Source organism: Lissotriton vulgaris, unplaced genomic scaffold (assembly GCF_964263255.1).
Source record: "Lissotriton vulgaris unplaced genomic scaffold, aLisVul1.2 SCAFFOLD_4869, whole genome shotgun sequence".
In the NCBI taxonomy this organism is placed as follows: domain Eukaryota; kingdom Metazoa; phylum Chordata; class Amphibia; order Caudata; family Salamandridae; genus Lissotriton; species Lissotriton vulgaris.
In genome coordinates, this window is record NW_028250912.1 from 21,815 (window position 1) to 93,903 (window position 72,089).

Genomic DNA, 72,089 nt, shown 5'->3' on the forward strand with positions numbered 1-72,089 from the left:
GTCATGGACGTGCGCTTGAGAAGCAGTCTTTAAAAAGTGTAAACACAATCACTAGTTAACCCCTTGCACGCTTGTGATGGAACCATTCCGTCACGAGCCACAGTGGGGCTGTGCTGGTGACAGAATGGTTCCGTCACGGCCCGGCCACCACGCCTGCGCAGCGCTGATTCCACGCCTGCGCTGAGCGTTCCATTGAGCGGGCGGGGCCGTGACAGAACCATTCCGTCACAAGCACAGCGCCACCGCGGCTCGTGACGGAGTGGTTCCGTCACGAGCATGGCGGTGCTGCGCGGCCCCCCTCCCCCCTAGCGCCGCGGCAGAATTACCGCCGCGGCCAAGGGGTTAAATAACAAAAATAAACAATTGCAATGCAAACACATGCAGGTTTAAAAAAATTACAAAGGAAGCTTCGACAAAGACGAGAAGGAATCAAAGAAAAAAATAGTGCCTTAACACTAACACATAAGCACCAAATTGGAAGGCTACCAGTAGTTAGTCGCTGCTCCATTGAATGAAACAAATGACAAGAAGAGGCAAAGAAATACGGAGACCCAATAAACATCTGTTACTCAGTGCCAAGATACCCCTTGTGGAGAATGTGCGATTTACAAATACACATGTTATGTTAAGAGAAAAGATTTACCACTACCAAGCAAGCCTTTTCAAAGGACAATCAAACTCACAAATAAAAAGCTATGGGCGGCCTTGTAAGCCCACAAACTGTATGCAACATGTCTTGAAGATACAGTGCAAGTGCTGCTTAGGCTCAACCTAAAAAGGAATTGGTTATGATCCACAGGTAGTGCATAAACAGAATGGCTAAAGGCTGTGTTTGTCACAAAGAGTTGCATAGGACAAACAGGACATAATTTGTACTTAAGATCCCAGTATAGCAAACACAATACAGAGCCTTCCGCCAGGTCATGTGACCTATCCATTCAATGTAATTTGCCTGCGGTACAGCCCTACCACTTGATAGAAAAGCAAACAGTGCAAGTCCTGTGGCACTTTACTAGGTTCTGTTCACACTTCATACCACGATTTCGGGAATACCTGCTATGTGAATGCTGGGACTGTCAAAGTTATTGGCTATGTTACATGTGATGTTATGAATCAGGCACTTGGATACCTATATCTAGCAGAAGTTTAGTAATTTTAGGATTGAAACTAGAATGCCCCTCATCTTTTTCAGGAAGAGGGGTCAAACTGTGTGACAATAAGAATGTAAATTTTTGAAAAAAGCCAACAAGTGAATTGCTTTTCTAATAAAAGTCGAGGTTGATGCCATGCCATGTGCCTAGCACCTCTACGCCTAATAATTGTTTTAAGCATTTTTTATTGTTAATGGGTTACTAATTGGTCGATAAACCACACAAACAAATCTTACATGCTGAAGAGGAGAACAATGAACATTTTCCACTCCCGGCTTTGGCTTGAATTTACTCAGTCAGCCCTCAAAGAGCTCTATAATCGTGGTGTGTCAGCCACCACCGCAGGCCGCTCGCAGTGCCCTTTGATAACTGAACCAGGTCGGTGAGATTCCCCTGATGCTGTGGCCATTGAAACTTCAGGTCCCACTGCAGAGCCCGCATGTGCCATCTGGCATGGTCCACCAGCATGATGCAGGAGCCCATGAAACCCAACAGCTTCAGAGTCATTCTCACCGAAACCCAGGATAGAGGCTAAAACATCAGTATCGTAGCCTTCATATCCTGGACTCGCCATTCAGGAAGATAGGCCCGAAACGGCACCAGATAAGGTGTTACCGAAGGTAAGTAACTTGTCCTTCTAGCCTCTTACCTCTTCTATCCCCATTCCCTGAATTATCCTTTTCAATCCAACTAACACTCATATCCACCACTCAAATTAACTCAAATTTCACAATACTTATCCACAATTAATCCTTTTTGGATTCCAGAGTAGCATGCTACTCACCGAAAAGCACTCTGATGCCTCGCCAGGGGTAGTAAGCACTATATAAATACTATTACAATACAGTAAATAATATTCTTCTCTTTAATGAGGTCTAAAGAGCAGCCTTCTGGCCCAAAGAACAAAAAAGGACTAGCAAGCACAAACATAAGCCCCCTTCCTTTTTAATCTCTATATTAATGGACTAGGTGAAGCCCTACTTATGAAGGGTCAAGACTATCCCCATGCCATCCTGATGGCGCATACACAAATTTGGTTTGCAGCTGGTCCTAGACAGTTATAATGACTTTATGTGGGACCTTGGTCTAAGTATAAACATCTCAAAGACATTTATCATGAGATGCGACCAAGGGACCCAGAGGTTGAGAGATATGTTTGTGGATGACCGGAAAATATCCTCAACTAAGAGTTTTTCTTACCTTGGCATCCTATTCAGTCTAAACGATTAATGGGCCCAAACAATAACTATAAAAAAATTGGCGTTCTCTAGGACAACTACTGCCCTTGCATCCTTTGCAAAGAAGTTAGGCAGGAAGCCACCAGGTGAACTCCTGCAAATATATAAGGCCAAGTGCATTTCCACCGCGATGTATGGGGCTGGGGTGTGGGGTTTTGTTAATTCTTCTGCACTCCAAACAGCGGAAAACTCCTTTTTGAGGTACATTTTATCTGTTCCACGTAGTACCTACACTTACGCTTGTCACGAGGAGCTGGGTCTCCCTTTTATTACCGACCTCATTAAATTGGAACTAATACTTCAATGGAATAGGTTATGGTCCAAGGATCAGACAATTAAATAGGGAGATCATGCAAGATACTCTCAGATTGGAGGGGGCCCTAAAGATTGTTTGGGTTTGGTTTGTACGGGATTTTATGAATGATCTGGGTCATCCAGACTATTTAACCAACCTGAGCTCCATGCTGGTGACTACTAGAAAGGCCTTAAAGGAAGAGGGTCTTCAATTACTGGGCTCTATAAGAATGTCAGAGGAAATCCAAGCATCATGCAACATCAACCAACGCTCACTACCTTGGGAATGGAGCCGTATTTATAATTTGTACCCAGTGGGTTTCACAGGCTGCTTTTAACAATATTCAGACTGGGCAATGCTCACAGACTAGTGACATTCCCAAAAATGAATGATTGGTCATAAACAATGTTACTCTGCCCTTGTGATAAACTATCTAAGCAATCTACCATCCATTTAGTGCTTTTTTTGTAAATTGTATGCAGAGTTGAGGAAAGTGTGGATAATGGAAAATGCTACTTACCAGTATGCATCTGTTCTTGGCATGTAGAGCTGCAGAGTTGCACACTATGCATAGATTGCCACCTAGTGTTGGGCCCATATGTTTGCAGTTTGCTTTGTAGAAAAGTCTTTGGAAGTCACGGGATAGGTGACTCCTCCTTTGGATGATACTGCGCGGCTCCATCCCCAGATTGTTTTTCGCCATTAGGGAAGTGATGGAGCTGTATAAGAGATAGTGATGTCCATGTGATATGTAACTAATTAAGATAATACTGGAACAGATAAAGGTAGCCAGGGAGGCGGGTGCAACTCTGCAGCTCTACATGCCAAGAACAGATGCATACTGGTAAGTAGCATTTTCCGTTCGAGGCATAGGAGCTGCAGATTGCACAATATGCATATATTACATAGCAGTTCCCACACCTAGCGGCGACCACCCGTATTGGTTGCAGTGGTCTGAAACAGAGTTTTGAGTACAGCCTGGCCTACAGTGGCTTGTTGTTTAGTTTGCACATCTACACAGTAATGCTTTGTGAATGTGTGCGGTGTAACCCATGTGGCTGCTCTGCATATGTCATCTAGGGGAATGTTCCCTAAGAATGCCATTGAAGCCCCTACTTTCCTGGTAGAATGGGCTTTGGGTGGGATTGTTAATGTGCGCTTAGCTTTTTGATAACATATTTGTATTCATTTAACAATCCTCCTAGCTATCCCTGACTTTGAAATGGGATTGCCTTTATGTGGCGGTGAGAAAGAAACAAAAAGTTGTTTTGTCTTACGAAAGGTTTGTGTCCTTTCAATGTAGTACAGAATGCTCTTGGCATCTAAAGTGTGCCGAGCTCTTTCTGCGACTGTTTAAAGCTGCGAGAAAAACAGGGGCAGCTCAACAGATTGATTTAGATGAAAAGGGGAAATGACTTTTGGATTAGTACGAAGAACACCTTTGTTATGATGCATTTGCAGAAAGGGTTCCTGAATGGTAAATGCTTGTAGCTCACTAACCCTTCTGAGAGACGTGATGGCTACTAGGAAAGCTACTTTCCAGGTTAGAAATTGCAATTCGCATTTATGTAATGGTTCGAAGGGAGGTCCCATTAACCTTGTGAGAACTACATTTAGGTTCCACACTGGTGCAGGTGGTGTTCTGGGAGGAATTATTCTTTTGAGTCCTTCCATGAAAGCTTTAATAGCTGGCACTCTAAAAAGAGATAGATGTTGTCTATTTTGCAAGTATGCCGCAATAGCTGCCAGGTGTAACCTGATAGAAGTGTAGGCTAAGTTACTCTTTTGAAGGTGCAGTAAATATCCAATAATGTGTTGAATAGACACATCTAAAGGATCAATTTGGTTGTTTTGGCAGTATATGACAAACCTTTTCCACTTAGCAGCGTAACATGCTCTAGTGGTGGGGCGTCTAGCTTCTTTGATAACGTTCATACAGTCTGGGGAAGGTTGAGGTAACCAAACTATGACCTCAGGAGAAAGATCGCTAGGTTGAGCTGAGCTGGGTCCGGGTGCCTGATCTCTCCACGGTTCTGCATTAATAGATGTGGAGATAAGTTTAGTTTTTGGTGTGGTACTACAGATATTTGCAACAGCGTGGTGTACCACGGTTGTCTGGCCCAAGTTGGAGCGATCAGGATGAGCGTTAGGGAATGTTGCTGTAGTTTGTGCACCACTAATGGAATTAGTGGGAGAGGAGGAAAAGGGTACGCAAATAGTTTTGACCAGTTCATCCATTATGCAAAGGCAATGCGATATGGGTGTGGGTATCTGACGGCAAAGTTTGGGCATTTTGCGTTTGTGGGTGGCACAGAGGTCTATTTGAGGTTGTCCCCACATTTGAAAGAGCGGATGAAGAACTAGTGGATGGAGTTCCCATTCGTGGATTTGCCGAGTTCGTCGACTTAGCAGATCTGCCATGGTGTTGTGTACTCCTGGGACGTGTTGGGCTGATAGGAAAATCTTTAGTAGTATAGCCCATCTCCATATCTGCTGTGCTAACAGAGCTGCAGAGAGTGTGTCCCTCCCTGTTTATTTATGTATTACATAGCTGTCATATTGTCTGTGCAGAATAGGACAGCTTTGCCTGACACTTGAGTTTGAAAAGCTTTTAGGGCTAGAAGCTCAGCTAGTAGCTCTAGGTGGTTGATGTGGAGTAGCTGTTGTTGTGGTGAACACCTGCCTTGCGTGGTTTGATGGAGGTGAGCTCCCCAGCCAGAGAGCGATGTGTCCACTGTTAAGACTACTTGAGGAACTGGCTCTAGAAACGGTCGCCCTTTGGAAAGATTTTTGGTGTTCCACCATTGCAGAGAACGATGAGTCCGACCGTCTACCAACACTAAGTCTGTTAGTTGACCTTGAGCCTGGTTCCATTGACGTGCTAGGCACTCTTGAAGTGGACGCATTTGCAATCTTGCTTGATTAACTATGAATATGGAAGATGCCATCATTCCTATGAGCTGCATGAACACTCGAGCTGGTAGTGAGTGATGCGGCTTGAATTTTGTTAGAAGAGTTTGTACACTTGTTATCCTTGCTGGAGAGGGATACGCTAGTGTTAACTGTGTGTTTATTGTAGCGCCGAGATACTGTTGTATTTGTGAGGGTTGTAGATGCGACTTGGTGTGATTTATTGTTAATCCCAAGTCGTGAAGCAGTTGAATGGTAGCGTGAGTGTGTTGTACACACTGGCTGTATGAGCTGGCTTTTATGAGCCAGTCGTCCAGATATGGGAAGACATGAATGTGTGGTCTTCTTAAGTGTGCTGCTACCACTGCTAGGCATTTGGTAAACACCCTTGGCGCTGTTGTGACTCCGGATGGGAGCACTTTGAACTGGTAGTGCTGTCCGTCTAGCACAAATCTGAGATATTTTCTGTGCGCTGCGTGGATGGGAATATGGAAGTAGGCGTCCTTGAGATCTATAGTGGCAAGGAAGTCGTTTAGTCCCAGTAGTGGAAGGACCTGTTGAAGTGTGACCATATGGAAATGGTCCGACTGAATGTAAATGTATAGAGGTCTGAGGTCTAAGATGGGTCTTAGAGATCCGTCCTTTTTTGGTATTAGGAAATACAGTGAGTATACTCCTTTGTTTTCCTGGTGCTTTGGAACGATCTCTATTGCATTTTTCTGCAAGAGGGATATTACCTCTTGTTTGAGCAATGTTAAATGTTCCTGTGACATTGGACGCTAGCTGGGTGGTAGGTTTGGAGGGGTATATTGTAGTTCTAGACAGTAACCGGATTGAATAATTTGTAACACCCACCTGTCTGATGTAATGTTTTCCCAGGCTGGCAGGTACTGTTGGAGTCTTCCCCCGACCGGGGTGGAGTCGGGTGGGGAAGGGGAAGGGAGTCATTGGGCAGGGGTGGAGGCAGTGCAGGAATTGTTATTTTTGCCTCTGCCCTTGTTATTGTTACACCTGTACCGGCCCCTTTGGTAGCCATTGCCGTAAGTGGATTGTGTGGGGGCTTTGTATGAGGCAGAGGCTGTGTCTGAGGAATATCCTCTGGTGGCTCCTCTATGATGAGCGACAAAATGAATGTTTGGGAGCCTACGACTGCAGGGCTCCCATAGATTTGGCGGTGTCTATCTTTTTTCATTTTTTCAACAGATACATCCACGTTGGGTCCAAATAGGTGCTACTTATTGAAAGGTTGATTTTGAATGGCATTTTGTACCTCAGGTTTGAATCCTGATATACGTAGCCAGGCATGTCTGCGTAGCAGGACGCTTGTGTTAACTGCTCTAGACGCAGTATCCGCTGCGTCAAGGGCACATCTGATGGAGGTATTTGTAATATTTTTACCCTCTTGGATGAGTTCATGTGCCCTATCTCTGTACTCATCAGGGAGGTGTCATTATTGACACCAAATGGTCATAATGTGCTCTATCATATCTGGCTAGCAATGCTTGTGTGTTGGCGATACGCCAGATGTTTGCTGCTTGAGACACAGTTCTCTTCCCTGATGCGTCTAGTAACTTAGACTCCTTATCTGGTGGGGCAGCATCACCTGATGTTTGAGAGTTAGCTCTCTTGCGTGCGTTGGAAACTACAAGTGGGTCTAGTGGTACTGGCCCCTTAATGTAATCTGGGTCTGAAGGGGCGGCTTTATATTTCTTCTCTATACGAGGATTAATGATTCTAGTCCTAACTGGGTCTTTAAAGACTTCAGCAGCGTGTTTGATTACTCCTTTGAGCATTGGTAAGATGGATGGCCACCTTTGTGCGTTATCAAAGGTCTCCTTAAGGAAGTCTTCATCTACAGGGTCTGTATGCATGTCTACCCCGTGATATTGTGCAGCTCTGTGTATTAGCTCGTTAAACCCTATAGTGTCTTCAGGTGGGGAAGGCCTTGAGGGGTATAAGTCATCCTGAGGGACATTTGGTACATCTGGAGTGGTGTAATCAACCCATGGGTCAGGTGATCCTGTAGGTGTGTCTGGATCAGGCATATTACCCCCCATATCATCAGAACTATCATCTGTATGAGAAGGTGTAGGGGAATGCTGTGGTATGGGAGATTGTGCTGATGGCATAGGTGGAGGAGAAGGGGAAGGCGGTCTTAAAGGCGAGGCAGCCATGTCCTTCTTTGCAAGCGGAGCTGGAGCTGGCTTGTCCAGTGGTCGCTTCTTTGAGGCCTAAATCAACTGTCCAGTTATTGGGTCCTTAGCCAGAGTCTTTTGGGCAGGGTCCGGAAAATATAAGTCCTCTGCCGGAGGCCAATCCTTTGATGCTGTGGAAGGTTTCGGCACCGAAGAGGCTTGCTTTGGTTTTGTGACAATGTCCTTTGTCGGGGAAGCAGGAGTCTTTTTTGGCTCCGAATGTTTTATCGATTCCGAAGGTTTTTTCGGATCCGGTTGTTTCTTTGGATCTGATGCCTTTTTCGGTTCCGGCGTTTTTTTGGAATCCAAAGCTTTGCTTGGTTCCAACCTGGGTTTCGGTGCCGAAGGAGTTGTGTGTTTCAGTGCCGATGGTTTGGGCGTCGGTGTAGCCGGTGTCGATGTCTTTTTCGGTGCCGGTAAGTTGGCACCGTCACCATGGGAATGCTGACTCGAGCCTGAGTCGCCTGAAGGCTTAATTGGCTTCTTTGCCGGGCCCGAAGGTGGGGCAGTAGAAGTGGAGTGTCGGTTTGCACCCGAGCCAGAGGGCGAGGGTGTAGCCTGGGCCTTCTTGGGTGTGTCGAGGAGGGGTCGACTGTCTTACTTACGACCCACTGCGCTGGAGTGACGTCCTCGACATCCGAATCTTCTTCATGTTCGGAACCGCTGTCGACGTCCTGTTGTTCTGGGACGTTGACGCCTTCCTCAAGGATGTCGTCCGGAATGGAGGATGAAGATCGAGCCATTGTTCTTCTCGCTCTTCGGTCCCGGATAGTCTTTTTGGAGCGGAAAGAGGCACAAGCTGAACAGTCCCTTGCCTCATGCTCTGGAGAAAGGCAGAGGTTACACACCTCGTGAAGGTCGGTGTGGGGAAACTTCGACCCACATTGAGGACACTTTTTGAATGGCGTCCTTTCCATGAGCTGGAGTTGAGGCCTAGTTAGGCCCGAAGGCCGTCGACCACGGCAGGAATCAAAGTATTCGACGTTGAAGAATAGAGTCGAGTGGAGAAGCGTTCAAAACTTATTTTCTGAAAGTTGGTGAAGATTGTGCGCCGAAGGAATTCGGTTTCAACACAGAGCGCTGGAAACACATCTGAGCCCGGTGGCGGAAAAAAACAATCTGGGGATAGAGCCGATGACCATGCTCATTATCATCCAAAGGAGGAGTCACCTATCCTGTGACTTCCAAAGACTTTTCTACAAAATAAACTGCAAACATCCGGGCCCAACACTAGGTGGCAATCTCTGCAAAGTGTGCAATCTGCAGCTCATATGCTTCGAACACCACTTTTAAAACAGGGGTTGAGGCAATGTCGCCCAGCTTTAATTCGACTGCAGTTACTGGAGCATGAACATGTAGCATGGAGGTAAGCTAGGTTCCTGAAGGTGTTTCAATTCAGGAAAGGAGTGTTAACTGTTGAATTATAATTGCTGGTTACTCCCTCTGCATTTGTACGTGTTTTTTAACAGAGTCAAGTTAATCTTATTTCTGTTTTGTAACTATTGTTAACTGACCATTGTATTAACTTGAGCAGTTTTAAATGTAATTTTATCTGTATGTTTTATGTGCTTTTATGATTGTTAAATAAAACAGTCAAATAAAGCTTTCCTTGACTTGACTACCAAGCACAAACAGCATGTCTGTTTTGTTTTGGTACATTCCATGTGGCTTTATAAAATGTGACCAATCTTCTCAGCTATTCAAATAAAAAACTTGCCTCAGGATTAATGCTAGAACCATAGCTACAGAGTGTATCTTGTAGACAGTGCATGCGTAGCCTTCCATGACATACATATAAACAAACATTGGCAAAGTTAATAGAGCTGTCCTCTGCAAGCTGCAATGTTTATTAACTAATTTTAATATACATACGCAATGCATATTAAAACTGTAAAAGTAAAAACAAGCAAAAGCGCTGTCAAATGGTCACATGAACATTTGCAAAAAAAATTATGCAAGGGAAAACTAACATTGCAAAAATAAATACATTAAATGAAAGTGGAGATTAGACTGCCAGTGCTGGCAATAAAGTGGACCGCTTTCTAGGCAGATGTGCACACGAGCCCAGCATTAAAGTGGATTACTTTCTAGGCAGATATGCAAATGAGCCAATATGCCATCACGAACAATGAAGGCAGCCAATAGTCGAAGTGTGATGACCTATTGCCCTAGTCTGTAGGCTGTGGTCGGAGGAAGCGAAATGTCTGACCTATGAAGAGACCAATGGGCAAGGAGGGCTCACTGAAAGCCCCTATGAGTATATTATGATGTACATATTTTTTATTAGGATTTTTTTTAAAACAGGAGGATAGTGAGACACCTAAATCTGTCTCTATTGCAAACATTTAAAAAAGCTCATAACGCCACTTTACAATAAAATACTTGATCCTAATAAAAGAGACAAGGGCACCGCGAGCTCAAGGGCACATCAAGAAACTCTTCAAGGGCACAAGTACATCATACACCTATAAGTGGTTAAGTAAAATTCTGTGGTCTCAGCACTCCTCATTGCTGCCTTGTATAGTGAGGCCTAAAATGTGATCTGGGATTATATGAGGCTAGTTCCTTCAAATGTGTTGCAGGTTCAGTGGTCATAGATAGTCCAATGCCCATCAGTGGGTGTATATGCTCTCCAGCTGCCTACCCTCAGTGCAGATGCTCTTACCTCCCCATCTATGTATTTCTCTAGACAGATGGCACAGTCTGACGTGGAGCTGCTGCTAAGTGTGTCGAGAGCCCCGCAGCTTCCTTCTCGGTGTCCTTTGCCCTTTGACTTGAACTTCCTGGTCTCCATCTTCTCAAGTGCCTGCACTGCCATCCTGTTCATAGAGTCCTATGAAAGGGAAAATAAAGACAGAAGCATAATTCATACCTTTATGGGACAAAGTTTGCTCTCATATCTTACTGTGGTGACTTTCCCTTCCTGGTTTCTCCCTCTTTTCTCTATACCAGTGTCCTCAAAGCGCTCTGAAGGGTTTTACTGAAGCAGACATCCTTACCCAGATCAAATCACTCACTCAACACATTTGGCCAGACTGGCCTTACCGGGGAGTAAATGGCAACGCATCACAGTCCCTCCAGTCAAGACTGAGAACTTAAGAAAATTTGGACAGACCAGTTATTCAATGAATATCACTGGTACATTGGCTGTGGTCTTGGACTGATGTGAATGGAGAACCACAAGTTTAAGGACCCCCCCCCCCTCTTTGAAAGAGCCAAAAATGTAAGTGTGGGTGTGTCTCCTCCGTAGAGATAGACAAACCGCTAATAGCTCAAGGCAAATGCCAGGCTCTGGTATTGTAAAATGCTGAATCTTTATATAGTACACCAGAAAGAGGTTTACTCGGTCGAGTCCAGATATCACTTATGAATGGAAAGGAGCTTGCTCTAGCAATCCCAAAGTGCTCTATCTAGGGTAGTGGCGGTCGAGTAGCTTTAGGCTTATCAGAAAGGAGTGTTAGAAACCCGGTGCACACACAAAGTCAATAAATGATGCACACGCTCAAAACGAAGATCGACAATAATTTAGAAAAATAAAAGGAATTTTTATATATATTTAGAAACCTAGAACTTTGCAAACAGGTAAGTACTTTTTTGGAATAGACTTTTTACAGATTCAGCAATGTTAACCAACAATGTATTTACGAGACGGCCACATCCCTGATAGAACTATTTTGTTGATATATAAAAAACTTATAAACAACATGCCAGACCCTCTTCAAACACTTTGAGAGAAATGGTCCATAGATAAAATCGAGATGGATGATGAGGAGTGGCAGGAGGCAGTTTCTTCACTTAGAGTCGGTGCAATACCTGCTCGCCTCCGACTAGTCCAGCTTAAAATCCTCCACAGGGTTCATGTGACGGGACCCCAGTTGGTACGGATGGGGAGATTGGACGGGGGTGATTGAAGACGGGAATGTGGCCAAGTGGGTTCTTTTATGCACATAATTTGGGAATGCGCGCTTATTCAACCTTATTGGCGCAACATTCATGACATTATTAATGCAGTCTTGTCCAGACATCTCCACTTGGAAGCCCGTAGATGCTTATTAAATATTTGGGAGCAGACAGATCTAAATGACTACACGACACAATGGGTCACTTTGGGGCTTATGCTCGCTAAAAGAAATATTGCCCAGCAGTGGGGGGGGGGGGGGCGCCTCTACTCCCTCCTACAGTGGGAGACTGGGATAAAGATTTGGACTGGTTAATGTTTTGTGAAAAAACAGTATATGTGGCTCAAGGTTGTCCTAAGAAGTGGGCTCGCATGTGGGGATTGTGGAATTCCTTTCGGGGGGGGAATATTTGTCAACCACCCCTCCCTATCGGCAAGGACGACCCCCCTCACCCTAAATTTTCCAAGAGATATTCTGTAATGTTGCTATTGCCTATTGTTCGCATGACGCCTGACTTATTGCTTCCTCTGTAATGTGATTGATATGCTGATGTCTGTTAATAAAAAGTTTTATAAAAAAAGAACTAAAAACAAAATGCATTAATCAACTGTAAAAAAAAAAAAAAAAAAAAAAACTTGTATTTACGCATAATGGTTTCCTATGGGAGAAAGAACATTCACTGCATACATATACCCCCTTCAGTCATGAGGTGGTAAAGGGACAAGGACCAAAGTTCCTCCAGCAGATCAGTCTTATCTGCCCTGGTGAGTCCAGATGCAGAGGTGCTGGATGAGTTGGTAGCCTTGCGTGCTAAGCAGAAGAAAGGAGGGTGCCACTTGGAAACAGGTTGCAAAGGGGGACTTGGGGACAAGTCGGAGAGCTCCCAATGGGGGGGGGGGGGGCTTGGCTCATGATGGTCCTGGGAGCACAGGCAAGCAGTCTGTTTTCTTAGGCATGGGCAGGGTGACTCTGGTGCAGAGTGTTTGTAGCAGGCTGGCTCTCTTGCATCAAGGCACTCACTGTCGGTCAGGACCTGAAAGGGGGACACAAACAGGGCAGCTGGGCCACTTTGGGTGCTAGCCTTTGTGGTGATGATGTCCCTTGTCGGCTGGTTATCAGTGATGTTGTTGGAGCCTGAACTGAGCTTCAGACAAACTTCGTTCATGGTAAGGGGTGTGTTACCCTGGTAAATGGTGGAGGTCCTGGCATTGACAGTCTTGGCAGAAAGACTGATCTGACCTCCTTGAGTGTGCTGATCTTCTACTGGGCAGCTACAGCTCGGTGGATGGCAGCTTCTTTAAACCGGACATTGTGGTCGGTGCCTGCAGGGGAGTAGCTCCTCTACTCTAAGGGAGATGCTGGCTGCTTGGCAAAGTGCTGGCAACCCCCTGGGGCTTGTGGAGGATGCACAGCTACAGGACGTTTCAGGTCTTTGCAATGGTCAAGTCTCTGTGTGGCAGGCAGGGTTTTGGGGTGCTGGGGAGGGGTTAAGTGTAGTAGCCTATGGGCTACTTACCCTTGGGGTTACTATACTGTTGAAACAATGTCGGTTGAATAAGACAACGTGAGAGAATATATAAAGTGATATATTTACAAGTAGTGTTACTACGTGAAAAGTAAATTAATCATGCACAAGATACAATACCCACTAGGTATTCCATATGGTAATTTGTTCTTAGTGGAGACAATGCCCCATTGGCCTTAGAATGGAGGGAAAGGTGCTTATAGTCACACTTACATCAAGGACGCTGCCTCGCCTAGGTATCACCTCCCAGCGGCTCCATCGAACACTACTTGTACATATATTACTTTTATATATTCACTTACGTCGTCTTACTCAACCCTGTCCAGCAGCGGGGGCGGGAAGACCCTGATGATGAAGCATGACACCAAGGGTCTTTTTGGTGTGTGAGGGGTATTTAGACAAACAATGTGTGTTTCCAACCACTGTAGGAAACCCATGTGACCTGTGAGTACATTATTCTGAAATCTACATTAGGCAGCTCACTCTAGGGGTGTCGACCCGGGTGTGCTCCACGCCTATGTGCATGTTTCCACCTGTCCTGGTGCCAAATGGGCCTCAGAGCAGGGAGTGGCATCTCCTAGGAACGGGGGATCTGGGTCGCATGTCAAAGACGGCAGAGGTTTGGAAGCCTTCGACCTTGGTATGCTGGTTGCTAGCCATTCTGTTTGGAGGAGGTGTAAACACCTCCTTCCAGAGTAGGCTTTGTTCCTGACATCTGAGAGCAAGGTTCTCACCCCCTAGGGGGTCAGAAGTCTGTATGTGGTGGCAGGCTGGCCTGAACCAACCAGCCAGCACACTAGTGGCCAAGTAGGTTTCAGGGGGTACCTCTAAGGTACCCTCTGGTATCAAACATCTCATATGAATAAATCCTCACTGATTTCAGTGATGGGTTTTGTTAATGCAAGCACCCAAACATCCTCGGTTTCAGTGAAACCATCACGTAGCTGGAAAACTCTTTTTCACCAGTGTCCAGTACATATATGCAAGATGGCTTACCCGTCCACTTGCAATGTCTATGAATTGACTCAGACATTACAGGGGCACATCTGCTTAGGGCGGTAAGGTTTGCTGTACAAGTGGCGTACATATATTGCCTGAAGTGTCTGCAGGCATGGCACCCAGGAGGTCTGCCATGTTTCCACTTTTGTCTGCACAATGTCACGCACCCTGCAATGGCAGTTTGCATGAGTGTGGTGAGAATTCAATTAGGGTAGCGCTTTACATGCTGTAGCCCTTATGGACCTTCTTTAGTACACATGCCTTATGTACTGGGATACCAACTACTAGGACTTACAGGGGTGCTACAGGTATTGCCAATTGGGGAACAACTGCACAGTTTTAGAGAAAGAGATCTGGCACTAGGGACCTGGTTAGCAGGAACCCAGTGCACTTCTGTTAAAATTGCATCAATTACCAGGCAAAAAGTGGGGAGACCATGTCAAAAAAGGGGTACTTTCGAACAGTCATTGCTTAAGGTCCTCTTGGATTCTTGCGCCCAAAACAAAAAGCTTGCAGCTTATTCTTGCCACTCAGGCCCGACCCGCAGACATCAAACATGAAATACAAAACATTAACCTTTGATGTAATAATGGAGCAAAAAAAAAAAGTTACCCATGTGATGGGTGAATTGTACAATGTGAAACAAGAAAACCTGGGCTCAATCTCCACTTGAACAAAGTGTGTGATTGTAAGGCAAATATTTATTTCACTGAGACTTCTTGTCCTTTATCACAGTGGCAGAACCTTCAAATAAATGGGTTCAGGATGTGCACTGTACAAAAGCCTTTTGTGTTTGATTTACTAGACTATAATTTTGCTCCTTTTATAAAAGAATCTAGGCTACATAGTGTGCACATGATAACTCACTTGCCTCTTAGATTACCAATGGCAATGTCAAGGAGGTTAGAGAGGAATGCTAAATTTGCATTTAAAATCACTTTTAATAAATGTGTTTCAATGCAGTGACCTAATCGAATGTATTAAGGTTAGACAGTGCCACATGTTAAAGAAATACACTTTTTGTGATTTTTTTTACAAGTTAATTCATGTTACATGCCAAATATTTGCAAGGTTCGGCTCGTGCTTGGGCTCTTGGAGCCCAGCCAAACCCTTGGCTTGGATCAGCTGGTTAATTTGTTTGCTCGCCCACCTCTACTGCGTATCGGGTCAGACTTTTGATGATTCTGTAAGGGGAAATGAACCTTGCTTGTACCCTGCTGACCATGCAGATTGCACTGTCTTACAGAGTTCTCATGTTTCTCACATAAATACACAAGTAACACATCCAGTTCACAATTACACTTTACATTCTGCGATTTGAATGAATGAATGAATGAATGAAACGGTTCTTATCTTGCGCATACTTAGCCCAATGGGCGTCAAGGCGCCTAAGTCAAATATAGAAGCCAAGTCCCCCCTCTGCAGCATTCTCTTATTGGTAGGCCCTCTTAAAGAAGCCGGTTTTAAGAGCCTTTTTAAATGACTCTATTGAAGGAAGAGTTTTAATTTCAATTGGGATAGAATTCCAAAGCTGCGGGGCAACCACGGAGAAAGCTCTGGCTCCCCATCTAGCAAGTTTGAAACGAGGCACAACAAGTTGACAGAGTCCCGCAGAGCGAAGGCCTATTGTAGGGACATAGCGTGTGAGAAGAGAGCCAATAGCACTCGAGGAACCTTCTGTCAGTGCTCTGTAGGCCAGACACAGAATTTTAAAGGAAATTCTCTGCTGGACAGGAAGCCAATGAAGGTCTTTCCTGGCCGCAGTGGCAGAAGAGGTTTTCGGAAGAGCCAGGACGAAGCGTGCTGCAGCATTCTGCACAATCTGCAGTCGGTGTATAAGGCTTTTGTTGGCTTCCATATACAGGGAGTTGCAATAATCTAACCTCGAGCCCACCAGGGCGACTGCAACCTGTTTGCGCGCCTGGGGGGAAGATACCCGCGGATTTTGTTGAGTATCCTGATCACACCCCAGCAAGTGGCCACGGTCCTGTTGACTTGTAGGGACAGAGAAAGCGAGGTGTCAAATATTACTTGTAGACTTGTTAATCCCATTACAAATTCTGGACTACAATTCCCAGGATGCAAACAGTAAACTTGGTCTGGATGAGCTACTCATGCATGGCCTTGGAAAACTTAAGACATCTCCTCTTATCCCAGAATCAGAGACGGCAGTCGTTTTCGTTAGCACGCTTGGACGTGGAGCACAAGGCAATATGCAATAGTGATGATAAAACAACGTAGTATATGTTCTTTATGCAAGAGTGTAAAGTGAGAGAGGGGTTAATAACTCTTGGAGCACTCCTTTCAGATCCACAGCAAGCTAAGGATGTCCACCCTTTGATGCAAGATATTTATAATACTAATGCTTTAAATGGCTCTCAGTACCAAAACGTCTCCTTGTTAACAGAGGGCACTCATACTCGTGGTGCAGGCGGGAGAAGCATAAAGTGCGGCTCAGGGTTGATGTGTGCACTGCTCCCTGCTAAGCCTTCTCGGTATTATCTTTTCCAATACCAGCTCAGCAGATATCAGCCTTGTATCCATGTCCCCACTGAACTGGATGTGTTCCACCCTATCCTTCTATGTTTATGGCAACAGATAATCAGAGAAATACAAAAAAGATGCAATGAACACATGATTACCTTGTTGGTGGGTCGTAAAATACTGCTGATAAAGTTTCAGATAGTTAAAGTGCTTACTGCTTGATTGGTTTCTTTTGTGGCACTCAGCTTCTTGGAGTATCATTTTTTTAAATTAGGGGGGGGGGGCAAAATAATTTTTTGTGGGAAAAATGTGGAATGTGCTCACAGCTCATAATATTCCTATTAATACTCCTGGGTGACCACTTTAGCTGCCTGAATTACACATCAGTATTTGGCAAATGTGTCTGTCTTTCTGAAGCTCCAACTCACATTTGACATAAAAATATACCATGTGAACCATTTTAAATGCATTAATGTTCCCAAACTTAGAATGGTAGAAGTCCACCTATGATGGAAAATCTCCCCCAAGTGACAGGAGGTTTGGATTCTATTAGGCAAAGATTGGGAATATTCAACTTTACAGTAAACTCTAGAAGCAAGAAGAAATCAACATATGAACGTTGATGAATATGAAATGCTCTAAGGTTAGAACATAAGGTCAGCACTCTAGGGTACCAATGACCTTATAACAGCGCTACCAATCAGTAGACAGTCTATAGTATAGTCATCTCTACAGTGCAGCAATCCCTCTTCTCTGCAATCAAGAAAGGTGAAATCGGGTTGGACTGTCCGAACATTGAGATCAGAAAACAGTTTCTGGTTATAATGTAGAACAAAAGACTGACAATAGAACTGAGGGGGAAACAGTTGGAACAATGCGGGCAGAACCACGTGTGTTCGGAGTACGCATGTGCTACCACGCTTGACTTAACCATGCATATCCATGGTTAAGGCAGTGCACGGTCTAGCTACTGGCTGCAGCTCGGCTGAAGCAGGAGGACCCCAGGAAGACAGAACACAGTGAGGTAAGTGGGGCAGGGGCCAGGTTTGGTGGGAGTATTTTCTATGGGTTTGGGTGTCGTTTTCAGAGCTGGGGGGTCGGGGTCATTTTGAGGGCTGAGGGGTCGTTGTCAATGCAGAGGTCATTTTCAGTGCTGGGGGCTCGGTGTCATTTTCAGGGCTGGGGAGGGCGGTCAGGGTAGTTTTCAGGGCTGGGGTGGGGGGGTCAGGGTAGTTTTTTAGGACCGGGAAGGGGGGAGATCGGGGTAGTTTTCAGGGACCAGAAGGGGGGCGTCAGGGTCGTTTTCAGGGAGGGGGATGTCGGGGTAGTTTTCAGGGCTGGGGAGGGGGGTTTAGTTTTCTGGGCTGAGGAGGGGGGGTTGGGGTAGTTTTCGGGGCTAAGGGAGGGTCGGAGAGTTTTCTTTATTAGGGGTAAGGGTATTAGGCCTAAGGACAGGTGAAGGGGTAGATTTACGCACAGAGCAAAGGGGGGTGGGGGTCCTGTATGTTAAGGGACAGGGTTTTAGGCCTCATGGGGGGGGGGGAGGGTAAGGTCGTTTTTTTTTTTTAATCTGAGTTAGGGTGTTAGTCCTAAGGGCAGTGGAAGGGGTTGGGGTAGTTTTAGGGACAGCGAGGGAGTACAAGGGGGTCAGTGTAGTGTATATTAAGGGGTAGGGACAGTGTGGGAGGCTTGTTTGGGTATTTGGACCTCAGGGTGCGTTGTGGTAGGGGGTTTATAGCTTAGGGAGGGAGTTGTGACCTCAGCTACACATAGCCCTTTACCATTCATGCGTTTACCACGAAATTGAGTGGTAAAGGCATGCATGACAAAAAGAATGTGTGGTTAAGATCATTCGTGGTTCAGGCTGCGTGGTAGAGGCATGCATGGTTTAGCCATGCGTGCCTCTATAATAAAACCCTTCTGAGGAAATAAACCACGAATCGGTAGTCAGAGCTTCAATCTTCATTCAAATTGTTATATCCAAATTAGGTTGAATGAACAAATATATAGAGAACACCTGGGGACACAGGAGTTCTAATGTATCTTCCCCTTGCTCTCTTTAATAGAATCCAAACCTCCTGTCCCTTTAATGTGGAGAGATACTCGATTCTATTACAAGACAGGAGACTCATTTACAACTACCTTACAGCTGTCAAATCACGTTACGAGACACAAGATTCATTGGTTTGTAATAAATTATTTTAAATGTAAATTCTCTTGACCAATCTGCTGCTTTAGGATTGTCCTCCAGACAATCAGCTGAAACGCATGCCTTTGAAGTCCATGCCCTTCTGAGTGAGCTCCAAAAAGTGAAACAGCAATGCCAGATTTAGCCATAATCTGACTGAGTCATCTAGCTAGAGTCGAAGGGTAAACCGGCTTCAATGGTGTTTTATAAAAGGTCATTAACTAGGAAGTGAGAGCATTATGAAAATCAGTTTAGTCTCTGTAACATCATCGAGAGGATAATAATAATAACTTTTTGCAATCATGAAACATCTACATCAAGAGCCTCAACATCAGAGATGCCTCTAAATGACAAACACAAATCACAATTTGTGTAGCCGACAGTTGCTTCAATGAGAAAAACTCATTATGCGGCAAAGCCAAAAGCAAACTTAATACCACCTTTATACTCAGAGAAAAGAGTATCTGGGGTTTGGAGGAACTTGAAGACGAATGGACATCAGCGCTTTGCATACCATTAAATGTTTACCCACTGGCTCACATTTGACCTGGGTAGGATATGCTAAAATAACCAATCTATAAGAATTTACTGTTTCATAAGCTTTCTATGTCTGCAGGAGATGCCGATATGGGATCAATCTTCCCTGCCACACACCAGCCAACCTAGGTTATCCAGGTGTATTTATAACCTGATTAAGAGGAAGGAGCCGAGGAATTGATAACTGACAATGGGGTAATAAAAAGTCCTGGGAAATGCCGGACTGAACTAAAACCTTTCACCCAATCAAAGAAAGATGGACCTGCAGAATCAGATAATGAGTGACCCTTGGGATCTGTGAGCAATACAAAGAAGGTAGGAAGGATCTTTGAAAAAAGCTGCAGAGAACTCCAGAAGTGGAGGGAACCATACCTAGAATGGCCAAGTGTTGGTCACTAGGATTAATGATGCTAAGTCCATTCTGCCTTGTATTAATGGCCTCAGTATTATGGCGGACAGAGGAAAGGCATAAAATACAATAGAGTCCCAGTGTTGCAAGATTACATCTACTGCTTCAGGATCCAGTTTCCAGCTGAAAAAGCGTGGGATTTTGTGATTCATCCAAGAAGCAAACATTCACCTTATTTGGGCCCCAAAGATAGAATACTTTTGAAAGCTTTGAGATGCACTGAACAGTCGCTTCTGTCGGGAACCCACATCTGCTTCTGTGTTGGAGAGCCCTGGGAGGTATTCAGGTTGAAGAACAAACCATCTGTTCAGACAGTAATGCAGAAATTCCTTTGTTAAATCCATTATGCCTTGGATCTGACCAATTCTAGTTTGATTATGTAATGTATGGTTGAGATATTGTCCATGCTGAGAAAAAAACAGCAATTTACCAGAGTTGGGGCTAAGCTTTTTACTGCGAAGGAGTCTGCAAGCAGGTCTAAGCAGTTTATGTGATACAGAGTTTCTTCTAGGGGCCATTTTCTGCCCAGGGGTGAAGTCTCTGTGCCACAACCCCCCACCCTACCCACCCCAAACCGATCCTGCTGGTGTGAGAATCTAATTTGACATCTGGGGCCTCTCCAAACAAAAATGGAGTTTCAATTCCAGTCTTCCATATAGGAGAGCTGCCCTTTTCAAATCAACATTATCCTCTGGAGAAACTGAAATTAATGCTGAGTAAGGGAGGATACCATCTATCCCGACTAATCTCCAAAGAGAATATGTGTTTAATTTGAAGCCAGACTGAATCTCTATCTTTGGGAACTTGATCTTTTGCGGAAGAGTAGGAGATGAGTCTAAAGAGTTCCTGATAACCAGAACCTGAATTGTCTGGCATGGAATCAGAATTTATTATATCTGGTCTATTATGAAACCCAACCCCTGGATTAGGGAAACCACCCATTGAATATGAATGTTTAATATCCGTTTAGGAAGAGCCATCATCAGCATGTCTAGATAAATAACTAACCTGCCCCCGTATAACCTTAGTAATGCTAGTACTGATTTTAGAAGCTTGGTAAAGCACCATGGGGCGCAGGAAAGGCTGAAAGGAAGCAATTTGAACTGGACTATGTAGTAGAAAGTGTGTGCAAGATTTATTGAAATGCATAGAGAAGGGAGCATGCTTTACATCCATCTTCACCAACCAATATCCCATTTGGAAGGCATCTCTCAAACAATGAATCCCTTCAATTTTAATACGTTTGTAAAGTGCAGAAGTGTTTACCAATTTTAGGTTGATAGGATGGAAACCCTCATCCACTTTCCGTACCAGAAACCCCTGTGAATGAAGAAGGACCCTCTGAATGGCATAAGCTTGTGGAGAAACTGTTGAATTTTTTGCTATCGAACTTATATCTGATGTACAGAACACCATTGGAAGGGAAGCTATAGCTGTATCAGGTAAGAATAAAATTCTATTTTGTAACCCTGAATAGTATGAAATGCCCACTCATCCAAAGTAATAAGTCTCCAATTGCGAAGAAAGGTGTTCATTCTGCTTTCCAACCTTGTTGAGGAAAAAACCTTTAAATTGATGTGATCTACCTGTATTGTCATGAACAGGTCCTCTACCATGTTGGAAACGTTCTCAGTAATATCCTCCTCCCTGCAGAAAGAAGGGATTTTACCTCACTTTGCTGCTAAAGGCAATGTTTGGACTCCGTTTGACGCATAAAAGGGATGGCTTGAATGAGCTCTGTTGAGAGATGCCAGGAGAGCAAGGTCTTCCTCAACCAGCTCTGGTAAAAATAAAATACAGCATGAAAACCACCCTCAAATTTTAATGTGCCTTGTCTAATGGATTAAAAGTCAGGACATATGAGGAGATATCCTCGATTAAATGGTCAAAGTGAGGACCCTTTACTTCTGGGCCTAGCTCCTTCTTAGCCACCTCCACCAGATTAGGATGCCCTCCCCTCCGCTGACTACATCCTCCTGGGGGACCTCAACTTCCACCTGGAGAACAACAACGACCGCAACACCAGCACCCTGCTCGACAACCTCGCCAATCTCGGACTCAAGCAGCTGGTGTCCACCCCCACCCACCTCGCCGGACACACACTCGACGCAGTCTTCTCATCCAGCACAGACATCGCCTTCAGCCACGCCACAGAGCTTCAATGGACGGACCACAGCTGTGTCCACTTCACCTTCAAAAGAACGACGACCCACCACCACCAGCAACAGGTTGCCCGCAGAAGCTGGAACAAGATCACAGCCAACCAGCTCGCCACCTCCTTGAGCCAGCACCCTCCTGCCAGCTCAGCGAACCCCAGCCAGGCCACCGACAACCTCACGAAGTGGATCAGCAACTGCGCGGACGAGCTCGCCCCGCTGAGGACCCCGCCCAGCAGACCCGGCAGCAAGAAAGCCCCATGGTTCACCGACGAACTCAAGAGCTCCAAGAAGAACTGCCGAGCCCTCGAGAAAGTCTGGAGAAGGGAACCAACACGGACAACAGGACCACCCTCAAGCTTGCCACCCGGAAGCACCACCAGCTGATCCGCGCCGCCAAGAAAACTGCATTCAAGGACCGGCTGGACAACAACGCACACAACTGCAAGGAACTCTTCAACATCATGAAAGAGCTTTCTAACCCCAGCGCAGGAAACAACAACATCACCCCATCGCAAGACCTCTGCAACTCCCTCGCCTCATACTTCCACAACAAGATCGCGGACATACACAACAGCTTCAACAACCAACCAACGCACACCACGACCGAACCACCACCCCCCACCACCACCCTCCGTGCCTGGAATCCAATCACCACCGAAGACACCGTCCGCACGATGAACTCCATCCACTCAGGATCTCCGAGCGACCCCTGCCCCCACCACGTCTTCAACAAGGCCGACGTTGTCATCGCACCCCACCTGCGAGACATCATCAACACATCCTTCGACACCGCCACCTTCCCTGAGAGCTGGAATCACGCCGAACTCAGCGCTCTACTCAAGAAACCCACAGCGGACCCCACCGAACTCAAGAATTATCGCCCCATCTCGCTCCTCCCGTTTCCAGCCAAAGTCATCGAGAAGACCGTCAACAAGCAGCTGGCCGCCTTCCTGGAGACGAATGGATCCCTCGACCCCTCACAGTCTGGCTTCCGAGCCAACCACAGCACCGAGACCGCCCTCATCGCCGCCACCGATGACATCCGAGCCCTTATGGACAACGGAGAAACAGCGGCCCTCATCCTCCTTGACCTCTCCGCGGCATTCGACACTGTCTGCCACCGCACCCTAGTACAGCGCCTCAGCAACGTCGGAATCCAGGAGAAGGCTCTGGAGTGGATCATCTCCTTCCTCGACGGAAGAACACAGAGAGTCCGCCTACCACCGTACAAGTCAGAGGCCACCGAAGTCATCTGCGGCGTCCCTCAAGGATCCTCGCTGAGCCCCACCCTCTTCAACGTCTACATGAGCCCCCTCGCAGCCATCGCACGCCATCACAACCTCAACATAATCTCCTACGCCGACGACACCCAGCTGATCCTCTCCCTGACCAACGACCCCGCCGCCGCCAGAGCCAATCTGCACGAAGGGATGAAAGAGGTAGCCGAGTGGATGACGACCAGCCGCCTGAAACTGAACTCAGACAAGACGGAGGTCCTCATCCTAGGCTCTTCGCCCTCCGCCTGGGACGACTCCTGGTGGCCTCCCGCCCTGGGCACCGCACCCAAGCCGACAGACCACGCACGCAACCTGGGCTTCATCCTGGACTCCTCCCTCTCCATGACCAGGCAAGTCAACACCGTCTCCTCGGCGTGCTTCAACATCCTACGCATGCTACGGAAGATCTTCTGGTGGATCCCCACCGAGACCAGGAAGACCGTCACCCAGGCCCTCGTCACCAGTCGACTGGACTACGGCAACACCCTCTACGCCGGTACCACCGCCAAGCTCCAGAAGAGACTCCAGCGGATCCAGAACGCCTCAGCCAGACTCATCCTCAACATCACACGAACCAGCCACATCTCCGGACATCTCAGAGACCTGCATTGGCTCCCCGTCAACAAAAGAATCACCTTCCGCCTCCTCACCCACGCACACAAAGCCCTACACGACCAAGGCCCGAGCTACCTCAACAACCGAATCAACTTCTACGCTCCCAAACGCCACCTCCGTTAAGCCAACCACGCCCTCGCCGCCGTCCCCCGCATCCAAAGAGCGACAACAGGAGGAAGATCCTTCTCCTACCTGGCCGCCAAGACCTGGAACTCCCTCCCGACCGACCTGCGCCTGACCCAAGACCACCTCTCCTTCAGGAAGAAGCTGAAGACCTGGCTGTTCGAGCAGTAACGGCACCCCCCTCCCCCCAGCGCCTTGAGACCCTACGGGTAAGTAGTGCGCTCTATAAATGTCCTTGATTGATTGATCAATACTCATAAGGATGGTTTTTCAGCTGCTATTGCTGCATTGACATTGCTTAAGAGGCAAATATTGCTCTGACTCCATCCTCTGAGAATGGGCAGACTAAATGGGGCACCTGTGAGAGCTGTGGTTTCAGTAACCTCAATTATGCGAGTTAAAGACTCCAAAATATCTAAACTTTTGTCTGGACAGAGACCAAGGCCTTTGTCAATGGCCTTCTTTGAGCCTTTACCTTTTTTGGAAAGAAAAGTCACCAACGTTGGCCTCCATTTGGAGTGGAAGACAATTTGTTTGGTAGTTACGGTCTAGGATACTATTGCCTTGACAGTAGGCTTTATCCAATGGGCAACACAGTCCGATATTGAAGAAGATGGCGGATGCCTAATCAGCTGATCATGGATGTGTGCTGGCATCAGGATCAAAATAAAGGTTATCGAAAGCATCAAGGATGACTGGACTAGAATCTATATTCGGTGTGCCTTGAGGCATATGGGGATCCCCCAAATAACCATCAGTTTCCCCTTATTGACCTGTAAGAAGGAGACTTAATCAATGTCTGCAGGTGCCAACTGTAAGGCTTTATTCATTTGTCATCTTAGTGAAGTTTCCCTGCAATCATAGCTTTCCTGCTGCTTTGAGTCTTTATTTTCTTGCAGTGCTAGAAACACCTCAGCACTTTCCTTTCTTGGGGAAGGATATTTATGCATTGAAGATTGGAAAATGCATCTCTTAAAAGTGTGTGGCTCATCCCTGGGACAAGGAGAAAGATGATCACTTTGTTTGTTAAAAGAACCAACAACTAAATGGCTTACAGCCTACAGCATAGACTGCAATGATGCAGACACTGTAGAATTGAACACCTCTTCTTACCGGTCCATCATGTCAGATGCTCGTCCAGTGTACAGTTCAAGAAATTCTGTTCTAATAACAATAAGAGTCCTGGAGCTCAGAACTGAATAAGGGTTTTTATAACGGAAAGTCGTAAGGCAACTTTTATCATTGTCCTTCATAAAGCCTGGTTATGCGAAATCACAAAGTCACAAGCAGTCCACAAAATTGCAATAGGATTTGAAATTTGCCTTTTCTGCATGGTCACCACAGATTTTTTGCCTTTTGCTGGACCCAATTTTGCTGGTTTTAGAACTCTATAAAGGTTATACCTGCAACCAGGGTAAAGTGCCTGTGCTCCCCCTTTAAACAGGGTTAAATTGGCTTTTTCCTAGTTAGTACATTTAGCTTTCTTGTAAGTCCCTAGTACATGTTGTAGAAACTGAATCCAAGCTTTGGAAGTTAAATACCTCTTGTGGACTGCAGCACCTATTATGTCATCCACTAGAGTGGCAGTGAAAACATGGCTACATGCCTATCCTGTATAGACCGACTACTACAGTGTAAAACCTGCAGTGGGACATGCCAAACTAACCCTTTATACTAAGCAAAGTCCTCCCTGACAAGGTTACAATGCCCCAAAAATGTTTTCACTGTGGCATACTTAGCTATCCTACTGGAAACTCAGGAGTACAGATAAAAATACAAAACTGTATCTTGAGAATGAGTGAAGCTACAAAAATAAAACTATTTTTAATAGTTATTAAAAAAACAATATTCATATAATAAATATTAAGGAAAGGTAACTTTAAAAATGTTACCTTTTCCCTACCTAAAGTTCCTGGAGGCTAATTGCATTAGCTCTCCAGCAACTCCTATCGTACACTCAGCCTAGAAGATGTATGAAAGAGGTGTGATATTCCACCCAGGAGGACAGAATAGGCTGATCTGAATGGGCAGAGAGGACTCCACAATGTCAAATCCTGTCTGATAGGTCTATTGGTGTGCATGTAACACTCTGGGGCACTACAAAGGAAGAGAAATTATGTCAAGACAATCCTTCTGTATCCCCTGCCTGGTTGCTGTAGTACCCTGCTTTTGTCCTACCAGCGTTTTGTCACTGGGTTTGTTGTGGGTACATGCCTACTTCAAACTGGATTTTAATGTTTGACGTGAGAGGACACTAGTGATAATTGTAGTTCACTCTCCTATACACCAGCAACCCTCTGAGCTGATGTTTAGAGTGGCCAAAGGCTTTCACTATCTTGAAAATGCCCTGACACATGGAATTTTGGCCAGTTTGCTGTAAGTCAAACGAACTACTAAAAAAGATTGCAGACTTGTCCAGAGGGAACTTTTACCCCATTGGTCACCATGCCAGGTATAAATGAAGCATTTGCAGGCATCCCATCATAACACTTTTGGAACATGTGGAAAAACGAAATATGACTGGACCTACTGCTGTCTGACATGAGGAGCTCTGAAGAACTGGAGCTCCTCCCTCTTGTACCTCAGACAAATAAGTGTACGACTTCTGTAGGTCAAGAGGGAGACAGCAAGCTGCAAGAGTCCATTCCTTGGTGCTCCCAGCTGACCATTAACAACCAGAGCTGTACTAGACTTTGCTGGTGGCATCTGCTGGAGTGAGTCCTGTCCCATTAGTGTTGTCCCTGAGGTACTGGGAGCTTTACAAGTGTCCCAGAGGACCTGCTCCACAAATCTTAAATGTTGGGAATTAAATGACTAAGTTAGAAGGTAAAGTCTTGACTGTAACAAACCTGGTTGGTGTATCGGACATGCACTCCATTGCTTAGAGTGAACTTACACCTAGTTCGTGGGTCTAAGCAACTCAACCATGGATTCTACTTAAAACGTTATAGATACATTGATCTGCTTCAGCTTTATGGACTTTTGAGTCCTTTTGTTTATTATTTGGTGTTTTACGTTTACTACTGGTAATGTACAGATACTTCACACACTGCCCTAAGTTAAGACTGTCTGTCCTGTGCCATAGCTACCAAGGGGTAGAGCTCAGGTTCATTTAGCGACTTTGTGGGTTCACCCTGAAAAGAGTTGTGATTGTGATTATTCCTCGAGATGAGCAGTTGCCCGCCCCAAATAATAATCCAATTTCTTACAATATATATATTTATTCACACACACTTTTAATATAATTTCCAATGAAGATACTGTACGTATAATTAGCATTAGTCCTACAGCTAAATGCATGGCTAGCCTGGCTAAAGGGAAACTAACATGAAGGGAAATAAAACACAACATTTTTAAACATGTGCCCGACAACGCTTGGACCTTAAGAGAAATGACAAACAAATTAAGGAAAAACAGAAAGCTATTTTTAAACACACTTCACAAAGAAACTTTGTCTTCCATGAAGGCAGTCACCACCAGGGAGAAGAGCCAGGTAATGAGAGAAATGCATGCCCACAAACTCCTGTCAGGTGCTTTACAAAGTAACAGCTTACACCTGACAGAAACAGGGGCCATATTACAGAAGTGTCCTGAGGGCGCAGCGGGCGTTTGTTCCTAATTTGTGCGCCTCCGGGGCACTTTGGTATTACAGAATAGGGCTGCAGACGCTTCTCTGTCAGTGTGCCCCCTTAGGGCGGCCCTACCAAGGAATGAAAGGGGGTTCCATGGACCCCTAGACATCCCACTGCAGGCAGCTGAAGTCACTTGCAAGGGGATCTCCAATCCCTTTAGAATGCTCAGGCAGATTGTCGCCTGCACCAAGAACCCCAGAGTAGCTTTTAAACAGCTGTGCCACATTTATCTTTTGAATGCACTGACCCAGGCAGTGTGAGTTCACGGCTGCCCTGAAGGCAGCTCATTCTTTCTAATAGGGCACACTTTTCCAGTTTTCACCCGGCTCACCTACTTTAAAGGTGCACTGTGATGCAAACAGGAAAAGTGCATTCTATCAGTAATAGACCTCCTGCTGGTAATAAGGGTGCCACCGCTGTCAAAAAGGAAAATGCATACCTCACACGAACTTAGCTCTAAAGTATAAGAAAAAGAAAAATTGCACAGAAATAATACATATACCTATTAAATTAAACAACATTCTATTATACAATGTTCAATTGGAAAGGCATTTGAAGAGATAGGAAAAGTGCATATAGTGCATATCTCTGCTAGGGCAGTAAAAGAGAATATATGCTGCTGAGATTATTGTACAAGTGATTGCCTACTGATTGGTAGCTCTGCTGTAAGGTTATGGTACAGTAGAGCACTAACCTAATGTTCTACACTAATGATATTTCTTCAACCAGGTTAATGTAATGTTTTCTTTTTGCTGCTAGAGTTTACAGTAAAGAAGAATAGTCATAATTGAGCCTTTGGTCCTGGAATAGAGTCTGTACATAATACACAGGTTGGTCCAGCAAGGCAACCCTTGAGGGTCATCAGGACTTTTGAAGTTCAAGTAGTGTAGTGCTCCCATCAGACACACTTTGCTGGATAAACTAGATCTTCAATTAGGCATGCTAACAATCTGAGCTATTGCAATGTGATAAGTAACATACAGACACACACACATGATTTGCCTTTACTTGCTGCATAATTTAGTCAACCCAGCCACATAATTTGGCCATTCGGTGTCATATTTAGATTTGCTAGACCATACTGTGGTGGCTGCCACCCTAAGTGAGGAGGGTGCATACTTAAGGCCGTGAACATTGAACACTGAAGACAAATATCATGACAGCAAGTAAGGTAAAAAAAAAAGGGCAGGGAACACAACAGTTTGAGAAATTAAAAGGAAAGAAACAATGTAATTATAATTTTTTTTATTAAAAAAAAAGAAGAAGATTTTCAGCTGAGAAGCTCTTGCCCAGTGAGAGGTGGTATGTCTACATGAGCTGTGGCTGTCATATAATGGAATGTCTAAAAATCGTGGGAAGCAAAGCTCCCTTTTCACTGAAAAGATAGAAAGCCTGGAAAATCATTGGCAGAATGGGAGGCTCCGTGTCAAAAGACCAATAGAAAAGTCTCTGTTTGCGTTCTACAATTGAATATCTCACAACATACCAGCAGCTTCATGCCCATGGAGAAACCTACGGTTGCATTGAAAAGGTTGGTGCCAAAGAAAAGTCAGAAGGACGTGGCCATAATCTATCTACCTGTGAGTTGCTTGTGTTATGGTTCAAGAGGGCTTGGCAGTTCGGGCTAGAATGTTCCTATTTGAGTAGGGTGAAGACTGATTTGCATATGGCTGGGTCCAAACTGAGATGACATGGTGGCCAAAATACAATGGACTGGATGCACCCCCGAGCAATTGTTAGCGACTGAGATTCATTTTAGCATTCTATCCATCACTTTGTTGTTACATTATCTATTGCATGTCAGACTTACCTACTGCTTAAAGGAGATTTGAGTGGGAAGTTATTTACATAACAGATATCTGATAGACTCACCTAGATGGCTCTAGCATATACATTGCTGCTCAATTTAGGGAAATTTCAGAGAGTCTCCATACCTAGGTAAGGAATATGCTACTTACCAGTATGCATCTGTTCTTGGCATAGAGGGCTGCAGAGTGGTACATTATGAATAGATCGCCATCTGGTGTTGGGCTCGGATGATTGCACTTTGTTTTTCTCTTGGAGAGTCTTTTGTAGATTGGTGACTCCTCCCTTAGTTGGTAGTGCGCATGGGCATCGGCTCCATCCTTAGATTGTTTTGCCATAGTAGGGTTAGATGGAGTAGTATAGTAGAATACAGATAAGAGTGCCCATGTAAGTGTATCTAAATAAGATAATGTTGGAACAGACACAGGTTTCCGGGGAGGCTGGGAGGGCATGTACCACTCTGCAGCCCTCTATGCCAAGAACAGATGCATACTGGTAAGTAGCATATTCCGTTCGAGGCATATGGGCTGCAGATGGTACATTATGAATAGACTATACAGCAGTTCTCTCCCTAGCGGTGGTCGCCCGTGTCTGTTGCAACTGTCTGAAACAATGTTTTTAATACTGCTTGTCCCACTCTAGCTTGTTGTGTTGTGTGCACATCTACACAATAGTGTTTTGTGAAAGTGTGCGGTGTAACCCAGGTAGCCGCTTTGCATATGTCATCTAGTAGAATGTTTCCCAGAAATGCCATAGATGCTCCTAGTTTACGTGTAGAGTGAGCTCTAGGAGGAACAGTTAATGTTCTCTTTGCCTTTAAGTAGCATATTTGAATGCATTTTACAATCCATCTGGCAATGCCCGCTTTGGAGATGGGATTGCCTTTATGTGTGGGAGAAAACGCAACAAATAGCTGTTTTGTCTTTCTGAAAGTTTGTGTTCTTTCTATATAGTACAATATGGCCCTCCTAACATCCAGTGTATGTAGGGCTCTTTCCGCTACTGTTTGTGGTTTTGGAAAGAAAACCGGTAATTCCACTGACTGATTGATGTGGAATGCTGAAATAACCTTTGGTAAGAATTTTGGGTTTGTTCTAAGAACCACTTTATTTTGGTGTAGCTGCATAAATGGTTCTTGAATCGTAAAAGCCTGCAGTTCACTTACTCTTCTGAGTGACGTGATAGCTATGAGGAAGGCCACCTTCCATGTGAGGAATTGTATTTCACACCTATGCATAGGTTCAAAGGGTGGCCCCATTAGTCTGGTAAGCACTATGTTGAGATTCCAGACTGGGGAAGGTGGTCTTCTTGGTGGGATGACTCTTTTGAGTCCTTCCATGAAAGCTTTAATTGCTGGTACTTTAAACAGTGACAGGTGTTGCCTGTTTTGTAGGTACGCCGCTATGGCTGCTAGATGAACCCTGATAGAGGTATATGCTAGGTTACATTGCTGTAAGTGTAATAAATAGCAAATGATTTGTTTAGTGGATGCGTCCAGAGGGTTGATGTGCTTACTGTTACAGTGTATAGCAAACCTCTTCCATTTTGCTGCGTAGCATGCTCTGGTGGTAGGACGTCTTGCCTGTTTAATGATTTCCATGCATTCTGGTGGTAAATCTAAATACCCAAACTCTATGACCTCAGGAGCCAGATCGCTAGGTTCAGTTGTTTGGGATCTGGGTGCATTATTTCTCCATGGTTCTGTGTAAGATGCATGGATAATAACCTTAGCTTTTGATGTGGTACTTGTGAGAGTTGTAGCAGCGTGGTGAACCACGGCTGTCTTGCCCACGTGGGTGCCACTAGTATCATTGTCATTGAGTGTTGCTGCAGTTTCCTCACCAGTAATGGAATTAGTGGTAGAGGAGGGAACGCGTAAGCAAATTTGTTGGACCAATTTATCCACAGTGCATTGCCCTGGGACCTTTGGTGTGGGTACCTGGATGCGAATTGTTTGCATTTTGCGTTCTGATGATTTGCAAACAGATCTATCTCTGGTTGCCCCCATTTTTGGAAGAATGGCTGTAGTATTTGGTCGTGCAGCTCCCATTCGTGAACTTGTTCTGACTGTCTGCTTAGGATGTCTGCTATTTGATTTTGAATTCCTGGTAGGTGTTCCGCTAACAGGTAGATCTTTTGAGGAATGGCCCATCTCCATATGTCCTGTGCTAGTTTGGACAGTTGGAGAGAGTGTGTCCCCCCCTGTTTTTGAATATAATACATTGCAGTCATGTTGTCTGTTCTGATCAGGACTGCCTTGTTTGTTATTTGCATTTGGAAAGCTTTTAGTGCTAGAAATATTGCTAATAGTTCTAGGTAATTGATGTGCAGTTTCTTTTGCTGCGCACTCCACTTCCCCTGTACTGTGTATTTGTCCATATGCGCTCCCCATCCGGAGAGCGATGCGTCCGCTGTTATTATTACTTGTGGAATTGGCTCTAGGAACGACCGTCCCTTGGAAATGTTTTCTGTGTTCCACCACTTCAGAGAGCGATACGTCCGGTCGTTTACCAACACCAGATCTGTAATCTGACCTTGAGCCTGATTCCACTGTGTCGCTAGACACTCTTGTAGTGGGCGCATTTGTAGTCTGGCATGTGGTATTAGCAGTATGCAAGAGGACATCATGCCTAATAGTTGCATAAACACTCGTGCTGGTAGTGAGTGTTGTGGTTGAAATCTTTGTATTAACCCGACCATTGTCTGTACTCTGATTGGGTTGGGGTATGCTATTGCCTTTTCTGTGTCTACTGTAGCCCCCAGGTATTGCTGGATCTGGTTTGGTTGCAGGTGTGATTTTTTGTAGTTCACCGTAAACCCTAGGTGGTGCAGCAATTGAATTGTCTTCTGTGTGTTGTGAAGACATTCTTCCTTTGATTTGGCCTTTATTAGCCAATCGTCCAAGTATGGGAAGACATGTATTTGTTGTCTTCTTAGGTGTGCTGCCACCACAGCTAGGCATTTTGTGAAAACTCTCGGTGCTGTTGTGACACCGAACGGAAGGACCTTGAACTGGTAGTGTTGTCCTTCTAACACAAACCTTAGGTATTTTCTGTGGGCTTTGTGAATTGGGATATGAAAGTAAGCGTCTTTTAGATCCAGTGTAGAAAGAAAGTCCCCTTTCTTCAGTAAAGGGAGTACTTGTTGGAGCGTGACCATGTGGAAGTGTTCCGAATTTATGTAAGCATTGAGAGGTCTGAGGTCTAATATTGGTCGTAGGGACCCGTCTTTTTTGGGGATCAGGAAGTATAGAGAGTATACTCCTGTTCCTTGTTGATCCTTTGGGACCTTCTCTATTGCATGCTTTTGTAGAAGTGCTAGCACTTCTTCTTTTAACAATGTCAGATGATCTTGACTCATTGGACGCTGTTTGGGAGGGATGTTTGGTGGGGTAGCTGTGAGTTCTAGGCAATAACCATGTTGGATAATTTGTCTCACCCACTTGTCTGACGTGATGTTTTCCCAGACTGGTAGGGACTGTGATAGACGTCCCCCGACCAGTGTTATGTGGTCTGGGGGGAGTTCTATGAAGTCACTGTTTTGGTGTTGAGGCGTTGCGGTTGTTATTATTTCCGCGGCCTCTACCCTTATTGTTGTTACCTCTGTAACTACCTCTTGAATTACCTCTGGGTGATGTTGGTGTGAAAGATGTGGATTGCTGATTTGTTCCTGTGTTTTTTGAGCCCCCTCTATAGGTGGATCTACGAAAGGAACCTCTGTGCGTTGGCTGTTGCAATGCTCCCATTGACTTAGCCGTTTCCGTATCTTTCTTCATCTTTTCTAATGTCTCGTCTGTACTTGAACCAAACAATGTCTTCTGATCAAATGGTTTGTTTAGTAGGGCTGTTTGTACTTCTTGTTTGAATCCTGAGATTCTAAGCCATGCGTGCCTTCTTAGCATGACACTAGTGTTAATAGACCTTGCTGCAGTGTCTGCTGCATCTAATGCACACTTTATGGAAGTATTGGTTATTATTTTACCTTCCTGTATTAATTGGTCTGCCTTCTTCTGATGTTCTTTTGGAAGATGTGTGAGAAGTTTTTCTAACTCATCGTAATGTGCCCTGTCGTAACGTGCGAGTAGTGCTTGTGTATTGGCTATACGCCAGCTATTCGCTGCCTGTGATGCTACTCTCTTGCCTGATGCATCTATTAACTTCGATTCTTTATCTGGTGGAGGAGCCTCTCCTGTAGATAATGAGTTTGCTCTTTTACGAGCGTTTGAGACCACCAGCGAGTCTAGAGGTACATGCCCTTTAATAAATATTGGGTCCTTTGGAGCCGCTTTGTATTTTTTATCGATTCTTGGGTTTAACACCCTGGCTCTCACTGGGTTTTCGAATATTTCCTCTGTGTGAGTGAGAAGACCCTTCAGCATAGGAAGAGTACCTGATGTTCTCTGTGCACTAGGTAGAGTTTCTAACAAGAAATCCTCTATCTTCTGTGTGCATATCTAGTTTGTGATATTTTGCTGCCCTATTAATGAGCTGCACAAAACCTGTGTTATCATCAGGTGGTGAAGGCTTTGAGGGATATAGCTCTGGGTCGTTGTCCTCATCTGACCCTACATCGTAATTTTCCCATGGATCTTCCTCATCTGGGATAGATTCGTCATCCCCTTGAGGTTCTCCCTCTCCTATATCACTGTCTACATCTGACTGAGGTGTAGCTGGTCTTGGTGTGGAGGGTGTAGGAATATGTGGCCTATTGTGAGGAATAGGAGAAGAGGGTGTGTCTCTAGGACGAGGAGAAGCAGGAGGAGTTATATTCATCCCCATTGTTCTCTTTTTCGAAGGAAGAGGTTTATCTTCTGACTGTTCACTCTTTCTCTTCTTCGTGACCACTTTCCCAGTTTGTGGGTCAATAAACAAGATCTTTTGTTTGGGATCTGTTTGTTGCTCTTGAATCGGTACCGAGGGTCCTGGTTCCGAGAGCTGTTTTTGTTTTTGATCTTCAGATCTTGCTGTTTTCGACACCGAATGTTTGCTCGATTCCGACTTCTTGGGTATCGAGTGTCTTTTGGGCGATCATATTTCTTTTTCGACATGGAATGTTTCGATACCGAGCTCTCCTTTGTATGTAGCCTCGGTGCCGAAGTCGATGTCGCCCTTTTCTCGGATCCGACATGGTGGGATTCCGAGTGCTTCGGTTTCAGTTTCGGTTTCGTTGCCGGGCCCGAGGGCGGGGCGTCGGAAACTTTTTTCAGCGGTTTGACCGGGCCCGAGGGCGGGGTCGTTACCGCACGGGGTCGGTTTTTCGGTAAGGGGACGTCGTCACTCACGGTTTGTTGCTCGAAGAGTTCTTCAACCTCCGACTGGTCCCCTTCCGACCCCGACTGGTCCTCTTCTTCCTCGATTTGTTCGTCTCCGAACAGCTCCGGGATTGCCTCCGCCTGCATTCTGGAAGCCTCGTGTCTTCGAGCTCGACGATTTCTAATCGTTAGCTTGGAGGAGAATGCTGCGCAGGCCTCGCAGTCCCTGGATTCGTGTTCAGGCGATAGACAGAGGTTGCACACCTCGTGTAGGTCCTTGTGTGGGAACTTAGCACCACACGATGGACATTTTTTGAATGGAGTCCTTTCCATGGACTCCGGGCTTGACTGCGTCGAGAAAGGTCTCCTGTTCTTCGACGTAGATCCAAGTTTTTCTCTTCTATTTTGAATTTGTAACGCGTCGGAATGGAAAAGAACGCGTTCGATAACAATACCGTCGAATTGGAAAGGGAATACGCGCCGAAAAATCACTTTCTTCTGAAGTTGATCTGGAGCGTCTCGATCTTCATCCGAACCCGATGGCGGAAAAAAACAATCTAAGGATGGAGCCGATGCCCATGCGCACTACCAACTAAGGGAGGAGTCACCAAGAGACAAAAGACTCTCCAAGAGAAAAACAAAGTGCAATCATCCGAGCCCAACACCAGATGGCGATCTATTCATAATGTACCATCTGCAGCCCATATGCCTCGAACATATACCTACTTTAGCTGGCTGATTCCCTTCCCTCACCAACTGCTCCAGGTACAAGAACATTTTCTGCAGGGAAGCAAGCATGTCTGGGACCAGGTTTTAGGATTGTGTATACCTGTTGGAGCTCGGGGCTCCTGCAAGCCCTCAGGTCACTGATGCATCAGCCTCCTATGAGACAGCGCGCAGCACGTACTGGGTCACTATCCTAGGGCCATCAAGCCAAGCGGGAGCGACATCACATGCCTTGTTTTGGGGGGGCTGAACTTAAAAAGACAACAGGCGGGTCAAATGGCAAGATTACTACCACTGGGACATTAGAATTGTTATCCGACAAAGACTCAGGAGACTTAAACCCTCACATCCACTTACAGGACATATTCATTGAGTCATTCTACTGCTCACACAGCTGGTAAAGCAAAAAAACTCCCATGCCTACGATAGTGTACAGGTACCCCAGACAATCATAATGATACCCCTTCCTTTCCTCACTATTCCTCTTTATCCCTATATTTATGCATCAGTCAATTTCTTTGAAGTTGGGTGCATAATATAGGAATCTCCAAACTTAAGACTAGCATGGGTCGCAGAACCTCATCCTACAAAGTGTCGTGGGGTAAGGGCAGCAATGACTGCTAGGAATAAGTACTGCCTCTATGTATGTGTTTTACGAAGCCAAGGCGTACAGAGGTCTGCTACCGCGGTTGTACATTCAATGCTTTTTTAACCCTGTAACCAGCATACTTTAGGCACCTCTGTATCAAGTCTTCTATTTCTTAATACAGATCACAGTATATCACAGAGTCCAGCACAAAATAATTTTTATCACTCAAGCCGGATTTCTGGGGCTCTGAGGAATAGGTGATGGCACCCATATCTATACAGCTAAGTTTGAATGGTTTTTGAACTGTGTCTTACCCCTAATAAAAACACACTAAACTTGATTGTAGAACGGAGTCAGGCATGTTAGCCTGCTATTAGTACAAGAGTAACAATTTAGACCCAACACTGATATTCACAAAACACAAACCTCTCAAGTAGTGGGTGCTTGAGAGGAGGTAAATCCCTCCCATCCCTCTTCAAATACTGTCTCGTCAACTTTCGTTCTTTCCACCTCCTTCCTGTGTTCTTGTTCCTTCCTACCCTCGTCTCTCCCTTTCTTCTTCAAAGGTGGTCAATGTGAACAGGTGACTCATACCTGGCTCTGTCGCTGTTTGAGCTTGATCTTGATGAGGAGGATGAGACAGACAAGAGAGACCACAACGAAGAAAGCCAAGAAGATGCCCATGTCGAAGTACTCCGTGGGTTGCTTGAAACAAAGAAAGAAAATAAATGAAGTTTAGTCTTCCAGCATCTGAAACACTGACTCACTTGTGGTCTCTTCACTCACACAATCAGCCCAAAGCCACCAATAAGTCAACCCTACAAGCAGTCATTCCATCGCTCAACTATCCTTGCCCATTTCCAACAACCAACCCTCAGCATTCACAGAACCACTGATCCTCAAAGCGATTGCTCAACCACATATGCTTCAATCAAACTCTCCTACCCTATCCCATTGCATATCAGTCTGACAACCGTGCCTCCCACCCTCACTCACAAAGACAGCTTGCCAAAAGAACAACATTCCAACTATTTGCCTGAATCTCGTCCTTCTAATCTTTTCCAAAACGCATGGGCTCTACAGCTCTAAGCGGTTATTGACTCACTAAGCTCGGTCTTCTTGCAAACATTTTCAGAAAAAAACAGCAATATTCTTGCGACACGAGGAATCCAATAACCTCTGAATCAAACAGGTTTTTTGCTGTAACACTTTTAGAACATTATCTCACAAAACTAGTCTGAGAATGGAGGGGAACGTTTTGCTAGGTTTTGGCGAAGGTGCATTTCATTTTGAGTGATATATGGAGTGAGATCACGGTTCCCTCAGACAACCTAAAGAAAGTGACTGTTGAGGGAGGCATCCGTGCACTGGGTTTACTCGTCAGCTCTCAGATTTCGATGGGTGCTCGACCAATCACTGACATGCTGACAAACACATTCTGATAGAGTGCAAACACCAACCTTTTGTCCGAGATGTTATTACTACCAACCCTGGGGTAGAGTAGATGCTGCAACCAAAGTGGAGGCGAATTGGGCAATAGACCTCAGTACAGAGGGAGCTGCCACCATGACCCGGAGGGTGCTACCACTAACACAGACACAGAAATCTAGAGAGGGAGGTCCAAACAACTCAATAGAAGAAGAAAGAGCCACCAACCAAAAGTGTGATGAGACGCAAGCTGCCAACAACTCTGATGATTAATAGCTTCATCAACACTAGTGCAAAGGTGGCGATGCCAGCAGATAAAATAAAGTATAACTTGAGAGAACAAGGTCGGGGATATGAGTGAGCATCAAATGAGGGTCGCACACACATCAGAGAACTTAAAGGGACCCTATGCAACATACATTCTTCGAAGGCACTACTCTCTCATCAATGTCTACCTTTACTATAGTGATGTCTCACTTGGTGAGCCCCTCTTATATTTCAAACGATTCTCACATCATTAGGAACATGTTATTCTAGTTTCAGCAAGGGCCACGAGGAGGTTCAGAATTCATACGAGTTTTAGACCGGTAATGGATAGCTAAACCCAGCCTACCAATATTCAAACCATCCACGACCAGCTCACAAGAGATGAGACTTTAGAATATGCGAAATGGGATAAAGCGGCTTCAGCATTGCACATGAACTGCCGCCATCTTCCTACATTCCTCACCCGCGGCGGGCGGTGCTGGATCCGCGCTCGTGCCATTTTCTGTTTGTTAACTATGTTCATCAGCTTGACGGCATCTGTCCCCTTCACGTACACAACTGGTCTCTTCAGTGGATCCTCCAAGCCCTGATTCAGCTGCAAATTAAGAATGCAAGAAATTAAATCAGAAATCAGTAGAAACATGCCATATGCATACTTTATTGTAAGAGCTTCACCCCCGCCTACGGATCATCTGTGTGTGAACTTCGCAGGCCACTAGGAGTGATCAGTGTACACAATTAAATAAAAGTTGTGAACCATTTGTGCCAATATGAAGCAGTCTCCAACAGTCAAAAGGGGTAATGGTGAAACCCATATTATTGTGCATGTGCGCCAATGTGTGGATTCTCAATAGAGGCCCTTAATGTTGATGATTAGATGCTCACTATAGGCCAACACATCAAAGGTGGGATCGACAGGATGAGCCACCTAGGGCAAATGTGCAGGGCACTGTCAAAAAAAAGTCAGCTTTGGATATGAAGTGCCAATTGAGGCCAACAACGCCGATGATGGCACACACAGTATAGGCCATTGGTGCCACGATTGACTGCAACACCTCCTGAATTTATTTGATATTTGTGGGGTTTCAAATACAGGTTGAAACCCTCCTGCAGCTACAGTTCATGATACACAAATACCTTTGGAAACAGATTCAGTTGGCAGTATGCAAGAGAGGTTGGAGAGCACATTGATATCAACCTCCAAGTTGGCACAAGGTGAGATCAATTTTATTCCAATGACTATGAAAATTGGTAAATGGGAAGCAAGTGTTTCAGTTGTGTCCCCACGAAAGGAAATGGGACTCCGTTATCTTGAAATGTATTAGAATTACTAAATAAATCGAACATCGAAGATTGGGGACCTTTTGCATAGAAATATCTGCTCCTTTTTTTCAGGAAACAAGGGTTATTGAACCGTTGCATATTAATGGATATAAAAATTCAATTTGCCCCCAACCCTTGACTCAAAGTTTGGTAGGGCAAAAAGGGATTGTTAATCCATGTCTCGACCCTTATACATGGCAGATTAGTAAGTATATAGAGGGTAAACCCTTCTATCACTATCAAATATTAGGACTACAGAGCCTAAGAGACAATCATCTGACAGTAGTGAATTTGCATAACAATGTCTTTACAACCAAGAAATTAGAGGTTCTGAATAGTCCTTCCTCTTCGCAATTTATATCAAGAACTACATAGAGTTTGCTAAGAAGGGGAGCAAGGGCTCTCTAATAGGTTTGACATTGACCTAAAAAAAAACAAAAAACAGAATAACCCTCCCATCCTGTATGCAATTTTGGTAAGCACAAACAGTATTTTGAAGTCTTGTGACTTAGAGATTTATAATCAGTAATCGAAATGATAAATAAGCCATGATTTTTTTTTTAATATTGTTGATTAAAGATTTTTTCATAGGCCAATTCATGTTTCACAACATGTCGCTTCATCAGGGCCAAAAGGTGTAATCTTCACGTTTGCACTATGTCAATCTTGAACACTTTTCACAGTAAGGGAAAAAATGAACAATCTTGATCCTAAATATTTTCAACAGATACATGGGGAGGGTCTACCCATTATCATTTCTACTGAGTATTACTCTTAAGCCATAAAACCTCAAAATACAGTCTGCGTTTACCAAACTTACAGAGGGTGTTCTGTAGAGGTGCAGGGACATTCCCCAGGTTAGGCATTGTCCTATCCGGCTCGTCTTTATGTGGAGGATGTGGTCTTAATGGCTCGCACTCCAAGATTACGTTAAACATAATTGGAAACCTTTGAGTTAATTCTGGGTGACCTGGATCTAAAGGTTAAGCTCTAAACCCTTCATTATGATTTGTGGATCCAATAAGGTCACCCATGACACTTTAGTATTAAAGATGTACAATTAGGGCCAACAAGGGGATTCTCTTATTTGGGGGTCCTCTTTGATTCAGTAGGTTCCTGGAAACAACAGATAATCTTAAGAAATTATCAATTAGTGAAGGCCTCCACATCCTATTTGCTTTTACATCTAAATTAGGGAAGAAGCCTCGGAGGAAATTATGTACCATCTATCGAGGCAAATGTATATTTATAGTGACCTATGGGGACATTTGAACATAAATATGTTACAGCAGTTAGAGAATGTCCCGGAAGACTGTCTGTCCCCTCTAGCTGTTTGTCTGCTCTGTGCCACAGTGAACTGGGTGTATCCTTTGTTGAAGATATCATCAGACTGCAGTCTCTCTCTTAGTTACACAAGGTTTAGATTCAGCCTGAAGCACACTTGTACAGAATGATAATACAGGACTAACTATCCCTTTGATCGGGCCGGTCACATACTGAGACTCAATTATATTAAACCTTGTGTGACAAGCTGGAACACCCTCATCTTTTTGATAACCCGAGAACTTTGGCAGATATGGGAAAGGTGGATCTAAAGAACTTGCATCTACAGCATTTTAATAAGGAAAGATTTCTGGCCAACAGACACAAAGTTACGTTCATGTCATATTCCACCCTTTCAGTAGACCAAGGTTTGCAATCTTACATGGCCCATATAGAGGGTAGCCAGCAAACATATTTATTAACACGATTCATATTAAATGTGGTGTTTTGAATTGTAAACTTTCCACACCAAAACTATTGGCTGAGAATTTTAGAGAAATGGGCGCCTGATAAAAACTCAATTATTGGATGCTGCATTTTATTTTTTACTTTTGATTATTTGCATGCCTGGAATTAACTTACTCAAACTTATGCTAAAGAAAAATCATCTAAGACACTGGAAGCCATCTTTTTTTTTTTTTTTTTTTAACAAAACCTACATTGAGAGGAAGTTTGACTTAGAATAGTGACCTCTGTCTGGCATGCTATATATAAGGAAGAGGCTTGGTTGTTCGTGCACACTGTATTTTAACTGTTTTTGGTTCTATGTTTTAATTAATTTTATCGATATAGCATTCAGAGGGTATTAGTTGTCGTTAGGAAATGCAACTTTTGGAATATTTAACTTTTATGATTTCAAATTTTAAAATCGAATAAAGTGTGTACTGACTAAATCCTCAGTATAGGTAATGTGTGTCAATAGACAAACAAAATAAAGGTATTACAGACTATCAATGTCAATGGCTGGAGGCACAGTTGATGGCAATGGTGGGGCCAACGTCCAGTAAATAATGAAATGAACAGAATCTATCACCAAAGGTATTGTTGGAATTAGGTTGTTAACTAGTTAGACTGACCCTTATTTATTCAAGAGAGGGATGGAAAAAAGGATTTTGAGAAAGGGCAGCATAAGGGTAGAGGGATGTTGGGAAAGTTCCATGAATGTGTAGCTTGAAAAACTGGGATTCTCCCCATACCACACTAACCATACATGTGTGAGATAACCCTGAACTTATCAAGACACTTGTTTTTAACAACGAGGATTTACAATATCTTCGCAGATAGAAAGGGAGAGGCACAATTTTTTCTTACCGTACAGTTTGATGGTGTGGGGAAATGCTTACACAAAGGAAAGAGAAAATGAACTAATGAGTCCATAAAAACTCAGGAACAGGTCAGCAAAAATAAACTAGGGCAAGTAGAAAGGTTAAAAGGAATGCACGACTGATTCAAAAGGATTGAATAATCCGAATGCTTCTTCACGAAGGCAGCATTGTGCACGTGCAGGAAGACAGCGCCATGCAGTCATGGGTGGAAATACTCGTCTAGAGATTGTTAGCAGTGGTCGGAGGCCAGGTAGCCCTGGAAGGAAGGTCAGTCTAACACTATCTTGTCATACGCTCTCTGCGATGGAAGAACATCACACAGCTCTGCCATTGAGCCACAGATCTGTAGAAGGAGAATCTGAAAACTGTGTTTTGATGGTGGATGAGGACAGTCAGACCCATGCAGTCTTCCTGGCTACTTCAGGTCTTGTCTTCTGTCCTAAGACTTTACAAGTTCATTCAGTTTGTGCTGGGAGGTTGTGCCGCCTATTCATGATCTTTTGCTTTACAGCTTCTTGCCATCAATAGTGCTCTCGATCCCCTCTTTTAATATATGGTTTCTACACAGATGAGCACTCTTGTGATGTAGAGTACTTATCTCTTCTTGACCCTTGTTGAATACCATTACAAATTTGAAGTTCTCAATCTTCAACGCCCCGAGCCACCTTTATTCTCTGGTAGACATGCTTAAATGCTTCAGCCTCCACTCATAGCAATAGTGTTTTAGCCCTTTCTCCATCAAGGGTGTCATTCAGTGCACAAATGAGGGCCCTTGATCCGCTCTATGGTAGACCTTAACTAGCTGACCACGGATCTTTCCTTAGGGGTCCTGAATTTGCAAAGCAGCTCAGGTCTAACAAGGATATCTCCGAATTAATCAGCCAAGGCCCAAGGAGGTGGCCAAAACATCGATAGAACACCAGTATCATGACAGCCACATACCTGGTCAGCCGCTTCTGGGTTCTCGGACACATCAAAGATGACAGCTGTGGCTCCCCGCTGCACTGCTCGCTTTGCCTACAGAGATAAGACAAAGGACAGCATGACAACCAGTTCATGAACAATGAAAGGTATAAACAGAAAGAACTTTATAGCCGAAGAGGATTAAGTCTACACATTTGCTTGACAAGCTTATCAGAACACCATAGCTAAATGTGATAAAACATGATTAATCTAAATCTGTGACAATGATAATATTCATGTGTACATGACCAATACTTTAAGAGGGAGGCAAGGGGAATTTCTTGAATCTTTTCTACCAAGAGCATGCGCGACTTAAGATTTATGACCAAAGTCCACGTCATCATTAGCATCAAAATCAAGGAAGAGACTAATTATTGAATGGACATGCAGGCTGCCAACTGTGGGTGAGAAAAATGAGTCGGAGCCTTTGATTCTGTATAACCAAAGCACAACATTCACTTCCCTTAGGTTAGCTGGGTCTTATTTTGACACATAGGGAATCTGAACACAATATCGACTAAAGGATATCTGTCTTATCTTCCAGCCAGCAGGAATGGTGGTGCGCCTTAACGTGAGGGGTACACTTCATACTGTCACAACCAGCCCAAAACAAGGGGGCAGCTGACCTTTGGACCCAAGATTAGCAATTGCACAGCCGTCACACTGATAAGGCACAGGAACTTGGCTCCCTCTCAGACATGGGCATTAAGTCCAACCCTCAACACATCAGCGGTCATCAATAACAATTAGGACAGGGGCAGCTCTAGGCTCAAGGTGACCCTGGGCAGGGACCGTAGGTAGGGGGCCCCGGAAGAGGGGGTCCGGGCTGGGCGGCGGGGGTCAGCGTGTTTGGAAGTGGAACAGAGCCAGAGGCCGCCAAATCCCTGCCAAATATGTATCCATCCTCAGAGGATTATTATATTAAGGATATATATTGGCGTGGTGGCCCCTGGGGTTTGGTGGCCCTGTGCAGGTGTCGAGCTTGCACATGCCTAAGGCCGCCCCTGATTAGGATCAATTCAACATAATAGTTTTCCGAGTTAATCAAAGACATTAATATAACTATAGTATAAAGATGCAATCAAATGTAGGGCACAGCTGTGTCAAAGTGAGGAACTGTACAATAACTCACTTCTGCTACTTAATCCTCAGCCTGATCGACCATGCACCACTGTTCGTTAATCTTTGATGCATTCCCCAAACACTGCAAACTAAGAAAGACCAAATGTATTACTAACACCCAAAGCAGCTCGGACATGTCATATTAGGCTATAACGGGATAGCCACCACACTTCCCACCTCAAGCCACAGCAAGTTTTTTATATCATTTACATAGATCAGAACACGTGCATCTAACAGTCCAGATAAAGCATATTGTTGGCACTCCAAGATCTTGCAATAGCAATTACTTACCCACCGTGAATTAGATACAAATATAAACCACTCTACTCAAACAGAGCACTTCAAACACACCTCTCATGTGCCTTGCATGGCACTAAACCCATTAGTCACAAAGCTTTAGCTTCTGAACAGCTCATCCCTTAAACACACAACCTTCCATCAAAGAGTCAGCAGAACATCTTCGACTACATCACAATGTCGCTTAAGACTGAAGCAAAGCTATAGAGGTGGCTAAGCTTTACCATCTCAAGAGCACACTCCACTACTCGCACCTTACTTTACAGAAACAGCAGAAAAAAACCCAGGTAAGCCATATCACACAGGCAACACAGCTCAAAAATTAAGACGATTCCAAACAATGCAATTTAACATCACTAACACTTCTGCCTGGTAAAGGATCATCATTCGATCTTAACTAATCTATACACTGAATATGCCAATCTACCGACCACTTAGCAAACACAATGACAGCCATGTGGAATGCACACAGCTCGCCTACCTTAGGTGACCTCTAGGGCGGCAGTGACTTCCCCAATTGCCTAGGGTCTCCTACTCAGGATCCCCATCAACCTTCACCACGGGAACTTCAGGGACCGGTTTCCAGCACACCCCTTTCCCCTCTACTTGGCAGCTGTATGAGCCATTATTCCAGGCTCCAGACAACCATGACTCTTTCTGGGCAGCCATGGCTTGCGTAGTTATACAGACCCACTCAGGTAATCCCATCATCTCCAAGTGAGACCTGAGCTTGATCTCCCTCCAGGTAGTGTGCTCCAGGTCATTGCCTAGCAAACAATCAACAGGCATTGCAGGGCTCACAGCAAACATTTCGGGAAGCTGAGACCCATCACACCCCACCATTACCACCACTCAAAGGGAACCAAAGCCAATGGTAGGTGGCTCTCACGATTGTCGGACACTACAAATTGGTGGAATGTCTTCAGTAGGAACTGCTCTGCAGAACAGTTGACACTTCTCATGCTGGCTCCTGTGTCTCGCAGAGCCTCCACCGGTTGCCCATTAATGGCAACACACTACTTCTACTTTGAAGTATTTGAAGGCATGTGGGCTTTTGGTACAATTTCTCTACCCTCCCAGGGAAGCTAGGGTCACCTCCATCTGCCCCCCAAAAATAACTGGGACTACCTCCTCCCAGAGCGCTACACTCGCCAAACCTGGTGTCTGCCCATTGGTGGGGGTTTTTGCCCTTCTGGGGCATTTAGAGTCACCCTTGTTGTTCCCATATTTGTATCACTCAGTACATAGGAGTGCAAACCTCCCTGTCTTATGATCAAAGAACCTCTTCTTCGGATTAGACTGGAACTGGTTATCACTGCTCCCTTAGGAATTATTTTGAGGGGCCTTTCGAGGAACCCCTTGCTCTTACATTTTTCTCCCTCCCTCTTTCCTGTGTTGGGAACCTTGACCACCTTTGTGGCTGTCCCCCCTCACCCCCCACAAACCATTTTGGATACTCTGGTGTTCGCTCAGAGCTCCGCTTCCTCAGCAAGCGTCCTGGGGTTAGTCAACTTACTGTCCCCTAGGTGCAGGAACAATTCCGGGGAACAGATACTGAACATGTGCTCTCATAATAAATCCGTTAAAATAGCTAACTCTGATGCCCCTTGCCAAGTCATTCAGTATCATACTGAAGCAATCAACAAATCTACCCAGGATTGGTTGGCTTCTATCTCTGGAAAAACTTGGCAGTCAAAATCAAAATGGTCTTTATAGCGGTATACTTGGTTTGGTCCACAACTTCTAACGTTAGAATGTGTCCCTCCCAAGTGCTAGCATGTGTTTCCACAGACCACCTCCTCCAGTGCTCCTCAGGAACACTGTCCACTTTCAATGCAACCTCATAAGCAGAAAAGCACGTGTCAATATCTCCCACCACATTTCTGGGCACCAAATCCTTGGGTATATGAACTCACTAGTCTCCATCAGGTACTGCATGTATGCTACCTCCATCACTGCTAGACTCAAACTGCTGTGTCTTGATCTTCAGCTTTTTTAGACTCAGTTCATGAGCCAGAAATAGTTTATCTGCTAAATCTTTCACTCGTTTTTTCCTCAGCTTCAATCTTTAACCCCTTAGCTGCGGCAGCTATTCCGCCGCTGTGCTAAGGGGGCGGGGGGGCCGCGCGGCGCTCCCGTACTCGTGACTGAACCGCTCCATCACGAGCCTCGGGTGGGCTGTGCTTGTGACGAAACGGTTCCATCGCGGCCCCGACCGCTTAATAGAACGCACTGCGCAGGCGCGAAATCAGCACCGTGCAGGCTCGGCGAGCAGGCCGTGACGGAACCGTTCCGTCACCAGCAAAGCCCACCCAAGTCTCGTGATGGAACGGTTCCGTCACGAGCACGCAACGGGTTAATTTTTGCAGCTGCGGTTTGAATTCTCTTTCCTCCCTATCCTCAGTCAGTTCCGCCGGAGATAGGCCACGGGAGGAGAGACTGCTTGGTGCACTCACAGGTAGCTGAAATTTGGGTATGTCTCCAGTAAGAACTGGGGGCACCAGCTCTCAAGGGGGTAGCATGGCTCGAGCAGGAAGGCAGCCAGGGGCTTGCGTGTAAAGCAGCTACTTAACACACACATCCAATGAAACACACAGTGGCGCAATAATGGAGACCACACCAGTAGTTGTATTTGAAAGAAATCAAGATCTTTTATATAGGCTTTCAAATAGAGCAATGCATTATTAATTCATTGGCATTTCAGGTAAGCATTTCGTTAAGACATTTCATGAATCACGTTCAGGTTGCATTTCCTAGGAATGAGTGAACATTTCATTAAAATAATAACCCGCTCATCTAGCAGTGAAACACTAACTAACCCCGCCTGTCGCATCAGACTCTCTGACAGGCAAAGGGGTATTTGTATTAACCTGGAGGATCCTACAAGAAGCGACTATAGTAATGCGTCTAAGTAACACATCAAACCTATGGTGTACTAAGGACAGTGTTTAATCCTCCAACCTCCAAATTCTTAAGGCACTTTAGAAGGGGGCCAACAGGGCCCAGTCAACCCCGGGGGAGGGGCGACCTCGAGCCTCTCCCGGCCTACCGCCCTCCTCCCCAGGGGGTTACCTCACTTCGTCGGCCCTACGGGGCCCTTGCGGTGGCTTGAGGTGGAGGGAGGAGCTTTCGTCCAACCAGGCCCGCACGCCGCCCGGCGCAGTGCAAGGACTGTCGCACAGCACCGGCCCGGGGCAAGGTGACAATGCGGGGCAGAGCGGAGGGGGCTTCTCCACCACCCCTCCGCGGTGAATCCAGCTCTTCTCCGGGTGTCAGCGCTGATGAGGGGCTCGTTTGCAGCCTCCAATAGCTGCGAGGCTCTGGCGGGGGCGTGGCCAGTGACGCGGTCACGCTCCCCGTCACGTGAGAGGGAACAGCTTGCCTTCAGGCCTGCGCGGCCTGGTCCACGCGATGCGGCGGCACACGGGGGCCGCCGAGGGGGGAAGCAAGTGACGGAGTGGGCTCCGCTGGGGCCGCGAGACCCGGCGCAAGGGCAGGCAGCAGCGCTGGCGGCCGGAAGCGCGCCGGGCATCGAAGGAGCGGCGCCAATGCCGCGCTAGTCACAGGATTCCCTCAGGCGCCTCTGAGGAGCGCACGGTACAGTGCTTGGGAGATGCTTCACAGCGTTAGGCGTGGCAGGGCAAGGAAGGCCATTTCAATAGTTTCCGATGAGCAGGCAGTCTCTGGTCATAGCGCTTGAGGAGGGGACCACTTATAGCGCTTTTCAAGTGAGACAGCGAGCAATGCAGGGCGAATGGAGGGCAGAGAGAGTCAGTCAGGGGGAGACAGGTGGGGCGGTTAGACCCCAATGCAGGCAGGGGTTGCGCAGGGCCGCACAAGTCCAGTACCTGGTCGATCCCCCAGCGATCTCTGGTCACAGGAAAGTAGACTTCTTGGTGCTTGGATGGTTCTGTGCCCTTAGTTGCTGGTTACTTGAAGTTTCTGATAGGGGGGGGGTGGGGTTCTGAGTTGAAGGCTTGAAGAATTTCTGCTCAGTCACTGCAGATGGACCCTGGGGTTCCCTACCACTGGGCCAGATCAGGGGGCTAGCTTGGGACACCTCACCCAGCTTAAGAGGCAGCACCTAAATCCTGTCACTCCCAGTAGCATAGGTTCCTCACTAGGCCCTCCCGCCTAAAACTCCTGCGTGGATTCCCCAGGTCAGTGATGCCCCAACTGACTAGAAAGTTTCCCTCCCTTTCCTTATGTAGTGTCAGTTGGCAGTGGCAGTTGGTGCCTCCCCTGTTCTGGAAGGTTCCAGGAGCTTCCCTCATTCTAGCTATGGGCAGGATGGCAGGCTGGCATGGCAACATTGTTTAAGGGTTCCAGCCAGCTCCTGGCTACTGGAGTGCGCCTATACAGACCACGCTGCAGTAGCAGGGGTCAGTGGCAGTCATGTTGGGGGAAGAGAGCACCTGCACCCTGGCATTGATTAGCAATGGGAGGGTGCCCAGAGTCCTAAAGCCAACAAAAAGTAGGTGGGAAAAATGAGGCAAGGGCAAAAAAATCACAGGGAAAGACCACCCAAGGGCTGACAGGTCTAACATCTTCCTCAGCCATTGCAGGTGGATCCTCAGAAGAGCCATTCCCAGACTCTCCCAATCCATTCCTCTCCTTGAAGTGAGTTTCTCCCCCAGCCCTTAGCACCTTTTGAAATTTCACCTTCTTGGTGGCACTCTTGGCAGGACACCCATCTCCTTGCAGAAGTTTTTCAACTAAGCTACTGTGCAAACTTTCCAAGTTGGCCAGCTCAAACTCCATGGTTCCAGTTGCAGAACCAGCCAGAGCCTGAATTTTTTTTTTAATGCAATACAGAGAAATTGCAAAGTCTTGGATGTGTTTGTGTAGTGTACACCTAGTGACTGTATAACACTGCACAAACAAGTCCTATCCTCACCGCTCATCACCAGTGTTAGACATTGGGATCCTGGTTGGCAGAGGTATGAACCCTATCCAAGCAGGAACCAACATTCTAGTCAGGATAAGTCACAACACACCCTAAAATATCCTGTGTTCATCCTCTGGTAGCTTGGCACACAGCAGTTAGGCTTAAGAGGCAATGTGTAAAGCATTTGTGCAACACTTTAAACAGTAACACAGTGAAACCACCACATACAAACTACACACCAGGTTAGAAAAATAGAGCTAATTTTACAAATAAAACAAGATCAACACAACACAAATCTATTAAGTTAGAAGTTGAGATATCAGTTTTTAAAGAATAAATGCTAAATAGGGCTTAGAAGCAATAAGTGGTTAGCTTGGTTATCTGGTCACACTGGAACGGGGCAAAGTATATGTTCAGGCTGATCGCGTTGGAGTGCGGGCTAGATACAGGGACCTACTTGGGTCAGCTGAACCAAAGTACCTTGATCCGGGCTTGCGTCTACATCGAAGAAGATGTGAGGTGCAACCGAATCAATGAGTCAGTGACAAGCCACGCTGTTGGCAAGATGTATAGAGATTCTCCACACAATGTCGGCAAAGTCTGTTTTGATAGCGAGGTGCCGGTTCCGAAGGCCCTGTATGCCTACTGCTCCCTCAGCAGGCGATGGCTTGATTCCAAAGGCAATGCTCTGGTTCTGTGTGCAATGCACCAGCTTCGTTCCACACTTCAATGAGGATGCACCGGTTCCGTCCAACCCAAAGGAGAAAATGCTCTGATTCCAAGGAGGATGCATGGGTTCTGGTTGTAGTAGCACCTTAGGCCTTACTTCCAAGGGTTCAGGACTGGGTGGCGCCACTTGGCAGGGCAGACTCACAGCTTGTAGAGTCCAGATGCAGGTAGCTGAAGTCTTTGATATCCGTAAGACTTAGTACACGAGGCAAGCCAGCAAGCCACGGGTGTCACTCTGGGTTCAAGTGATGCAGGTCCAGTCCTTCTCACCCAGACAGGAGAACAGCAAGCAGAAGGACAGCCCATCGAGGCATGAGCCCAGCGAAGGCAGAAGCCCAGCAAAGGCAGAAGCCCAGCAAAGGCAGAAGCCCAGCAAAGGCAGAAGCCCAGCAAAGGCAGAAGCCCAGCAAAGGCAGAAGCCCAGCAAAGGCAGAAGCCCAGCAAAGGCAGAAGCCCAGCAAAGGCAGAAGCCCAGCAAAGGCAGAAGCCCAGCAAAGGCAGAAGCCCAGCAAAGGCAGAAGCCCAGCAAAGGCAGAAGCCCAGCAAAGGCAGAAGCCCAGCAAAGGCAGAAGCCCAGCAAAGGCAGAAGCCCAGCAAAGGCAGAAGCCCAGCAAAGGCAGAAGCCCAGCAAAGGCAGAAGCCCAGCAAAGGCAGAAGCCCAGCAAAGGCAGAAGCCCAGCAAAGGCAGAAGCCCAGCAAAGGCAGAAGCCCAGCGAAGGCAGAAGTCCAGCGAAGGCAGAAGTCCAGCGAAGGCAGAAGTCCAGCGAAGGCAGAAGTCCAGCGAAGGCAGAAGTCCAGCGAAGGCAGAAGTCCAGCGAAGGCAGAAGTCCAGCGAAGGCAGAAGTCCAGCGAAGGCAGAAGTCCAGCGAAGGCAGAAGTCCAGCGAAGGCAGAAGTCCAGCGAAGGCAGAAGTCCAGCGAAGGCAGAAGCCCAGCGAAGGCAGAAGTCCAGCGAAGGCAGAAGCCCAGCGAAGGCAGAAGCCCAGCAAAGGCAGAAGCCCAGCAAAGGCAGAAGCCCAGCAAAGGCAGAAGCCCAGCAAAGGCAGAAGCCCAGCAAAGGCAGAAGCCCAGCACAGAGATAGTCCTTTCAGTAGCACAGCAGAACCGCAGCTTTTAAACCTGGCAGAGAAGTCACAGTTCCAGAAGGGTACTGAAGGTATGGAGTCAGAGGTCCAAAACGTATACCCAATTGTGCCTTTGAAGAGGGGGAGACTTCAGAGAAAGCTTTGAAGTGCACAGATGTCATCCCTTCCTGCTCTGGCTCCAGACTCACTGCAGAGGACATGTAGCACTTCGAAAAAGACAGCACACAGCTCCTCCCTCCATCTCCCATGAATGGCCCTCAAAACACCACAAAAGCTTCTTTTGTGTGGGACTGTCTAGAAGGAATGCACAAAGCACAGCTGTCACCCTATCCATACTGCACAGAGACAGGAAGCGAGCACCAAATGGCTAAAGTACATGGCAACTTTCCAAAAGGGGGAATTGCCAAACTGTAATTTAAAAACCAACTTCACCAGAGGTTGTGATTTTCAATTCTGAGTCAAGTGACACCAAACTTGAAAAGTCTATCTCTTCACAACTGAGAATGAAACTTAAAAGATGTAATAAGGTTATCTCAATGGTATCATATGAGAGAGATAGTCCTTGCAGAAGTGAAATACGAATGGGGAGTTTTTCACTACCAAGACATGTAAAACTTAAACGTGCATGTCCTGCCTTTAAAAAATATTGCACCCTGCGGGCATACAGGGCCGACCTTAGAGGTGACAAACGTATAAAGAGGGTTGAATTAGAAGAGGTTTATCTTGCCAGTTCAAAGTGGCAGGTAACAACGCACATACAGGCCCTGCAATGGCAGGCCTGAGCCATGGTTGGAGGGCTACTGAAGTGGGTGGCACAATGAATGCTGCAGGCCCACTCGTAGCATTTAATTTACAGGCACCGGGCACATGTAGTTCTCTTTGCTAGGGACTTATAAGTAAATTAAATTTGCCAAATGGGGTTAAGCCAAAGTTACCACGTTTAGGGGAGAGAGAGCACAAGCACTTTAGCATTGATTTGCAGTGGTGAAATGCAGAGTCCTAAAGCCAGCAGAAACAAGATCAGAAAAGATGGTGTGTTGCTTGCCGGGTGCTTTGAGGGGCACCAGCACGTTGGGAGCAGTTGGAGATCCATCGGTGGAGGTTGCGTGCTGCGGTATTGGCGTCTGAGGATTTCAGTGGTGTGGTTGTGTTGAGGGTGGCGCTGAGGTGTTCTTCGGTGACCTTGTTTCGGTTATGGCGGGGGCGGTGGGTGCAGTGGTGTACAGTGGGTTGGTGAAGGCAAAATTAACACTGTGGTTGGTCCAGAGGACTTCATAAGTGTGGCTGTAAGAGATGTTCTCGCTGGTGGAGAAGAATGGGTCGAGCGTATGTTCAACTGCGTGGGTCAGAGGTGACCAACTGCTTGAGTCCGATGTTGGCGAGGTTTTCCAGAAGAGAGCGGTGTTTTGGTCATTGGGGTTATCCAGGTGGAAGTCAAGGTCGCGAAGTAGGATATAATCGGTAGATGCAAGAGCCTGGGGTTTGATGAAGTCGATGATGGCGTCGGTGAAGGGCAGGCGAGGGCCAGGCGGTCTGTAGACGAGGATGCCGCGGAGGGTAGTTTTGGGGTTAGTCTGGACCTGGAAGTGGAGATGTTACATGGTTGTTGTTGGGTTGTCCGAGTAGGTGGTCAGGCGGAGGGAGTTCTTGCGGACGATGGAGATGCCTCCTCCTGGTTGGTCGGTGTGTGGGTGATCAGGAAATGTGGCCCTGTAAGAGGGCAGGGCTGCACGGGTCGAGCAGCATATCTCAAAAAGAGGGTGAAAAAGTGAAAAGTATGCAAAAATGGGTGAAATGAGGAAAAAAACGTAAAAAAGAGTGCACAGAAGGCAGACGGTGAAAAAGTTGCAGAAAGCACAAGGACAGAAGGCAGACCAGTAGCAGAGCAAAGATGCTCCCCATTAGCCCACCAGGGAAGAGGCACAGGAGGGAGCCTGAGTGTGGAGGAGGGCCTCAAACACCAACCAGCAAGGGTCAGCGGACCTGCAAGGGGCAGCAACTCCCAGGCAGAGGTGTGCAGGGAGGAAAGCAGTTCACTGACAACTTACATACAATTCGGAAAGAACATTTAGATGCCATTGTCACATATTATTACTTATCTTCATCTCTTTCGCAAGTGAAGTGATACCCGTGCATAGCTCTCATTTGAAGTGTAAAGATTTTAAAACCAAGAGAAGCATTTAAAATGTTCATTTTTCTCCAACACGGAGTACATCAAATGTGTACCTTTTTAGGTCGCGCATTCAAGACCTAGTATTTACTTATTATATACTTATATGTGGTTGTACTTTGTGGGATCTAGAGATCTGCCCTAGGACTGTGTCTGCTTAAGCTTAGGGGCTTTTTTTCTGTTTAACAGCCTCTTTTTAACTGTCTTGATAGAAAACGACCAGCAGAGGTCAGTAAAACACCAGAATTGCTTTCTGCGGAGGTACCTTTTTTTCTGGCAACTGCCTCTATTTAACTTTCTTGATAGAAACCGTCCAGCAGAGGTCAGTATAATACCAGAATCACTTTAGCATTCTCTAGATTCCAGTCCATAATATTTTTTTCACATCTTGTATTTTCAGTGATATGACCACCGAAGGCCCTGGTTTTATACTAAAAACAAAGCTTTAGACTATACCATTTCCGGCTGAAAGGCAATATTTCTCTCCATGTGTTCCCATACTTGTTGTGCCACGCAGTTTGGTGCCTACTTTCCCTCCATGTTAAAGGACAGCAGCTGTTTAAGCACCAAGGCTAATGTCCTGCATATCTAAATGCTTATAAGGTTCCAAAGGTGAGACCGATTGCATTGCAAATGCTTGTTTAAAAGAGCTAATAGTAAGTGTTGATGTCTGAGTTAGTATGGTGCGTTGCTATGAATTCCAATAAAGCACTCAGCTTAATAATGCCCATTAAGATGCAGCCATCTGATGTTTCACCTTTATGTGCTGTTTCAGAAACTGGCAATAATGGAACTAGAAATGGGATGACAATTTTCTAGGATGAAAGCCCTTCGCCGCCCAAGCAAATGTCTGGGTGTGCCAGTTTACAAGGACTTTGTCTAATCAACCAGCGATCAGCATTTAACACAGTAGCGTCCCCGCCCCCCGTCTCCCATAAAGATGCTTAATACAAGAGGCGCACGCACTGCCAAAAAATACACCCAGAACCTAGATGATGTCACACGAGGAACACTCCATAGACGGGGACCAGGGACAGAGCCGTCGACCTACTGAAGCACAGCGAAGTCAGGTTCACAAACAGACTGAGGACACCAGGCCTTTAGCCATTCACTAAGAAAACGAGGCAGTCAACAACTCACTGAGAAAACGAGGCAGTCAATGAAAAATCGAGACCGTCACTGAAAAAACAAGGTACTAACACGTCACTGAGAAAACGAGGAAGTCAGACGGTCTTTTAAACAAGCATTTGCAATGCAATAGGTCTCGCATTTACGTGAGTTTAAGCTATGGGCATTGTAAATGACAATGCCTTTTATTTATGTTTTAAAAACCAAAACATAAATAAAAGGCATTCTCATTTACAATGCCGATAGCTCAAACTCGCCTAAATGCGAGACCTATTGCATCGCAAATGCTTGTCTGAGTAACTGTGCACTTTAGAAATCATCACTTGTTCATTCGAATCTCCTCCCACAAATTTTTCGAAGTGGTCTGATTCTGAGAGTCAAGTGCCTCTCTGATTGGTGTGTTGTATCCACAATGTTGAGGTCATTAACTTCCGTAAAATGGCTCATTTCAGTCTCTTTCGGATTTGAGTGCTTGATACTGCACCGTGATAACTCTGCTTGTTTTTGGTTACAAATTTAAATTGCTCACAACACAATCTACACTAACTTCTCACTGAATGTAAATGTATGCATATTATACACAATTATATATTGCCACCAGCAACCAAAGTGTATTTGCTTCCAATCTGATATTTCATCACATCTCTAGGTAAATATCTGATCTGATACAGTGCATTATTAGTATCATTTATTGCATTGCTTTGGTTAGCAATACTAATGAATTGGGCATAGGCCCTAATAAAAAGAAGAATAAAAACTACTTGACTATTCTTCCAATGTGTTTATGCACACGTTTCTTCCTTGCACACCTACTTTAGTCTTTTGCATTGAGTTATGAGCTATTTGACATTTCTAATATTTCCCCATAAGACTGTGGAAGAAATGCTAGGTATTGGAACATAAAAGTGCAATCGCATTAGAAAAACTGTTCTTGTAGCTTCCCTTGAGATGTTGGTGGATTATGAATAGGGGAGAGCAGAACTCACAAAATGTTTTATAACTTAATTAAGCAAAATTATGTGGGAAGTGTAACCCTGCATTTAGCACTATTTTCTTAGCGCAAAATGCACTCTCACATCCAAAATCAATTTAAGGATGCATTTTATGCTAATAAAATAGCCCTGAATGCGACAGGACACAAAAAGCAGTAGCCAGCATCCTGTGCTCATTGTTATGCAATATTTCCCCATCTTATGCAAGCAGGCATAATTTTAGGTAATTTTGTGCCTTAAGTGTAACTCAAATCAGGTGTTTGTTAAATCAAATCAGGTGTTTGTTAAGTGTGACTACTCACCCATAAGGGTATCAAGGCGCTGGGGAAGGAGGTTCGCAGTTTTCAGTCCATCAACGAGGGGATCTGTCAAAGAGCCAGGTTTTGAGGTTTCTTGAGAAGATGGAGAGCTGTGTGATCTGTCTGAGGTGGAGCGGAAGGTCGTTCCAGGCTCTGGCAGCGCGGAAGGAGCGGCCTCCCATTCTGGTCTTTCTGGTGCGGGGGACCACGGCGTAGGAGAGCTGGGCTAATTGTAGGGTCCATTTGGGGGCATGGAATTTGAGTCGGCTGTTCAAGTATGCTGGTCCAGTGTCGTGGAGGACCTTGTGAGCGTGGGTGAGCATCTTGATGGGGAGCCAGTGGAGTGTGTGCAGGTGCTGGGAGATGTGGCAGTGTCTTGGCAGGTTGAGGACCAGCCTTGCGGCAGCGTTTTGGATCTTCTGGAGCTTGCGGGTGAGGTTTTTTTTCATTCCGGCATAGGCTGCGTTGCCGTCATGGAGCCTGCTGGTGACAGGGGCATCAGTGACTGTCTTTCTGTGTTCGAGGGGGATCCATTTGAAGGTCTTACGAAGGAGGCGGAGGGTGTGGAAGCAGGAGGACAAGACAGAGTTGATCTGGCGGTCCATTTTGGTTTGTGAATTACTGAAACAGCTCAGATTACTCCTGCATAATTAAAATTTCACACCAGGCCTAATAAACAACTTGCGTTCAGTCCAACCACTTGCACGCTTTCATGTGTCAGTGAAAGATTAACATAGCCTCATTTTTGAGGCAGGACATCATTATAATCCATGAATGCTCAGTTACGTTTTACCAAATATGCCATAGAAATGTTATTTAATTGAAGTAATAGATGAATGAGCAGAATATAATTACAGTTTTATAAGCAGCCGGCTCCTGCCTTTTTCCATCTTGCCTACAGGATTTGCACCAAAATGTATCTGCTTCTTGGAACACACAACCTCAGGTGCTTATGCCTTATTGTCATGTTTTGTTCAACAACATGGAGAGCATGGGGGCAAAGTCAGAGGGTGAAGAAGTACACAGGGGAGAGAGGCAGAACGCACAATCATGAAGTGCTCATTTTCCTATTTTTAAAGGAAAGTACTACCAAAGGAAGAAGCTTTCAATAACTGAAAAACACAATGCTGCTTTAAGTAGCAAAGGATCACCCAGGTCCCACAATTCAAAACAAATTTGCAGTTCATTTTGATGGTCTGACGGACATGGGCTTCAACATCCACAATACTTTTTTCCTGCTGTGTGCTTCTTCGGAAGGTAAGGAATTCATTCGGTGGGAGGGGTTGCAAACATGGAGCATTTGTTTATTTGAGTAAATGAAGCGTGGCTGCGATGAACTCAAGACAAATAGTGGGGGCGGGAACAGGAATGCAGAAGCCTCACTGCACGCGCGGCTTTAAACTGTATATCAATATATTGTATATATCTATTTTTTGCATGACCTAAAGTAATATTTCTTTACTCTTTCCAGGACATGTGGAGAATTCTTTGTTTTCTAGAATGCCCGCTGACTTGAAAACAGTATTTTTACAGTTAAAACTGTATGACAACTATTGTTAAGGAAAGCGAAAATGTATTCGATTTACATTGGTAGTAGAGGCATCTTTTCATGGCTGTGACCACTAGATGGCAGTGGGACAAAGGGAAATCCACCACATTAAAAACAATCGGTCTTCACTTTTCAAGCACTGCACTTGTGCTTATGGCGCGCCGCTGCTCGCTCCCGCAAGACAGATACCGCCACAAGCATGAGTGCAGTGCTTGAAAAGTTAAGACCGATGGCTAAAGGCCATCCTAGAGCAGCACATGCGTGCTGCCCAGGCGAGACCTAAAAAAGAAGGCAGTTGGTCATTGAAAAAAACAAGGCAGTCACGCCTCATTGAGAAAACAAGGTATTTACTGAGGAAAAGCAGTCACTGAGAAAACAAGGGAGAAAACAAGGCAGTCATTCGGAAAACAAGGCAGTCAGATGGTCTTTGGAAAAACAAGGCAGTCAGATGGTCTTTGGAAAAACAAGGCAGTCACATGTCCTTGGAAAAACATGCAGCCACATGTCCGTTGGAAAGCAAGGCAGCCACATGTCCTTGGAAAAACAAGGCAGCCACATGTCCTTGGAAAAACAAGGCAGCCACGTCATTTGAAAAACAAGGCAGCCACATGTCATTTGAAAAACAAGGCAGCCACATGTCATTGAAAAAATCAGGCAGTCACTGGAAAAACAAGGCAGTCACATATCCTTGGAAAAACAAGGCAGCCACATGTCCTTGGAAAAACAAGGCAGCCACATGTCATTTGAAAAACAAGGCAGCCACATGTCATTTGAAAAACAAGGCAGCCACATGTCATTTGAAAAACAAGGCAGCCACATGTCATTTGAAAAACAAGGCAGCCACATGTCATTTGAAAAACAAGGCAGCCACATGTCATTGAAAAAATCAGGCAGTCACTGGAAAAACAAGGCAGTCAGATGGTCTTTGGAAAAACAAGGCAGTCAGATGGTCTTTGGAAAAACAAGGCAGTCACATATCCTTGGAAAAACAAGGCAGCCACATGTAATTTGAAAAAACAAGGCAGCAACATGTCATTTCAAAACAAGGCAGCCACATGTCATTGAAAAAATCAGGCAGTCACTGGAAAAACAAGGCAGTCAGATGGTCTTTGGAAAAACAAGGCAGTCAGATGGTCTTTGGAAAAACAAGGCAGTCACATATCCTTGGAAAAACAAGGCAGCCACATGTAATTTGAAAAAACAAGGCAGCAACATGTCATTTCAAAACAAGGCAGCAACATGTCATTTCAAAAACAAGGCAGCCACATGTCATTTCAAAAACAAGGCAGCCACATGTCATTTCAAAAACAAGGCAGTCACATGTCATTGAAAAAATCAGGCAGTCACTGGAAAAACAAGGCAGTCACATGTCATTGGAAAAACAAGGCAGTCACATGTCCTTGGAAAAACAAGGCAGCCACATGTCATTTGAAAAACAAGGCAGCCACATGTCATTTGAAAAAATCAGGCAGTCACTGGGAAAACAAGGCAGTCACTGGGAATACAAGGCAGTCACTGGGAAAACAAGGCAGTCACTGGGAAAACAAGGCAGTCACTGGGAAAACAAGGCAGTCACTGGGAAAACAAGGCAGTCACTGGGAAAACAAGGCAGTCAGCCGGCCATTGGGAAAACAAGGCACTTAATCGGTCACTGAGAAAACAAAGCAGTTAGCAGCTCACTGAGAAAACTAAGCAGACAGCCGCGCACAGAGAAGCACAGCATTCTTTTTCCCTGTGCTCGGCTACTCTAACGTGCACCTCTCCCTAAACAGATTACGTGTAATAAGGTAGAAGGACACAGTCAACTCTGGCCGGGGACGTGTCTACTGACTCCACTGACAGCAGAAGGTGAGAGGGAGGCTGAGATGCTACAGGTCTGAGGCCAAGTGCGTGCAAAACTAACTGGGAATCAAAGGACGTTGGCGCTGCACCAGAACCTACACATCAGGCGCCAGTCACCATCCTCTTCACCTTATTGCCTTGGGACGCAGAAGTCACCGCCGAACTGTGCCCAGGATGGGCTCAACAAGCCAAATATTGTTACAACCCAGCAGAACTGGTCACTTTTTCCCTCTCCACCTTAACTGTGACGCCCCTTCTGGTCCCCTGACCATGGCCGCTTAGAAAAGCAGAGGGCCTAGTTCCTTCATGTCCCCAGGAGCATGACTCACTTGCAAACACAGGGCCGTCATCCAGGAAGCAAGGGTCGGCAAAGCAAAGGCAGCCCTGTCTGAGACAGGCGCCCAGGGGGCGGAAATGTCCACACAGCAGGGGCAGCATACTGGGCAGCCCTGGCCAGCATGCAACACTTCTAACTGGGTCTCTTGCTGCCAGGAGTGCATGGCAAATTGAGGCCAGGACAGGTCAGAATGTATCAGAAGCTGAGCCAGAATACTGGGCACACATGGCCCTAGGGGTATTCTGCACACATCAGTCCCTTTAATGCATCATGCATCCCTGCTCTTTGGAGGTCATGAACACAGCAGGCACCACACAAAGATGTGTGCACCGCTCTCTGCAGAGTACCATGCAAACAACCACAAGGTGTGCAGGCCTGTGTGAAACAGACATCCATCCATAAGCAAGCATGCCCACATGCAACCACCTGCTCTTAACATCTCCAGGCAGGCTTTGTAGGACTACATGTGATCCCTAGTCATGGAGGGTACCTGTGCATACTCCAGGCCCCACACGGACCTTTGCAGGGCTACATGTGACCACTAGCCCTGGAGGGTACCTGTGCATACTCCAGACCCCACACGGCCTCAATGCACTCTCAATTCATTACAGGTTACCATGCACACCTAGTTCGCTCAGGGTAGCATGTACAAGTGAACTCATGTGGGGCACAATGCAAACACAGACCGCTGCAGAGCACACTGCCCACACTGGTCTGGGTGGGATATACCAAGTGCAGCACACACTAGCCTTGGCAGGATACTATTATTCACTAGCCCAGGCAGAGACACATGCACATTTTCCACTTCAATGCACACAATAGTCCTTTCTGATTGGCACACCAAACACCACCCAGTAACCATGAATGTACCAGTCGCAGCATGATCACACACAAGCACCTCAAATATACATGCAAACACCAGTATAACATTCATCAGCTAGACCCTGATCGGGACCAAGCATGTACCACCTATGCAAAGACCAACTCCTGAGAATACCATGTGATGGCTACACCTTGCAAAGTGCTATGCAAAGACCATTCCCTTGCAGGCAGCAAGGGAAAAACACATCCAAACAGATGCACATGGAAGCGTTAGCCAATGAAGGGTACACCATGCACGTGTGAGTGTCTGCAAGGTACGGACACACCAGTCTTGCAACCGAACTATACACCACCCGGAGTACTATGCAAATAAACAGGGACCATGTGTACACAAACTGCTACAGCAGCGTCCATCAGCCCACACCCATGAGTAAGTAATCATTGAGGGAGCTTATGGTCCATCAACGAAATATTCAAATTCCCCTATAGACCAGCCCAACTCCGATCCGAGTCCAAGACATACCTCCCTTTCCTTGTGTGGCAGTAGGAACCATGCTACGTATGGCACACAAAAAAAATTGTTCTTTTCATTGCACCCTACAGTGTCCCCAGTTAACTCTATGCAAAATACGTTTATCACCATAATGGTCACCTCAGTCCCCAAATCCTTTTTTGTTGTATCTATTTATTTTCTACCTAAATCTTAAGCTCCAATAACTCACACCGTTACTTTAAATAGCACTGCAAGCCAGTGAAAAAGGTGGGATTGAATATGTGCACTGAATGAATGAATACATGAATTAATCAATGCGTGGGTTTTAAAAACACACTGCGCCTCCTGGGAGTGCACAGGCGCTGAGAACTGGAAGTAGAAGCGAGAAGAAATCAGCCAGGTTTTCAGGCGGCCGACTGATGGGCACTGCTGCCAGAACAAGAATCAGTATCATTGTCTGGATCAGGGGACCGCGTGTAAGGGGGTCTGCATTGCAACGAATGATGGTGCCAGCACATTTATTCAATATGGCTGCTGAGTAAGGTGAACTGGCTACAGCTGCTCTCTCAATGTCAGTAGAGGCAGCTGTCAATTATGCTTCCTAGGCCCTTGCTTTCGGACCTACCTACAAAACACATGGCTAATTCCATATCAAACTTGCTGCAATAGGTCGAATCGTTGGGCACAGACATCCTCCCATTCCAGCAGGTTACATTATCAGTGCCCCTAAAGGGATTGCCATTTACAAGACTGAATTGGAAGCAAAAGCAGCACCAAACTGCAGAAGCACACCAGTGATTGAGTGAGGGTTCCAACCTTCAGGAAACCTCAAATGTCCAGAATAGTGGAGCAGATAAACAAGAAACTCAAAAGCAGGAAGTGAACCAATGTATCAGCTGACAGCGCAGTGGACTGTGGGAGAGACAAGTGAGAGAGAGGAGACTAGAAATTCAGCAAGAAGCAAGGAATAATGACACAGCGAAGAAATATGACAGATGTTTGAGTGCACAGAACATTTAATAAAGCGATTTTTTTTCCAGGTGTATAGTCCACATATTGAAGTTGTAGTAAAATATCAGTGTGCAAGGGCATCATAACCAGGGCCACTGGAATTATGCGGCAAGGGAGCACCAAATTATGCGGCAAGGGAACACTAAATTAAATGGCAGGAAAAAGCAAATAATGCCACAAAGCAGCACATTTTTTATCATAGTAATGCTTTATTATTTTGTCATTTGTAAACACAGTAACACTGTCTGGGCAAAGATGTCACCCCATTAGTACCAGTTTAACATCCAAATACTTAAATAAGCAACAGAAAGAAGACCCGTTAACCTTTGCGAATGGTGTTATAGCGCACGCAGCACATAATGCTACGTTTATAGCACCTTTTATGCATTTGAGCTAGAATTTTTTTTGTGTTAAAATCTGCAGATTATGCAGCATAAAATGGATTATTTGTCAACAGCGGCAAATCCTTAATTATGCACACACAAAAAACGCAGCTGTAGAATTACATAAAATTCCAGGAATCTTCATTGTAATCAAGATTGTATAATAGTTGTGAATTGAATGTAATGTAAATTGTAAATTGATACTTGTATAGCGCACTACTCACCCGCAAGGGTCTCAAGGCGCTTGTACGAATACCGCTGTGGAACCCATCCTGGCTTTCCCTGTGAGGCGTCCACTCCTGGGCACCCCCAAGGTGGAGGCCAGGCATCCTTAGCGTTGTGGGGGCCGTTGTGGAGATTAAGCAAGCTATTGCACAGAGTTGCAGTGCGGGACTCCATGATTGGAATGGGCACCGAGGCGAGAATTATCAGGTCCATGGAATTTTTGAGCCCAAGACCCACCGAGGCGGGGAATTGAACCCTGGTCCCGGGCTAGACCTCTGCATCAGGGTCTCCCGCTCTAACCATTGAGCCACACTTCTCCACTTGAAAGTAGACAACTGAGATGAAGAGAGTAGTGGATCAAGTGTTCAATGTAGGAAGGGACTTCAGCAATTCATCTGCATAGAGTGTTTGGATAAATAAATGAAATTATTAATATTGAGAAATTTAAGTTAATCGTTTCCTATTGTATATAAACCGGTTTGCGGCAACATTAACCAAAGTACAACAGAATGGCATATTTGCAAGAGACTGGTCATTCAATGCTATGTTGCAAATCCACCAAGCCCAAACATAGCATTGAACAACATCACAAAGGCAAAGATGTACACATCTAGAGACCGTTCGTTCTAGAATAACAAAGTCGAAGGGCCCTGACTATGGTGTTAGATGATCGCGAGCAGTAAGTGTTCATCGAGTCAGGGGAAAGAGAAGTTCATGAGAATAACCAAAAGTTTTCTTCGAGTCAGAGGGTGCCAAAATGAATTTACACGCGTACCAAAAAAGGCCAACAGCCCAGCTTGACTGTATCAAGGTCCTTGTAACAGCAAAGAAGGAATTTACAGGAAAAAATAGAGAATGTGCTAATAATGGCCTGCGAACCCATTGGCCACATTTGAGTGTGTGCTGAACAGAGATGTGGGTGGCCAGAGAGCCACTTCTCTATATAAATAAGATGCTGGTCACCTTAAATAATGCCATTTCTTATAGTACTCTAGACTTACCTAGTGCATACAACCAGCTGAAGTTGTCTGGGCAATCTTAACATTTCAAGTTATTTAATATGTCACATGAAGCCTTCAGCTTCAGATGTTTCCCATATGGTCTAAAACATGACGCAGGCAACGTTACAGAGTTAAACAAGCATTGGCAAAGCCAATAGGTCCAGCCTATGTGAACGTTATTGACTGACAATGGCTTTTAGCCATGTTGCCCAGCAGCATGGGTATGCAGAATGGCTAAAAATAAAGTTTGAAAAATGCATTATGATTTAGCCAACGCTGGCCGCATCATGGCGTTTTTTTTTCCTAATGGGTGGGGGGCGGGGGGCAAATGTGGTGTGGGAGACAGCAAAAGCAACAATGACTGGGAATGTGTGGAGGGTAATAGCAACATGGACAATGGGAGGCAGGAGGAGGTGAAAGCAACAGAGGGGAGGTGGGAGAAGGTAAAAGCAACACACACCATGGGGGGTGGGAAGAGGTAAAAGCAACATGGATCACGGTTTTGGGAGGCTGAAAAACCAACATGGACGAGGGTTTTGAAGGGAGTAAAAGCAACATGGACAATGGGATGGATGAAAGGTGTTTAAAGACAACACGGAGCACGGGGTGGGGGGAGGGGACAAAAGCAACACGGACAATGGAGGTGGGAGCATGTAAAAGCAACATGGACAACAGGGGTGGGACGGGGTAAAAGCCACATAAAAAGGTGGATGGGAGTGACTAAAAGCAAAATGAACAGTTGGGGTTGGGGGAAACAACACTGACAACGAGGGGTGGGAGAGGGGAAAGCAACACTGAAAATGAAGGGTGAGAGAGGATAAAAAAAAGCAACAAGGACAACAGAAGGTCGGAGCGGGTAAAGCAAAACGGGCAACAGGGGTGGGAGGAGGATAAAGGAACACAGGCAACAGAGGGGGGGGAAGAAACATGAACATGCAACAATTGAGTAAGAAAAAATAAAGTACCTCAATCCCGGTGTGAGTGCAAGTATTGTCGCAGGCGAGACTTAAAAACCGTGCCAATAACAACTGTTCTATGCGATTATGTGGATTATTGGTATGAAAGGAAGAATCATGGCATTTCTAAATAAGTTAAGGAATCTCGACTGTACATTATCCATTACATAAACCCTGAATAAATGTATCCTACAAATTAAATACTGAATGTAATGGGGCACTCAAAGCTGTATTAACAACCCTGTTAACAACAACTTTTGCAATATCAGACGCTGAAAAACATGCATCCTTATAACAGATGTAGGTGCATAGGGCTGTTAAACATCGCCTTGATAAGGAATATTAACAGAAAAGAATGGTGGGGTTTACACCACTCGCCACGCCAGACTCACAAATGAAATGACACATTTTACTCGGTTATTAAGAAAGAATTATTTTCAAGGTTTAGGAAGCATATAGAAAGTACGCAGTGGGAATCTTCCAAAAATCAAGATGCAATTTACGTCAGAAAGAGTATTGATGCCAACTGCACAAATAGCCAGATTTCTAGTCCTTAAGAATACAAGAGTACAATGGAGAAGCGAACATGAAGATCATGGAAGTTGAGCGACAGACGACCTTTCAAAGAATGTGTAGAAATATTTAAGCTGCTGACAAGTTATCTTTTGCCTTTACAAATGTATTATTTTCTGTTCTTTTTTTGTCTAAGAAAATGCAAGTGTTGTGCCTTGAGATGACAATCTTCCAGGTGTATCCAGAAGTAGTGGTCTCGAACCAAGTGGAATACTAGGAGATGGACATTATAGAGGGATGGTTGGCCACTGAGGGCTGGTCTCGGTAATGTTGTAGTAGGTGTATTCGTTGGCGAGCATCTTTAATGTCATTTTGATCATTATAAGTTTGACAGCTATACAGTGTAAGAAAGCAAAGAAGGGCAGTGTGTGTGTGTGAATGGAACACCGACACCAGGAGCTATTTATTATTATTAAGCCAAGATTAAGAGGAGGCTGCCGGTGGGAGAAGGGACCTGGCAACAACTGATCGGGTCCTGCAGCTCCAGACTACCGATGAGTGGAGGAGAGATTCACACAGTAAATAGCCCAGTCATCCCATTAACAGAATGGCTGGAAAAACCCTAACCACAATTCCCTCTGCACATATCCTGCCTGCCAGCACTTCTGCAAACACCTCCATCAAATCCACTTGTCTCTAGAGACATATTACTGTCCACAGGTCCTAGCTACAAACTTCTCTGCACATATACGTGCTGCCCAGGCTTCTCCATAGGCCTCCAACTCCACGACACAGCTGCGCACATTCTACATGCACACAACTCTTCACAAACCCTCTACACAAATCTTTAGTAGAGGGTTGTAGCCTTACGGATAGAGTGGTCAACCTCGAAGCTGGGGAACCGGGTTAGAGTCTCTGCATCGACGCTCAACATCCTGCGATTCTGGGCTAATCCCTTCATCTCCCTGTGCCTAACAAATAAGAATGCGTCCATCTGTAACGAAACTGGTGCTCGTGTAAAGCGCGCGCTCGGATACCAGATATCTTCGGGTCTAGTTTGCGCTATACAAAACTCACCAGAAAATAATTATTATCCGTATATAAATCTGAAGACAACCTGCTTGCTCCCAACACCGCGCATATTTTGCTCAAACACACCTCTGGGCACATTGTATACACACCCCCTGACTGCATACATCCTACCTACGCGCACCTCTTTTAAGCCACCATAATCGGAGTACTCTTCATATATACTGCCAACGCCCTGCAACACGTATCATTAGAATATACACTCCAGCTTACCAGCAACATCACTCAGACTTCACCTCCCAGGTGTTACTGGCAAGAGATCAAAGTGTCTGCCACAGACACCGCTCATTGTAAAGACCCACCCTGCCTCCAACTAGCACACACTCGCTCCAAGCATTGTTTTTTTTTTCATACCACAAATCATCCTACATAAAAATATCAAGTCTGCTTTGTTCTAGGGTTTGTCTTTGCCAGTGCATGTGTGAATGTTACCATGTATCCGACACTGGTGTAACCAGGTGAATGGCCACTTTGAGAGCCTGTGAGCCCCTTACAGCTCATGGCCAATGAATGGACTCTCCAGCTTCCATAATGGGAGACAGTGGACTCATTTCATGGACTGCAGGGTCAGAGGGAACCTTCAGGTCCACCTCGCACTAAAAGATGGTCTAAAGGCGCTCAACACATTGTTCGCATTGGCTCACGCAATACAGTAAAAATATGCTCCTCACAACCGAGCTTTAGCTAATAAAAGCTTACAATGTTTTTAATTGTCCAGCAAAATTAATCACTTCGACTTTATTTTTATTTTTTTTAAACACAACCATTTGGGTAAAAGTCAACACTTTGTAATTGCAAAACAAAAAAATATATTTTTATGTTTTTTTAGACGATCACAGAAACATCCTCCTCTTAATCGGCAACATTGTGGAATGTTCTCCCTGCAAAGTTCAGAAAAGTCCACTTAGTTCATCCCAAGGTGATCCCAAAAATCACCACACAGAACCACAGGCCATTGTTTAAAGGGAAAATAATGCACTAGAATGAACACAGGAAGACTCGCGCTAGCTTTCATCCTGAAAGTGGAATATATGAACGTAAAGACGGTAGATACAAACACGTGAGTAGCTATCTCTCCCTCTTACTTCAAGCAAAGGTGCAACGGCAGGCTCCTGGACACCATACAAACAGTTCGTCGTACACACACAGAACACAACAGCACACTTCCCCTGACCTACACTCCACTCAAGCATTTTTCTAAATTCATGCACCCGCTTAAGTGCCCTATTTCGCACTCCTTTTGCTGCACAACACGCAATGACCAACAAAGCACAACTCTGGTATCCGGACACCCCCATCATAAGCTGCGTGTCGGACTCTCTCCACACAGAATGCAGTCCTGCACAAATGCACTTTAGGCACCTCATTTTAGGCCATATGTATGAACACATTTTCCCATAGACACAAAATGGGTACAAGTCTTTGATACATCTGGCCCTTTGGGAATGGAACACGATATAAATGAAAATACATTGAAGGTTAATAGAAACCAAGTACATTTTCTAGTCCGTTTATTGCTCAGGCCTATTACAGTAGACTTCTAGTTTTTAATAGGCACAGCTTCTATGAATCACAGGTGAGCTGCCATTGGTCTATTTAATGTATTAAGTAAGAGTTGTGGGGGTTGGAAAGGAATTTGTAATGCAAAGGATTCCCACCTCTGCCCCTTGACCAAGTGGCGACCATAAACGTTAACCACTTGCTAGGTGGAAGACATTGGACATGTCAGGTTGCTGTGCGCGAACTATGGCTCCACCTAGATCCTGGAGCAAAACAGGGAGTGCGGAGCAGGTCTTTTTGAGTGTGCCATGCCGGATTTCATTTAGGGAATGGTACCGCCCCAAAGGAGGCTAGCCTTCGTTCCCTCTCCTTAGATAGAAGCCACGCATGGGCCTGTTGGTTACTTAAACTTTGTTGAACAACACATGATGGGGGATCCAAAGGTGAACTAATGCAGTTTCCATAGAGTCGAAATGACAAGTGATGGATTCATCCAGAGGTTTTGCATGCCCTTAGCCAGAGTGCCTTAATTTACATTAGTGTCCTGTGAAGCCAGCCAAGATGGCGTCCTCACCACGACAAGACTGACAACTCTATAAAAATATAAATAAACTGTACATTAGTTTTACAGCAAGGTACATCTATTGATATATCTAAGAATACCACAGCATGCCAGTATACAAACTCAAGTATGCAATATAGAGCTGTGGAGATATCACCGTTTAAAGAGGATCTGATGAACGGTAGGTAGCGGATAAATGCAATCCAGGAAGAAGGGTGTAGGTCGGGCAATGGGCAAGGAACTCTGAATGAAGATCTACCAGGGTGATCATCTGAACTGCATTAAACATAATTCACAAACACATTAATGAATGCAAGGAGATGCAGAGGATGGATAGAAAAAAAAAAGAGGCAAGGCAGAGAAAACCTTGAAGCATATCGCACAGAAGGAAAAGGTCTAACAGGGGATGGTGTTGAAAAAAAAAAAAAAAAGAAGGGGGCTTGGACATTGACACTCCTTGGCGTCGTGCTCGAGCTACGAGCCAAGAAAGGCCATTAATAGAGAGCAGAGCTCCCATGCATTTTAAGGGCCAGTTATACAATAATTGCCATAAACTGCTACATTTTTTGTTATAATTTAGCTTTACTGTGGCAGGGGATGAGGTCCCTTGCAAATAGTTATTTCAGGTGGAACTTAAAAAACGCACACATGGAAACGAAGTGACCACTATAAACCAAAGCAGTCAATCCCCTCTAAAAGTAGCACCTACCGCAAAGCGCTCCAGACTCAATGAGCTCATTACAGTCAGGCACCACCAGTCTGAACTGTTGATGGAGGCGACTTGAGCACACAAATAAATAAAGTACTGTATACAGTCACAAATTCAGTAGCTCGCATCTGCATGGTCCTCTGTACAGAGGTACAAAATTAAGGACTACCCGCTATGCATGTGTGAACCTGGACACAACTGGAACATAGGAAAAGCCTACAGAGGGCATGGGTGCCACCTAAACTCCTACTCACAACAAATGGTTGATCCAGCTGCATCTGACTGGCACGTATTGGAGAGGCACCTGTCGCACCACACGCACCATGCCAAGCTTGTGAACTGTCCAGGTCCTCCCAAAACTCAATGGCTTATAACAAAGATAGGGCAGTCATATTTTTTTAGGAGTCTGCATAAATAAATCTGGTGGAACCCCTCCCAGCTGGCCATAACCAAATCACCTCCAAGCTACAGTCCCATCTTACCACTCCCCATTGACTGTGTAATAACTGTTAATATAATGCAGGAGGCATGATACTGGCTGATTTGTTCCACATTTCGGGCAAATTATCAGCTTTAATCTGCGTTTTTTATCTTTATTGTGACAATTAATGTTAATGTTAATGTTATGAGAATTTGTATAGCGCGCGGCTGCCCCAGCAAAGGGGCGTCCCGGCGCTGCGAACAGACAGTTTACAGTGAGATGGAGGCTCAAAGAGACTATTGTTGAAAGAGGTGAGTTTTAACAGCCTTTCTGAAGGCTAGGAGATCCTGTATCCCACGGATAGCTTCAGGTAGACTATTCCATTCTTGGCCGCCAGGAAGCTGAAAGAGCGGCCGCCTACTCTGGCCAGTCTGGTGCGGGGGATGATCGCAAGATGCTGCCCCTCTGACCGGAGCGATCTCCTGGGAATGTAGTCTGACAGAAGCGGGCGAAGCATTGGGGGGGAGGAGGTTTTAAGGATTTTGAAGGCGAGGCACAGTGCTTTGAACTGGACCCTTTTGCCCACCGGGAGCCAATGCAGTTTCTTCAAGGTTCCAGATACCGAGGAATGGCGCGGGAGACCTACTAGAGCTCTGGCAGCCGCATTCTGAACTTTCTGCAATCTAGTGATTTCAGCTAGATTAGCCCCCAATAGAAGGGAGCTGGCATAGTCCAGTCTAGAAAGGATGGACGCTTGGACGATTACTTGACGAGTGCGGCAGTCAAAGAACTTCAGAATGGGCCTGATGTTACGTAGGACGCCAAAACACGTGGCAGCAACTTTTTTTGTATGGTGCGTGAACTTTAGAGCAGAGTCCACCCAGACTCCCAAGTTTTTGACACATTCCTTAGGCATAGGGGGTGGGCCTAGGGCATCCGGCCACCAGTTATCACCCCAGGACGAAGTGTTTTTGCCCAAAAGGAGGATCTCCTTTTCCCGGCATTTAGTTGAAGAAAATTCGCCGTCATCCAGTTGGTGATGTCAGTGAGTGTCTGTTTAAAGTGATGTGCCTCCAGACCACTGTTGTCATTAAGTGCCACCACCAACTGGGTATCGTCCGCATAGGATACCAATGCAAGTCCATTTCTTCTGGCCACCTCCGCCAGGGGGCGGACATAAACATTGAACAGGGTAGGGCTCAGGGAAGAGCCTTGCGGCACTCCCTGTCCAATGTTATGTTCCTCAGAGATGTAAGGGGGGGTAGAGACTCTAAAAGACCTGTTAGAAAGGAAGTCTTTAAACCATCCCAGAGCTGACCCTGTGATTCCGATTTCCACCAGTCTCGTCAAGAGGACCTCGTGTGACACCGTATCGAAGGCAGCACTAAGGTCCAACAGGACCAGTGCTGCCGTACCGCCGGTGTCAAGAATGGTACGGAGGTCCTCTGAAACACTGAGCAAGGCGGTCTCAGTGCTATGACCAGCTCTAAACCCGTGCTGGGAGTCATCCAAGATGTTATTGGTGAGGAGGAAGTCTGACAGAATGTTATTGACGTGTGCCTCGATGATTTTGGCAGGCCAGGGAAGCAGGGAGATGGGTCTGAAGTTCTCAGGAAGCAAGGAGTCTAGAGTGGGTTTTTTTAGAATGGGAGAAACCCAGGCCTGCTTCCACTTGGAGGGAACTTTGGCGGTCAAAAGGGACTGATTGATGATTTCTCGGATGTGCTCAGTGATAGATTTGTGGGCTTCAAGAAAGGTGTCCGGTTTAAGGGGATCTGCCGGGGAGCCTGATTTAATCTTTTTGCAGATTTTTTGGAAACTCTCTTGCTCAAGCGTAGATAAAGAGGAGAGAGAAGGCCTAGTAGGGTCAAAGATGGCCACTGCCTGCGGGCCTTTAGGAAAGGTGTCATAAATTTTCTTGATCTTATTAGTGAAGAAGTTGGCCAAATTATTACAGAGGTCAGGGAAGGTGATAGTGGTGTTGACAGTTTTTTTTGCGGTAAGATCTTTCAAAATCTTAAATACAGTTTTCGAGGTGTTAGAGCTGTTATTGATTTCTTTGACATAATATGCCGCTCTTGTACTGCAAATCTTGCGATGGTAGGCTTTTTGTAGCATGACATAGTCCAGTTTGAGATTAGCATCATAGTTTTTCCTCCAACGCCTCTCTGCCTTTTTGCATTCCTTTTTCTGGGTTGCTAATTCGGAGTTATACCAAGGACTAGAAGTGTGGGTGCGAGCCTTGGAACATCTGACCGGGATCAGGGTATCAAGTGCTTGAGTGATCCAAAGGCAGAACTGGTCATAGCTTACGTCTAAATCTTCAGTAATGGGTGGAGGATTTAATACCAGGAGATTGTGAAGGTCTTCAATGGTTTTCTCCATGGCCGCTTCTGGACTAAAGGAGTAGATACCGCTGCTGTTAATGGGTTTAGAAATCGCTCGATTACCAAATGGTGTCTTGGCGCTGCTCTGAGAGGAATTTCTTGTGCTGAAACAAACTGTTGATTGAAAAGCCAAGTTAAGGATTTTCTCAAGTAAAGGGAATAACCCATTTTTTTAAGTAAAGGTAGTACCTCGTCAGGCACTGCTGCTTCATTCCTAAGCAGCAGGCCAGGCCCTGCTGGCATTAAAACAAATTGCCAGACACTGGCAACTGGTGAGCACACAATTTGTATTAAAACTGAGCGCCTAGAACTTTGGCAGTAGGTCAAAACCGCATCGTCGTTAAAGTAGACGGACTCAAATAATGCACACAGACCAAAATACCGCTCAATCAGTAAATGAAAGTGCCTCATAGACTGTCTGAACAAAAGAATGCCAATGACATTCTAATGGACCCAGATACTAGTGGCTGGTCTAAATCACACTTTAAAATTGGGGTTTGTTTGGTGTGTGGACACTGTTCAGTGTCAGTGAACACCGTGTCTTAGCACCTTTTTTTCTACTTTCAGCTGTGCTGAACAACATTGTTAAAAAGAAAAAAAAATGACAAAGCCATTACATTTCGCATAGGCGAGACCTACTGGCTTTGCGAACAACTCTTGTTGGCTGAGTTACACTAAAGAATGCCAGAACTAAAGTTCAAGCTCAAGTACTTGCCCCAAATATTCTAGGACTTTGGATAGAATTGTAAATTACCACACACCTAAAATATTTAGGATTTAATTTGCCGGAATTTAAAAGCAAGATACAGGTCGAGATGTTTAGACGGAGCAAATTCAAAATGTTGGAAGAATATAGGGAGTTTTTTTTCACCATTTTTTTTTTTTTTTTATTGTAAAACGTAACCAGCAAAGGACAGCTGGTAAAACAACTTAATTTTCATCG

At 45.4% G+C, this 72,089-nt stretch overlaps 1 protein-coding gene across 1 annotated transcript; it reads right to left on the reverse strand.

Moving 5' to 3' along the window:
• Positions 1-10,454: 10,454 nt before the first annotated feature.
• LOC147663080 (E3 ubiquitin-protein ligase ZNRF3-like) lies at positions 10,455-48,817 on the reverse strand (the record flags this gene model as incomplete). The annotated part of the gene is made up of 5 exons (XM_086950694.1): positions 48,602-48,817; positions 42,617-42,691; positions 38,167-38,298; positions 36,603-36,713; positions 10,455-10,622 (listed from the first exon to the last, which is right to left on the reverse strand). Coding segments are annotated over exons 1-5 (702 nt in total), but the record flags the coding sequence as incomplete, so codon positions are not given.
• Between the last annotated feature and the right edge of the window lie 23,272 nt (positions 48,818-72,089).